Below are 71,133 nucleotides of genomic sequence, written 5' to 3'. Positions count from 1 at the left end.
AGGTTTTGCACAAGAACAGGGCCTGCAAGTGGTTTGCACAAGAACAGGGCCTGCAAATCTTTTGCACAAGAAGAGGGTCTAAAAGTGTATTGCACAGGAACTGGGTATCCAAGTGTTTTGTGCAAGAACAGGGCCTCCAAATGTTTTGCAGAAGAAGAGGGTCTAAAAGTGTATTGCACAAGAACTGGGTATCCAAGTGTTTTGTGCAAGAACAGGGCCTCCAAATGTTTTGCAGAAGAAGAGGGTCTAAAAGTGTATTGCACAAGAACTGGGTATCCAAGTGTTTTGTGCAAGAACAGGGCCTCCAAATGTTTTGCAGAAGAAGAGGGTCTAAAAGTGTATTGCACAACAACAGGGCCTCCAAATGTTTTGCACAAGAACAGGGTCTAAATGTGTATTGCACAAGAACAGGGCGTGGAAGTGTTTTCCACAAGAACAGGTCGTGCAATTTTTTTGCACAATAACAGGTCCTGCAAGTGTTTTGCAAAAGACCAGAGCCTGTACATGTATTGCACATCAACAGGGCCTGCAAGTGTTTTGCACAAGACCAGGGCCTGCAAGTGTTTTGCACAAGAACAGAGGCTGCAAGTGGTTTGCACAAGAACAGGGCCTGCAAATGTTTTGCAGAAGAAGAGGGTCTAAAAGTGTATTGCACAAGAACAGGGCCTGCAAATGTTTTGCAGAAGAATAGGGTCTAAAAGTGTATTGCACAAAAACAGGGCCTCCAAATGTTTTGCACAAGAACAGGGTCTAAATGTGTATTGCACAAGAACAGGGCCTGGAAGTGTTTTGCACAAGAACAGGTCCTGCAATTGTTTTGCACAAGAACAGGTCCTGCAAGTGTTTTGCACAAGAACAGGTCCTGCAAGTGGTTTGTACAAGAACAGGGCCTGCAAGTGTTTTCAACAAGAAAAAAGCATGAAAGTGTTTTGCAGAAGAAGAGGGTCTGCAAGTGTTTTGCACGACAAAAGGGCCTGTAAGTGTTTTGCACAAGAACATGACCTGCAAGTGTGTTGAACAAGAAGAGTGCCTGCAAATCTTTACACAAGAAGAGTGCCTGCATGCGTTTTGCACAAAAACAGGGCCTGCAAGTGTTTTGCACAAGAACAGGGCCTGCAAGTGTTTTGCACAAGAACAAAGCCTGAAAGTGTTTTGCAGAAGAAGAGGGCCTGCAAGTGTTTTGCACTAGAACATAGCTTTCAACTATTTTGTACAAGAACAGGGTCTGAAAGTGTATTGCAGAAGAACAGGGCCCGCAAGTGTTGTTCACAACAACAAGCCCTACCAGTCTTTTAAAGAGGAACAGGGACTGCGAGTGTTTTGCACAAGAAAAATGGCTGCAAGTATTTTGCAGAAGAACAGGGTCTGCAAGTGTTTTGTACAAGAACAGGGCCTGCAGGTGGTTTGCACAAGAACAGGGTCTGCAAGTGTTTTCAACAAGAACAAAGCCTGAAAGTCTTTTGCACAAGAACATGACCTGCAAGTGTGTTGAACAAGAAGAGTGCCTGCAAATCTTTACACAAGAAGAGTGCCTGCATGCGTTTTGCACAAAAACAGAGCCTGCAAGTGTTTTGACCAAGAACAGGGCCTGCAAGGGTTTTGCACAAGAACAGGGCCTGCAAATGTTTTGCACAAGAAGAGGGTCTAAAAGTGTATTGCACAGGAACTGGGTATCCAAGTGTTTTGTGCAAGAACAGGGCCTCCAAATGTTTTGCACAAGAAGAGGGTCTAAAAGTGTATTGCACAAGAACCGGTCCTGCAAGTGTTTTGCACAAGAACAGGTCCTGCAAGTGGTTTGTACAAGAACAGGGCCTGCAAGTGTTTTCAACAAGAACAAAGCCTGAAAGTGTTTTGCAGAAGAAGAGGGTCTGCAAGTGTTTTACACGACAAAAGGGCCTGTAAGTGTTTTGCACAAGAACATGACCTGCAAGTGTGTTGAACAAGAAGAGTGCCTGCAAATCTTTACACAAGAAGAGTGCCTGCATGCGTTTTGCACAAAAACAGGGCCTGCAAGTGTTTTGCACAAGAACAGGTCCTGCAAGTGTTTTGCAAAAGACCAGAGCCTGTACATGTATTGCACATCAACAGGGCCTGCAAGTGGTTTGCACAAGAACAGGGCCTGCAAATGTTTTGCAGAAGAAGAGGGTCTAAAAGCGTATTGCACAAGAACAGGGCCTGCAAGTGTTTTGCACAAGAACAGGGCCTGCAAGTGTTTTGCAAAAGAACAGGGCCTGCAAGTGTTTTGCACAAGAACAGAAGTTGCAAATATTTTGCACAAGAACAGGGCCTGCAAGTGTTTTGCACAAGAACAGGTCCTGCAAGTGTTTTGCAAAAGACCAGAGCCTGTACATGTATTGCACATCAACAGGTCCTGCAACTGTTTTGACCAAGAACAGGGCCTGCAAGGGTTTTGCACAAGAACTGGGTATCCAAGTGGTTTGCACAAGAACAGGGCCTCCAAATGTTTTGCACAAGAACAGAGGCTGCAAGTGGTTTGCACAAGAACAGGGCCTCCAAATGTTTTGCACAAGACAAGGGTCTAAAATTTTATTGCACAAGACCAGGGCCTGCAAGTGTTTTGCACAAGAACAGAGGCTGCAAGTGGTTTGCACAAGAACAGGGCCTCCAAATGTTTTGCACAAGACAAGGGTCTAAAAGTGTATTGCACAAGAAGAGGGCCTGCAAGTGTTTTGCACAAGAACAGGGCCTGCAAGTGTTTTGCACAAGAACAGGGCCTGCAATTCTTTTGCACAAGAACAGGGCCTGCAAATGTTTTGCAGAAGAATAGGGTCTAAAAGTGTATTGCACAACAACTGGGTATCCAAGTGTTTTGTGCAAGAACAGGGCCTCCAAATATTTTGCACAAGAACAGGGCCTGCAAGTGTTTTGCACAAGAACAGGGCCTGCAAGGGTTTTGCACAAGAACAGGGCCTGCAAGTGTTTTGCACAAGAACATGACCTGCAAGTGTGTTGAACAAGAAGAGTGCCTGCAAATCTTTACACAAGAAGAGTGCCTGCATGCGTTTTGCACAAAAACAGAGCCTGCAAGTGGTTTGCATAAGAACAGGGCCTTCAAATGTTTTGCACAAGAAGAGGGTCTAAAAGTGTATTGCACAAGAACTGGGTATCCAAGTGTTTTGTGCAAGAACAGGGCCTCCAAATGTTTTGCACAAGAAGAGGGTCTAAAAATGTATTGCACAAGAACAGGGTCTGCAAGTGTTTTGCACAAGAACAGGGCCTGCAAGTGTTTTGCACAAGAACAGGTCCTGCAAATGTTTTGCACAAGAAGAGGGTCTAAAAGTGTATTGCACAAGAACAGGTCCTGCAAGTGTTTTGCACAAAAACAGAACTTGCAAGTCTTTTGCACAAAAACAGATCATGCAACTGTTTAGAACAAGAAAAGGGTTCGAAAGTGTATTGCACAAGAACAGGTCCTACAAGTGTTTTCCACAACAACAGGGCCTGCAAGTGCATTGCACAATAACAGTGCCTCCAAGTGTTTTGCACAAGAACAGGGCCTGCAAGTGTTTTCAACAAGAACAAAGCCTGAAAGTGTTTTGCAGAAGAAGAGGGTCTGCAAGTGTTTTGCACGACAAAAGGGCCTGTAAGTGTTTTGCACAAGAACATGACCTGCAAGTGTGTTGAACAAGAAGAGTGCCTGCAAATCTTTACACAAGAAGAGTGCCTGCATGCGTTTTGCACAAAAACAGAGCCTGCAAGTGGTTTGCATAAGAACAGGGCCTTCAAATGTTTTGCACAAGAAGAGGGTCTAAAAGTGTATTGCACAAGAACTGGGTATCCAAGTGTTTTGTGCCTCCAAATGTTTTGCACAAGAAGAGGGTCTAAAAGTGTATTGCACAAGAACAGGGTCTGCAAGTGTTTTGCACAAGAACAGGGCCTGCAAGTGTTTTGCACAAGAACAGGGCCTGCAAGTGTTTTCAACAAGAACAAAGCCTGAAAGTGTGTTGCAGAAGAAGAGGGTCTGCAAGTGTTTTGCACGACAAAAGGGCCTGTAAGTGTTTTGCACAAGAACATGACCTGCAAGTGTGTTGAACAAGAAGAGTGCCTGCAAATCTTTACACAAGAAGAGTGCCTGCATGCGTTTTGCACAAAAACAGAGCCTGCAAGTGTTTTGACCAAGAACAGGGCCTGCAAAGGTTTTGCACAAGAACAGGGCCTGCAAGTGGTTTGCACAAGAACAGGGCCTGCAAATCTTTTGCACAAGAAGAGGGTCTAAAAGTGTATTGCACAGGAACTGGGTATCCAAGTGTTTTGTGCAAGAACAGGGCCTCCAAATGTTTTGCAGAAGAAGAGGGTCTAAAAGTGTATTGCACAAGAACTGGGTATCCAAGTGTTTTGTGCAAGAACAGGGCCTCCAAATGTTTTGCAGAAGAAGAGGGTCTAAAAGTGTATTGCACAAGAACTGGGTATCCAAGTGTTTTGTGCCTCCAAATGTTTTGCACAAGAAGAGGGTCTAAAAGTGTATTGCACAAGAACAGGGTCTGCAAGTGTTTTGCACAAGAACAGGGCCTGCAAGTGTTTTGCACAAGAACAGGGCCTGCAAGTGTTTTCAACAAGAACAAAGCCTGAAAGTGTGTTGCAGAAGAAGAGGGTCTGCAAGTGTTTTGCACGACAAAAGGGCCTGTAAGTGTTTTGCACAAGAACATGACCTGCAAGTGTTTTGACCAAGAACAGGGCCTGCAAAGGTTTTGCACAAGAACAGGGCCTGCAAGTGGTTTGCACAAGAACAGGGCCTGCAAATCTTTTGCACAAGAAGAGGGTCTAAAAGTGTATTGCACAGGAACTGGGTATCCAAGTGTTTTGTGCAAGAACAGGGCCTCCAAATGTTTTGCAGAAGAAGAGGGTCTAAAAGTGTATTGCACAAGAACTGGGTATCCAAGTGTTTTGTGCAAGAACAGGGCCTCCAAATGTTTTGCAGAAGAAGAGGGTCTAAAAGTGTATTGCACAAGAACTGGGTATCCAAGTGTTTTGTGCAAGAACAGGGCCTCCAAATGTTTTGCACAAGAGCAGGTCCTGCAAGTGTTTTGCACAAGAACAGAGCCTGCAAGTGGTTTGCACAAGAACAGGGCCTTCAAATGTTTTGCACAAGAAGAGGGTCTAAAAGGGACTTCCTGTTTGCTGCTGGCCGCCGCCAGACGTTCCTTTGGGATCGTCAGCTTCCATAGCCTGTCAGAGCCGCCTTCACAACGGAACGGCGGCTCGAAAAAACTCCGTTCCCATGAGGAAACGGAGATAGAGCCGGCAGGGGTGGGTAGAACTCTCTGCAGAGTCCCAGAAGTTTTTCTTTTACTTTTGGGATGGAGCGGATGAGATGCCCCATATCCCCAGCCGCTGCTCCGGGCTTTGGGAGACCTCTGCTAATGCAGAGCTAGGCGTCAAAAGCAAGCCTGCGAACTTGACAGATTACTCAAAGAAAATGTGAGCTGGACCTGTAATACTGAAGCGCAAGTATTTTACTTATCTTTTAAAAATTACTTAAGAGAATAGAGGAAGAGAAAGAGGAAAAAAGGTTTTTTTTAAAAATGGCGTCTGCCGCGGCTGGAGAAGAGTTTGAGAGGGAAAGTTCTTCCGTTTTTTATTATTACAATGTAGCGGAATAAATACCACTGGCTACATTTGTAGACAAAACTCCGCTCCTGTTTTTGCTTTTCTCTTTTTCCCCTGGAGGCCTGATTGTTGCTGGCTGGAAGTCTTTTGTCTTGTTTTTTTTTTCTTCTAACAAAGCCTGCTTAGGCGGAAATATGGCACTGAGGCTTGTGAAGTCAGACAAAAAAATAGGTGGGGGGGATTCCCCCACTAAGAATTTAAAGGAACAAGTTTTAACTTTTCAGTCCCAGAAACCTGATTTTAATATAATAGAATTTCTCTTAGAGGAGATTGAAAGAAGGGATGAGATTGTGAATCAGCAACTTGAAAAATTTAAGCAGGAAACTAAGGAATTGGTGAAATCCAAGTTTGACTTTTTGCAGCAAAAAATTTTAAAAATGTCAGAATTCATGATTCGGTTGGAAATAAATGCTAATTTACTAGAGTCAAAAATGGATGAAATTCAAGACAAATTGGACAATAGAATTCAAAAAACTGAAAATGATTTGTTAAATATTCAGGATTATAGTTCAGAAGAAAAATTCAAAATGGATGCTGATCAAAAGTCTGGTAATGTAGAAACTCTGCAACAGAGGATTGAAAAAGAGGTTCTAAAGATACAATATAATTTTACAGAATATGCAATAAGACTTAGAGGTTTGCAGGAAAATAACAGAGATGACTTAAGGAAAATATCTTCTGAATTTCTAGCTGGGATTTTAAAGATTCAACCTGAGGAAGTGTTTTGTAGGATTGACAGAGCTTATCGAATAAACTCCTGGACTGCCAAGCAAAGGCAATTGCCTAGAGATGTGGTAATCTATTTTTCAGATAAAGAAATTAGGAATAAAATTGTGCAAAATTCCTTCAATTCTAATTTGCAATTGTATGGAAGAAAGATTTGGATTTACAAGGAACTCCCACCTAAGATATTAATGGAAAGGAAGAAATTTGGTTTTCTGGTGTCTGAGTTAAAAAGGAGAAATATTCAATTCCGGTGGGATGTCCCAGTTGGTATTATATTGAGATATCAAGGAGAAAGATACCAGTTAAATACTGTTGAAAGAGCGGAAGAATTTTATCAAAATAGGTTGAAAATGAATTTAACGTCTTCAGATATAATACAGGATAAGCAGAAGGAGCTGGAACTAAAGACAGAGACTGTACCAGATAAATTGCCTTTGGATTTATCGGATACCCCAGCTGGATTATCTACAAATTCGAGAGAAGTGCCATCTGATTTTAATGTGATGACTTATCAAGGCAAGGACAAGCATGGAAACCAATTAGAGGATATACAAGGGATAAAAAAGAAACGCGAGACACAAAAAATTAGGATGGAAGTCAAACCCACAAAAAGAAAACAAAAAAGAAATAGGTTGTACAAAAATAGAAATTTCTAACCCAAGCAACAGTGAAGCCAGTGATATTAAAATATGAATGATTATGTGAAAACATAGAGGAGGCGACACATTGGTCAATATCATCCTGAGGATAGTGGCAGATCTCTGCATTGCCGTAATTTTGGGACATGGAAAGAGCCTCAAATTGATGGTTTTGAATTATCTACTTTGAAACTTCTTTTTGTGTTGATAAATATATTATAATTATCTTGAATTATAAGGCAAGAGAATCACATTGGGACATGCAGAAGATCGGGTTGTTACCCAATACGATGATGGAAATTAATAATCCTGATGAAACCCACAATTATTATTATATGGAATATAATTATAATGTCACTCGGGTGGTTGTTTTTACTTTTATATATATAAGAAGATGTTTACTACTGATGGGGGCAGATATGATTGGAGACCTTGAATAAACTGTTGCATCAGCAAGCTATGTTACCCTATTATGGATGTTGGTTCTAACAATCCAGTGGAAAGACTTCAAGAAGATATTATATGGACTATAAATTTAAAGTTATTGTCTTTTCTTTTTTTATTTAGATATAATGGAATATATATATATATATATTTTTAAGTAGTGTGGGCAGTGAATTAAAGATATCAAGAATTGTTGTGTATGGTAAATTTGTAAGACAGTGGGTGAATAAGCTAGCTACAGATTGATTAGTTTAAGAAAAGGGATTTTTAAGTGATACATTTAGGGGAGTGGAGGAAATGGATAGAATGGAATAAATGTTAAATTAGATTTTATGGGGAGCCCGCTTTGAAATGTTATTAAAGTAGGACTTATCGCATAGTTTTAAAGTGGAAGGTGGTTTTGAATTGTTGCAATAATGTATAGATATAAAATACTATTATGCTAAATTAGAAGTTATTTTATAATAGTTATAGTATAATGTGTTTGTTTTTTGTTTTGTTTTTTTCTCTTCTTCTTTTCTGAAATGTATGGATAAAGGGGGATTTATAATACTTTTAGTAAGTAAAGGTCAGTATTTTGAGGAGGGAGTAAGTAATCTGTTATGAATTAGGGTTTTTTTTTTTTTACGAAGAAGTCACAGGGGGGGAAGGGTGGGGAGGGGGGTTAGGGAGGGGGGGGAGGGGGGGGGAAAAAGGGGGAAAAATTTGTATTTGAAAACTTTTTCAATAAAAAAAAAAAAAAAAAGAAGAGGGTCTAAAAGTGTATTGCATAAGAACTGGGTATCCAAGTGTTTTCTGCAAGAACAGGGCCTCCAAATGTTTTGCACAAGAAGAGGGTCTAAAAGTGTATTGCACAAGAACAGGGCCTGCAATTTTTTTGCACAAGACAAGGTCCTGCAAGTGTTTTGCACAAGAACTGAAGTTGCAAATATTTTGCACTACAACAGGGCCTGCAACTGTTTTGCACAAGAACAGGTCCTGCAATTGTTTTGCACAAAAATGGGGCCTGCAAATGTTTTGCAGAAGAAGAGGGTGTAAAAGTGTATTGCACAAGAACTGGGTATCCAAGTGTTTTGTGCAAGAACAGGGCCTCCAAATGTTTTGCACAAGAACATGTCCTCCAAGTGTTTTGCACAAGACCAGAGCCTGTACATGTATTGCACATCAACATATCCTACAAGTGTTTTGCAAAAGAACAGAGCCTGTACATAGATTACACATCAACAGGGCCTACAAGTGTTTTGCACAAAAACAGGGACTGCAAGTTTTTTGCACAAGAACAGAGCCTGCAAGTATTTTTCACAACAATAGGGCCTGCCAGTGGTTTGCACAAGAACAGGGCCTGCAAGTGGTTTGCACAAGAATAGGGCCTGCATGTGTTTTGCCGAGGAACAGAAGTTGCAAATATTTTGCACCAGAACAGGGCCTGCAAGTGGTTTGCCCAAAAACAGTGCCTACAAATGTTTTAAACAAGAACAGAGCCTGCCAGTGGTTTGCACAAAAACAGAGCCTGCAAGTGTTTGGACCAAGAACAGGGCCTGCAAGTGTTTTGCACAAGAACAGGGCCTGCAAGTGTTTTGCACAAGAACAGGGCCTGCAAGGGTTTTGCACAAGAACAGATCATGCAACTGTTTAGAACAAGAAAAGGGTTCGAAAGTGTACTGCACAAGAACAGGTCCTACAAGTGTTTTTCACAACAACAGGGCCTGCAAGTGCATTGCACAATAACAGTGCCTCCATGTGTTTTGCACAAGAACAGAAGTTGCAAATATTTTGCACTACAACAGGGCCTGCAAGTGTTTTGCACAAGAACAGGGCCTGTAAGTGTTTTGCACAAGAACATGACCTGCAAGTGTGTTGAACAAGAAGAGTGCCTGCAAATCTTTACACAAGAAGAGTGCCTGCATGCGTTTTGCACAAAAACAGAGCCTGCAAGTGTTTTGACCAAGAACAGGGCCTGCAAAGGTTTTGCACAAGAACAGGGCCTGCAAGTGGTTTGCACAAGAACAGGGCCTGCAAATCTTTTGCACAAGAAGAGGGTCTAAAAGTGTATTGCACAGGAACTGGGTATCCAAGTGTTTTGTGCAAGAACAGGGCCTCCAAATGTTTTGCAGAAGAAGAGGGTCTAAAAGTGTATTGCACAAGAACTGGGTATCCAAGTGTTTTGTGCAAGAACAGGGCCTCCAAATGTTTTGCAGAAGAAGAGGGTCTAAAAGTGTATTGCACAAGAACTGGGTATCCAAGTGTTTTGTGCAAGAACAGGGCCTCCAAATGTTTTGCACAAGAGCAGGTCCTGCAAGTGTTTTGCACAAGAACAGAGCCTGCAAGTGGTTTGCACAAGAACAGGGCCTTCAAATGTTTTGCACAAGAAGAGGGTCTAAAAGTGTATTGCATAAGAACTGGGTATCCAAGTGTTTTCTGCAAGAACAGGGCCTCCAAATGTTTTGCACAAGAAGAGGGTCTAAAAGTGTATTGCACAAGAACAGGGCCTGCAATTTTTTTGCACAAGACAAGGTCCTGCAAGTGTTTTGCACAAGAACTGAAGTTGCAAATATTTTGCACTACAACAGGGCCTGCAACTGTTTTGCACAAGAACAGGTCCTGCAATTGTTTTGCACAAAAATGGGGCCTGCAAATGTTTTGCAGAAGAAGAGGGTGTAAAAGTGTATTGCACAAGAACTGGGTATCCAAGTGTTTTGTGCAAGAACAGGGCCTCCAAATGTTTTGCACAAGAACATGTCCTCCAAGTGTTTTGCACAAGACCAGAGCCTGTACATGTATTGCACATCAACATATCCTACAAGTGTTTTGCAAAAGAACAGAGTCTGTACATAGATTACACATCAACAGGGCCTACAAGTGTTTTGCACAAAAACAGGGACTGCAAGTTTTTTGCACAAGAACAGAGCCTGCAAGTATTTTTCACAACAATAGGGCCTGCCAGTGGTTTGCACAAGAACAGGGCCTGCAAGTGGTTTGCACAAGAATAGGGCCTGCATGTGTTTTGCCGAGGAACAGAAGTTGCAAATATTTTGCACCAGAACAGGGCCTGCAAGTGGTTTGCCCAAAAACAGTGCCTACAAATGTTTTAAACAAGAACAGAGCCTGCCAGTGGTTTGCACAAAAACAGAGCCTGCAAGTGTTTGGACCAAGAACAGGGCCTGCAAGTGTTTTGCACAAGAACAGGGCCTGCAAGTGTTTTGCACAAGAACAGGGCCTGCAAGGGTTTTGCACAAGAACAGATCATGCAACTGTTTAGAACAAGAAAAGGGTTCGAAAGTGTACTGCACAAGAACAGGTCCTACAAGTGTTTTTCACAACAACAGGGCCTGCAAGTGCATTGCACAATAACAGTGCCTCCATGTGTTTTGCACAAGAACAGAAGTTGCAAATATTTTGCACTACAACAGGGCCTGCAAGTGTTTTGCACAAGAACAGGGCCTGTAAGTGTTTTGCACAAGAACATGACCTGCAAGTGTGTTGAACAAGAAGAGTGCCTGCAAATCTTTACACAAGAAGAGTGCCTGCGTGCGTTTTGCACAAAAACAGAGCCTGCAAGTGGTTTGCATAAGAACAGGGCCTTCAAATGTTTTGCACAAGAAGAGGGTCTAAAAGTGTATTGCACAAGAACTGGGTATCCAAGTGTTTTGTGCAAGAACAGGGCCTCCAAATGTTTTGCACAAGAAGAGGGTCTAAAAGTGTATTGCACAAGAACAGGGTCTGCAAGTGTTTTGCACAAGAACAGGGCCTGCAAGTGTTTTGCACAAGAACAGGGCCTGCAAGTGTTTTCAACAAGAACAAAGCCTGAAAGTGTGTTGCAGAAGAAGAGGGTCTGCAAGTGTTTTGCACGACAAAAGGGCCTGTAAGTGTTTTGCACAAGAACATGACCTGCAAGTGTGTTGAACAAGAAGAGTGCCTGCAAATCTTTACACAAGAAGAGTGCCTGCATGCGTTTTGCACAAAAACAGAGCCTGCAAGTGTTTTGACCAAGAACAGGGCCTGCAAAGGTTTTGCACAAGAACAGGGCCTGCAAGTGGTTTGCACAAGAACAGGGCCTGCAAATCTTTTGCACAAGAAGAGGGTCTAAAAGTGTATTGCACAGGAACTGGGTATCCAAGTGTTTTGTGCAAGAACAGGGCCTCCAAATGTTTTGCAGAAGAAGAGGGTCTAAAAGTGTATTGCACAAGAACTGGGTATCCAAGTGTTTTGTGCAAGAACAGGGCCTCCAAATGTTTTGCAGAAGAAGAGGGTCTAAAAGTGTATTGCACAAGAACTGGGTATCCAAGTGTTTTGTGCAAGAACAGGGCCTCCAAATGTTTTGCAGAAGAAGAGGGTCTAAAAGTGTATTGCACAACAACAGGGCCTCCAAATGTTTTGCACAAGAACAGGGTCTAAATGTGTATTGCACAAGAACAGGGCGTGGAAGTGTTTTCCACAAGAACAGGTCGTGCAATTTTTTTGCACAATAACAGGTCCTGCAAGTGTTTTGCAAAAGACCAGAGCCTGTACATGTATTGCACATCAACAGGGCCTGCAAGTGTTTTGCACAAGACCAGGGCCTGCAAGTGTTTTGCACAAGAACAGAGGCTGCAAGTGGTTTGCACAAGAACAGGGCCTGCAAATGTTTTGCAGAAGAAGAGGGTCTAAAAGTGTATTGCACAAGAACAGGGCCTGCAAATGTTTTGCAGAAGAATAGGGTCTAAAAGTGTATTGCACAAAAACAGGGCCTCCAAATGTTTTGCACAAGAACAGGGTCTAAATGTGTATTGCACAAGAACAGGGCCTGGAAGTGTTTTGCACAAGAACAGGTCCTGCAATTGTTTTGCACAAGAACAGGTCCTGCAAGTGTTTTGCACAAGAACAGGTCCTGCAAGTGGTTTGTACAAGAACAGGGCCTGCAAGTGTTTTCAACAAGAAAAAAGCATGAAAGTGTTTTGCAGAAGAAGAGGGTCTGCAAGTGTTTTGCACGACAAAAGGGCCTGTAAGTGTTTTGCACAAGAACATGACCTGCAAGTGTGTTGAACAAGAAGAGTGCCTGCAAATCTTTACACAAGAAGAGTGCCTGCATGCGTTTTGCACAAAAACAGGGCCTGCAAGTGTTTTGCACAAGAACAGGGCCTGCAAGTGTTTTGCACAAGAACAAAGCCTGAAAGTGTTTTGCAGAAGAAGAGGGCCTGCAAGTGTTTTGCACTAGAACATAGCTTTCAACTATTTTGTACAAGAACAGGGTCTGAAAGTGTATTGCAGAAGAACAGGGCCCGCAAGTGTTGTTCACAACAACAAGCCCTACCAGTCTTTTAAAGAGGAACAGGGACTGCGAGTGTTTTGCACAAGAAAAATGGCTGCAAGTATTTTGCAGAAGAACAGGGTCTGCAAGTGTTTTGTACAAGAACAGGGCCTGCAGGTGGTTTGCACAAGAACAGGGTCTGCAAGTGTTTTCAACAAGAACAAAGCCTGAAAGTCTTTTGCACAAGAACATGACCTGCAAGTGTGTTGAACAAGAAGAGTGCCTGCAAATCTTTACACAAGAAGAGTGCCTGCATGCGTTTTGCACAAAAACAGAGCCTGCAAGTGTTTTGACCAAGAACAGGGCCTGCAAGGGTTTTGCACAAGAACAGGGCCTGCAAATGTTTTGCACAAGAAGAGGGTCTAAAAGTGTATTGCACAGGAACTGGGTATCCAAGTGTTTTGTGCAAGAACAGGGCCTCCAAATGTTTTGCACAAGAAGAGGGTCTAAAAGTGTATTGCACAAGAACCGGTCCTGCAAGTGTTTTGCACAAGAACAGGTCCTGCAAGTGGTTTGTACAAGAACAGGGCCTGCAAGTGTTTTCAACAAGAACAAAGCCTGAAAGTGTTTTGCAGAAGAAGAGGGTCTGCAAGTGTTTTACACGACAAAAGGGCCTGTAAGTGTTTTGCACAAGAACATGACCTGCAAGTGTGTTGAACAAGAAGAGTGCCTGCAAATCTTTACACAAGAAGAGTGCCTGCATGCGTTTTGCACAAAAACAGGGCCTGCAAGTGTTTTGCACAAGAACAGGTCCTGCAAGTGTTTTGCAAAAGACCAGAGCCTGTACATGTATTGCACATCAACAGGGCCTGCAAGTGGTTTGCACAAGAACAGGGCCTGCAAATGTTTTGCAGAAGAAGAGGGTCTAAAAGCGTATTGCACAAGAACAGGGCCTGCAAGTGTTTTGCACAAGAACAGGGCCTGCAAGTGTTTTGCAAAAGAACAGGGCCTGCAAGTGTTTTGCACAAGAACAGAAGTTGCAAATATTTTGCACAAGAACAGGGCCTGCAAGTGTTTTGCACAAGAACAGGTCCTGCAAGTGTTTTGCAAAAGACCAGAGCCTGTACATGTATTGCACATCAACAGGTCCTGCAACTGTTTTGACCAAGAACAGGGCCTGCAAGGGTTTTGCACAAGAACTGGGTATCCAAGTGGTTTGCACAAGAACAGGGCCTCCAAATGTTTTGCACAAGAACAGAGGCTGCAAGTGGTTTGCACAAGAACAGGGCCTCCAAATGTTTTGCACAAGACAAGGGTCTAAAAGTTTATTGCACAAGACCAGGGCCTGCAAGTGTTTTGCACAAGAACAGAGGCTGCAAGTGGTTTGCACAAGAACAGGGCCTCCAAATGTTTTGCACAAGACAAGGGTCTAAAAGTGTATTGCACAAGAAGAGGGCCTGCAAGTGTTTTGCACAAGAACAGGGCCTGCAAGTGTTTTGCACAAGAACAGGGCCTGCAATTCTTTTGCACAAGAACAGGGCCTGCAAATGTTTTGCAGAAGAATAGGGTCTAAAAGTGTATTGCACAAAAACAGGGCCTCCAAATGTTTTGCACAAGAACAGGGTCTAAATGTGTATTGCACAAGAACAGGGCCTGGAAGTGTTTTGCACAAGAACAGGTCGTGCAATTGTTTTGCACAATAACAGGTCCTGCAAGTGTTTTGCAAAAGACCAGAGCCTGTACATGTATTGCACATCAACAGGGCCTGCAAGTGTTTTGCACAAGACCAGGGCCTGCAAGTGTTTTGCACAAGAATAGAGGCTGCAAGTGGTTTGCACAAGAACAGGGCCTGCAAATGTTTTGCAGAAGAAGAGGGTCTAAAAGTGTATTGCACAACAACAGGGCCTCCAAATGTTTTGCACAAGAACAGGGTCTAAATGTGTATTGCACAAGAACAGGGCGTGGAAGTGTTTTCCACAAGAACAGGTCGTGCAATTGTTTTGCACAATAACAGGTCCTGCAAGTGTTTTGCAAAAGACCAGAGCCTGTACATGTATTGCACATCAACAGGGCCTGCAAGTGTTTTGCACAAGACCAGGGCCTGCAAGTGTTTTGCACAAGAACAGAGGCTGCAAGTGGTTTGCACAAGAACAGGGCCTGCAAATGTTTTGCAGAAGAAGAGGGTCTAAAAGTGTATTGCACAAGAACAGGGCCTGCAAATGTTTTGCAGAAGAATAGGGTCTAAAAGTGTATTGCACAAAAACAGGGCCTCCAAATGTTTTGCACAAGAACAGGGTCTAAATGTGTATTGCACAAGAACAGGGCCTGGAAGTGTTTTGCACAAGAACAGGTCCTGCAATTGTTTTGCACAAGAACAGGTCCTGCAAGTGTTTTGCACAAGAACAGGTCCTGCAAGTGGTTTGTACAAGAACAGGGCCTGCAAGTGTTTTCAACAAGAAAAAAGCATGAAAGTGTTTTGCAGAAGAAGAGGGTCTGCAAGTGTTTTGCACGACAAAAGGGCCTGTAAGTGTTTTGCACAAGAACATGACCTGCAAGTGTGTTGAACAAGAAGAGTGCCTGCAAATCTTTACACAAGAAGAGTGCCTGCATGCGTTTTGCACAAAAACAGGGCCTGCAAGTGTTTTGCACAAGAACAGGGCCTGCAAGTGTTTTGCACAAGAACAAAGCCTGAAAGTGTTTTGCAGAAGAAGAGGGCCTGCAAGTGTTTTGCACTAGAACATAGCTTTCAACTATTTTGTACAAGAACAGGGTCTGAAAGTGTATTGCAGAAGAACAGGGCCTGCAAGTGTTGTTCACAACAACAAGCCCTACCAGTCTTTTAAAGAGGAACAGGGACTGCGAGTGTTTTGCACAAGAAAAATGGCTGCAAGTATTTTGCAGAAGAACAGGGTCTGCAAGTGTTTTGTACAAGAACAGGGCCTGCAGGTGGTTTGCACAAGAACAGGGTCTGCAAGTGTTTTCAACAAGAACAAAGCCTGAAAGTCTTTTGCACAAGAACATGACCTGCAAGTGTGTTGAACAAGAAGAGTGCCTGCAAATCTTTACACAAGAAGAGTGCCTGCATGCGTTTTGCACAAAAACAGAGCCTGCAAGTGTTTTGACCAAGAACAGGGCCTGCAAGGGTTTTGCACAAGAACAGGGCCTGCAAATGTTTTGCACAAGAAGAGGGTCTAAAAGTGTATTGCACAGGAACTGGGTATCCAAGTGTTTTGTGCAAGAACAGGGCCTCCAAATGTTTTGCACAAGAAGAGGGTCTAAAAGTGTATTGCACAAGAACCGGTCCTGCAAGTGTTTTGCACAAGAACAGGTCCTGCAAGTGGTTTGTACAAGAACAGGGCCTGCAAGTGTTTTCAACAAGAACAAAGCCTGAAAGTGTTTTGCAGAAGAAGAGGGTCTGCAAGTGTTTTACACGACAAAAGGGCCTGTAAGTGTTTTGCACAAGAACATGACCTGCAAGTGTGTTGAACAAGAAGAGTGCCTGCAAATCTTTACACAAGAAGAGTGCCTGCATGCGTTTTGCACAAAAACAGGGCCTGCAAGTGTTTTGCACAAGAACAGGTCCTGCAAGTGTTTTGCAAAAGACCAGAGCCTGTACATGTATTGCACATCAACAGGGCCTGCAAGTGGTTTGCACAAGAACAGGGCCTGCAAATGTTTTGCAGAAGAAGAGGGTCTAAAAGCGTATTGCACAAGAACAGGGCCTGCAAGTGTTTTGCACAAGAACAGGGCCTGCAAGTGTTTTGCAAAAGAACAGGGCCTGCAAGTGTTTTGCACAAGAACAGAAGTTGCAAATATTTTGCACAAGAACAGGGCCTGCAAGTGTTTTGCACAAGAACAGGTCCTGCAAGTGTTTTGCAAAAGACCAGAGCCTGTACATGTATTGCACATCAACAGGTCCTGCAATTGTTTTGACCAAGAACAGGGCCTGCAAGGGTTTTGCACAAGAACTGGGTATCCAAGTGGTTTGCACAAGAACAGGGCCTCCAAATGTTTTGCACAAGAACAGAGGCTGCAAGTGGTTTGCACAAGAACAGGGCCTCCAAATGTTTTGCACAAGACAAGGGTCTAAAAGTTTATTGCACAAGACCAGGGCCTGCAAGTGTTTTGCACAAGAACAGAGGCTGCAAGTGGTTTGCACAAGAACAGGGCCTCCAAATGTTTTGCACAAGACAAGGGTCTAAAAGTGTATTGCACAAGAACAGGGCCTGCAAGTGTTTTGCACAAGAACAGGGCCTGCAAGTGTTTTGCACAAGAACAGGGCCTGCAATTCTTTTGCACAAGAACAGGGCCTGCAAATGTTTTGCAGAAGAATAGGGTCTAAAAGTGTATTGCACAAAAACAGGGCCTCCAAATGTTTTGCACAAGAACAGGGTCTAAATGTGTATTGCACAAGAACAGGGCCTGGAAGTGTTTTGCACAAGAACAGGTCGTGCAATTGTTTTGCACAATAACAGGTCCTGCAAGTGTTTTGCAAAAGACCAGAGCCTGTACATGTATTGCACATCAACAGGGCCTGCAAGTGTTTTGCACAAGACCAGGGCGTGCAAGTGTTTTGCACAAGAATAGAGGCTGCAAGTGGTTTGCACAAGAACAGGGCCTGCAAATGTTTTGCAGAAGAAGAGGGTCTAAAAGTGTATTGCACAACAACAGGGCCTCCAAATGTTTTGCACAAGAACAGAAGTTGCAAATATTTTGCACTACAACAGGGCCTGGAAGTGTTTTGCACAAGAACAGGGCCTGGAAGTGTTTTGCACAAAAACAGGGCCTGCATGTGTTTTGCACAAAAACAGGGCCTTCATGTGTTTTGCACAAGAACAGAAGTTGCAAATATTTTGGACTACAACAGGGCCTGCAAGTGTTTTGCACAAGAACAGGGCCTGCAAGGGTTTTGCACAAGAACTGGGTATCCAAGTGGTTTGCACAAGAACAGGGCCTCCAAATGTTTTGCACAAGAACAGAGGCTGCAAGTGGTTTGCACAAGAACAGGGCCTCCAAATGTTTTGCACAAGACAAGGGTCTAAAATTTTATTGCACAAGACCAGGGCCTGCAAGTGTTTTGCACAAGAACAGAGGCTGCAAGTGGTTTGCACAAGAACAGGGCCTCCAAATGTTTTGCACAAGACAAGGGTCTAAAAGTGTATTGCACAAGAACAGGGCCTGCAAGTGTTTTGCACAAGAACAGGGCCTGCAAGTGTTTTGCACAAGAACAGGGCCTGCAATTCTTTTGCACAAGAACAGGGCCTGCAAATGTTTTGCAGAAGAATAGGGTCTAAAAGTGTATTGCACAAAAACAGGGCCTCCAAATGTTTTGCACAAGAACAGGGTCTAAATGTGTATTGCACAAGAACAGGGCCTGGAAGTGTTTTGCACAAGAACAGGTCGTGCAATTGTTTTGCACAATAACAGGTCCTGCAAGTGTTTTGCAAAAGACCAGAGCCTGTACATGTATTGCACATCAACAGGGCCTGCAAGTGTTTTGCACAAGACCAGGGCCTGCAAGTGTTTTGCACAAGAATAGAGGCTGCAAGTGGTTTGCACAAGAACAGGGCCTGCAAATGTTTTGCAGAAGAAGAGGGTCTAAAAGTGTATTGCACAACAACAGGGCCTCCAAATGTTTTGCACAAGAACAGGGTCTAAATGTGTATTGCACAAGAACAGGGCGTGGAAGTGTTTTCCACAAGAACAGGTCGTGCAATTGTTTTGCACAATAACAGGTCCTGCAAGTGTTTTGCAAAAGACCAGAGCCTGTACATGTATTGCACATCAACAGGGCCTGCAAGTGTTTTGCACAAGACCAGGGCCTGCAAGTGTTTTGCACAAGAACAGAGGCTGCAAGTGGTTTGCACAAGAACAGGGCCTGCAAATGTTTTGCAGAAGAAGAGGGTCTAAAAGTGTATTGCACAAGAACAGGGCCTGCAAATGTTTTGCAGAAGAATAGGGTCTAAAAGTGTATTGCACAAAAACAGGGCCTCCAAATGTTTTGCACAAGAACAGGGTCTAAATGTGTATTGCACAAGAACAGGGCCTGGAAGTGTTTTGCACAAGAACAGGTCCTGCAATTGTTTTGCACAAGAACAGGTCCTGCAAGTGTTTTGCACAAGAACAGGTCCTGCAAGTGGTTTGTACAAGAACAGGGCCTGCAAGTGTTTTCAACAAGAAAAAAGCATGAAAGTGTTTTGCAGAAGAAGAGGGTCTGCAAGTGTTTTGCACGACAAAAGGGCCTGTAAGTGTTTTGCACAAGAACATGACCTGCAAGTGTGTTGAACAAGAAGAGTGCCTGCAAATCTTTACACAAGAAGAGTGCCTGCATGCGTTTTGCACAAAAACAGAGCCTGCAAGTGTTTTGACCAAGAACAGGGCCTGCAAGGGTTTTGCACAAGAACAGGGCCTGCAAATGTTTTGCACAAGAAGAGGGTCTAAAAGTGTATTGCACAGGAACTGGGTATCCAAGTGTTTTGTGCAAGAACAGGGCCTCCAAATATTTTGCACAAGAAGAGGGTCTAAAAGTGTATTGCACAAGAACCGGTCCTGCAAGTGTTTTGCACAAGAACAGGTCCTGCAAGTGGTTTGTACAAGAACAGGGCCTGCAAGTGTTTTCAACAAGAACAAAGCCTGAAAGTGTTTTGCAGAAGAAGAGGGTCTGCAAGTGTTTTACACGACAAAAGGGCCTGTAAGTGTTTTGCACAAGAACATGACCTGCAAGTGTGTTGAACAAGAAGAGTGCCTGCAAATCTTTACACAAGAAGAGTGCCTGCATGCGTTTTGCACAAAAACAGGGCCTGCAAGTGTTTTGCACAAGAACAGGTCCTGCAAGTGTTTTGCAAAAGACCAGAGCCTGTACATGTATTGCACATCAACAGGGCCTGCAAGTGGTTTGCACAAGAACAGGGCCTGCAAATGTTTTGCAGAAGAAGAGGGTCTAAAAGCGTATTGCACAAGAACAGGGCCTGCAAGTGTTTTGCACAAGAACAGGGCCTGCAAGTGTTTTGCAAAAGAACAGGGCCTGCAAGTGTTTTGCACAAGAACAGAAGTTGCAAATATTTTGCACAAGAACAGGGCCTGCAAGTGTTTTGCACAAGAACAGGTCCTGCAAGTGTTTTGCAAAAGACCAGAGCCTGTACATGTATTGCACATCAACAGGTCCTGCAATTGTTTTGACCAAGAACAGGGCCTGCAAGGGTTTTGCACAAGAACTGGGTATCCAAGTGGTTTGCACAAGAACAGGGCCTCCAAATGTTTTGCACAAGAACAGAGGCTGCAAGTGGTTTGCACAAGAACAGGGCCTCCAAATGTTTTGCACAAGACAAGGGTCTAAAATTTTATTGCACAAGACCAGGGCCTGCAAGTGTTTTGCACAAGAACAGAGGCTGCAAGTGGTTTGCACAAGAACAGGGCCTCCAAATGTTTTGCACAAGACAAGGGTCTAAAAGTGTATTGCACAAGAAGAGGGCCTGCAAGTGTTTTGCACAAGAACAGGGCCTGCAAGTGTTTTGCACAAGAACAGGGCCTGCAATTCTTTTGCACAAGAACAGGGCCTGCAAATGTTTTGCAGAAGAATAGGGTCTAAAAGTGTATTGCACAAAAACAGGGCCTCCAAATGTTTTGCACAAGAACAGGGTCTAAATGTGTATTGCACAAGAACAGGGCCTGGAAGTGTTTTGCACAAGAACAGGTCGTGCAATTGTTTTGCACAATAACAGGTCCTGCAAGTGTTTTGCAAAAGACCAGAGCCTGTACATGTATTGCACATCAACAGGGCCTGCAAGTGTTTTGCACAAGAACAGAAGTTGCAAATATTTTGCACTACAACAGGGCCTGGAAGTGTTTTGCACAAGAACAGGGCCTGGAAGTGTTTTGCACAAAAACAGGGCCTGCATGTGTTTTGCACAAAAACAGGGCCTGCATGTGTTTTGCACAAGAACAGAAGTTGCAAATATTTTGCACTACAACAGGGCCTGGAAGTGTTTTGCACAAGAACAGGGCCTGCATGTGTTTTGCACAAAAACAGGGCCTTCATGTGTTTTGCACAAGAACAGAAGTTGCAAATATTTTGGACTACAACAGGGCCTGCAAGGGTTTTGCACAAGAACTGGGTATCCAAGTGGTTTGCACAAGAACAGGGCCTCCAAATGTTTTGCACAAGAAGAGGGTGTAAAAGTTTATTGCACAAGACCAGGGCCTGCAAGTGTTTTGCACAAGAACAGGGCCTCCAAACGTTTTGCACAAGACAAGGGTCTAAAAGTGTATTGCACAAGAACAGGGCCTGCAAGGGTTTTGCACAAGAAGAGAGCCTGCAAGTGGTTTCAACAAGAACAGGGCCTGCAAATGTTTTGCTCAAGAAGAGGGTCTAAAAGTGTATTGCACAGGAACTGGGTATCCAAGTGTTTTGTGCAAGAACAGGGCCTCCAAATGTTTTGCACAAGAAGAGGGTCTAAAAGTGTATTGCACAAGAACAGGGCCTGCAAGGGTTTTGCACAAGAACAGGTCCTCCAACTGTTTTGCACAAGAACAGAATTTGCAAATATTTTGCACAAGAACAGGGCCTGCAAGTGTTTTGCACAAGAACAGATCATGCAACTGTTTAGAACAAGAAAAGGTTTCGAAAGTGTATTGCACAAGAACAGGTCCTACAAGTGTTTTTCACAACAACAGGGCCTGCAAGTGCATTGCACAATAACAGGGCCTGCAAGTGTTTTGCAAAAGACCAGAGCCTGTACATGTATTGCACATCAACAGGGCCTGCAACTGTTTTGCACAAGACCAGGGCCTGCAAGTGTTTTGCACAAGAACAGAGGCTGCAAGTGGTTTGCACAAGAACAGGGCCTGCAAATGTTTTGCAGAAGAAGAGGGTCTAAAAGTGTATTGCACAACAACTGGGTATCCAAGTGTTTTGTGCAAGAACAGGGCCTCCAAATATTTTGCACAAGAACAGGGCCTGCAAGTGTTTTGCACAAGAACAGGGCCTGCAAGGGTTTTGCACAAGAACAGGGCCTGCAAGTGTTTTGCACAAGAACATGACCTGCAAGTGTGTTGAACAAGAAGAGTGCCTGCAAATCTTTACACAAGAAGAGTGCCTGCATGCGTTTTGCACAAAAACAGAGCCTGCAAGTGGTTTGCATAAGAACAGGGCCTTCAAATGTTTTGCACAAGAAGAGGGTCTAAAAGTGTATTGCACAAGAACTGGGTATCCAAGTGTTTTGTGCAAGAACAGGGCCTCCAAATGTTTTGCACAAGAAGAGGGTCTAAAAATGTATTGCACAAGAACAGGGTCTGCAAGTGTTTTGCACAAGAACAGGGCCTGCAAGTGTTTTGCACAAGAACAGGTCCTGCAAATGTTTTGCACAAGAAGAGGGTCTAAAAGTGTATTGCACAAGAACAGGTCCTGCAATTGTTTTGCACAAAAACAGAACTTGCAAGTCTTTTGCACAAAAACAGATCATGCAACTGTTTAGAACAAGAAAAGGGTTCGAAAGTGTATTGCACAAGAACAGGTCCTACAAGTGTTTTCCACAACAACAGGGCCTGCAAGTGCATTGCACAATAACAGTGCCTCCAAGTGTTTTGCACAAGAACAGGGCCTGCAAGTGTTTTCAACAAGAACAAAGCCTGAAAGTGTTTTGCAGAAGAAGAGGGTCTGCAAGTGTTTTGCACGACAAAAGGGCCTGTAAGTGTTTTGCACAAGAACATGACCTGCAAGTGTGTTGAACAAGAAGAGTGCCTGCAAATCTTTACACAAGAAGAGTGCCTGCATGCGTTTTGCACAAAAACAGAGCCTGCAAGTGGTTTGCATAAGAACAGGGCCTTCAAATGTTTTGCACAAGAAGAGGGTCTAAAAGTGTATTGCACAAGAACTGGGTATCCAAGTGTTTTGTGCCTCCAAATGTTTTGCACAAGAAGAGGGTCTAAAAGTGTATTGCACAAGAACAGGGTCTGCAAGTGTTTTGCACAAGAACAGGGCCTGCAAGTGTTTTGCACAAGAACAGGGCCTGCAAGTGTTTTCAACAAGAACAAAGCCTGAAAGTGTGTTGCAGAAGAAGAGGGTCTGCAAGTGTTTTGCACGACAAAAGGGCCTGTAAGTGTTTTGCACAAGAACATGACCTGCAAGTGTGTTGAACAAGAAGAGTGCCTGCAAATCTTTACACAAGAAGAGTGCCTGCATGCGTTTTGCACAAAAACAGAGCCTGCAAGTGTTTTGACCAAGAACAGGGCCTGCAAAGGTTTTGCACAAGAACAGGGCCTGCAAGTGGTTTGCACAAGAACAGGGCCTGCAAATCTTTTGCACAAGAAGAGGGTCTAAAAGTGTATTGCACAGGAACTGGGTATCCAAGTGTTTTGTGCAAGAACAGGGCCTCCAAATGTTTTGCAGAAGAAGAGGGTCTAAAAGTGTATTGCACAAGAACTGGGTATCCAAGTGTTTTGTGCAAGAACAGGGCCTCCAAATGTTTTGCAGAAGAAGAGGGTCTAAAAGTGTATTGCACAAGAACTGGGTATCCAAGTGTTTTGTGCAAGAACAGGGCCTCCAAATGTTTTGCACAAGAGCAGGTCCTGCAAGTGTTTTGCACAAGAACAGAGCCTGCAAGTGGTTTGCACAAGAACAGGGCCTTCAAATGTTTTGCACAAGAAGAGGGTCTAAAAGTGTATTGCATAAGAACTGGGTATCCAAGTGTTTTCTGCAAGAACAGGGCCTCCAAATGTTTTGCACAAGAAGAGGGTCTAAAAGTGTATTGCACAAGAACAGGGCCTGCAATTTTTTTGCACAAGACAAGGTCCTGCAAGTGTTTTGCACAAGAACTGAAGTTGCAAATATTTTGCACTACAACAGGGCCTGCAACTGTTTTGCACAAGAACAGGTCCTGCAATTGTTTTGCACAAAAATGGGGCCTGCAAATGTTTTGCAGAAGAAGAGGGTGTAAAAGTGTATTGCACAAGAACTGGGTATCCAAGTGTTTTGTGCAAGAACAGGGCCTCCAAATGTTTTGCACAAGAACATGTCCTCCAAGTGTTTTGCACAAGACCAGAGCCTGTACATGTATTGCACATCAACATATCCTACAAGTGTTTTGCAAAAGAACAGAGCCTGTACATAGATTACACATCAACAGGGCCTACAAGTGTTTTGCACAAAAACAGGGACTGCAAGTTTTTTGCACAAGAACAGAGCCTGCAAGTATTTTTCACAACAATAGGGCCTGCCAGTGGTTTGCACAAGAACAGGGCCTGCAAGTGGTTTGCACAAGAATAGGGCCTGCATGTGTTTTGCCGAGGAACAGAAGTTGCAAATATTTTGCACCAGAACAGGGCCTGCAAGTGGTTTGCCCAAAAACAGTGCCTACAAATGTTTTAAACAAGAACAGAGCCTGCCAGTGGTTTGCACAAAAACAGAGCCTGCAAGTGTTTGGACCAAGAACAGGGCCTGCAAGTGTTTTGCACAAGAACAGGGCCTGCAAGTGTTTTGCACAAGAACAGGGCCTGCAAGGGTTTTGCACAAGAACAGATCATGCAACTGTTTAGAACAAGAAAAGGGTTCGAAAGTGTACTGCACAAGAACAGGTCCTACAAGTGTTTTTCACAACAACAGGGCCTGCAAGTGCATTGCACAATAACAGTGCCTCCATGTGTTTTGCACAAGAACAGAAGTTGCAAATATTTTGCACTACAACAGGGCCTGCAAGTGTTTTGCACAAGAACAGGGCCTGTAAGTGTTTTGCACAAGAACATGACCTGCAAGTGTGTTGAACAAGAAGAGTGCCTGCAAATCTTTACACAAGAAGAGTGCCTGCGTGCGTTTTGCACAAAAACAGAGCCTGCAAGTGGTTTGCATAAGAACAGGGCCTTCAAATGTTTTGCACAAGAAGAGGGTCTAAAAGTGTATTGCACAAGAACTGGGTATCCAAGTGTTTTGTGCAAGAACAGGGCCTCCAAATGTTTTGCACAAGAAGAGGGTCTAAAAGTGTATTGCACAAGAACAGGGTCTGCAAGTGTTTTGCACAAGAACAGGGCCTGCAAGTGTTTTGCACAAGAACAGGGCCTGCAAGTGTTTTCAACAAGAACAAAGCCTGAAAGTGTGTTGCAGAAGAAGAGGGTCTGCAAGTGTTTTGCACGACAAAAGGGCCTGTAAGTGTTTTGCACAAGAACATGACCTGCAAGTGTGTTGAACAAGAAGAGTGCCTGCAAATCTTTACACAAGAAGAGTGCCTGCATGCGTTTTGCACAAAAACAGAGCCTGCAAGTGTTTTGACCAAGAACAGGGCCTGCAAAGGTTTTGCACAAGAACAGGGCCTGCAAGTGGTTTGCACAAGAACAGGGCCTGCAAATCTTTTGCACAAGAAGAGGGTCTAAAAGTGTATTGCACAGGAACTGGGTATCCAAGTGTTTTGTGCAAGAACAGGGCCTCCAAATGTTTTGCAGAAGAAGAGGGTCTAAAAGTGTATTGCACAAGAACTGGGTATCCAAGTGTTTTGTGCAAGAACAGGGCCTCCAAATGTTTTGCAGAAGAAGAGGGTCTAAAAGTGTATTGCACAAGAACTGGGTATCCAAGTGTTTTGTGCAAGAACAGGGCCTCCAAATGTTTTGCACAAGAGCAGGTCCTGCAAGTGTTTTGCACAAGAACAGAGCCTGCAAGTGGTTTGCACAAGAACAGGGCCTTCAAATGTTTTGCACAAGAAGAGGGTCTAAAAGTGTATTGCATAAGAACTGGGTATCCAAGTGTTTTCTGCAAGAACAGGGCCTCCAAATGTTTTGCACAAGAAGAGGGTCTAAAAGTGTATTGCACAAGAACAGGGCCTGCAATTTTTTTGCACAAGACAAGGTCCTGCAAGTGTTTTGCACAAGAACTGAAGTTGCAAATATTTTGCACTACAACAGGGCCTGCAACTGTTTTGCACAAGAACAGGTCCTGCAATTGTTTTGCACAAAAATGGGGCCTGCAAATGTTTTGCAGAAGAAGAGGGTGTAAAAGTGTATTGCACAAGAACTGGGTATCCAAGTGTTTTGTGCAAGAACAGGGCCTCCAAATGTTTTGCACAAGAACAGGTCCTGCAAGTGTTTTGCACAAGACCAGAGCCTGTACATGTATTGCACATCAACAGATCCTGCAAGTGTTTTGCAAAAGAACAGAGCCTGTACATAGATTACACATCAACAGGGCCTACAAGTGTTTTGCACAAAAACAGGGACTGCAAGTTTTTTGCACAAGAACAGAGCCTGCAAGTATTTTTCACAACATTAGGGCCTGCCAGTGGTTTGCACAAGAACAGGGCCTGCAAGTGGTTTGCACAAGAATAGGGCCTGCATGTGTTTTGCCGAGGAACAGAAGTTGCAAATATTTTGCACCAGAACAGGGCCTGCAAGTGGTTTGCCCAAAAACAGTGCCTACAAATGTTTTAAACAAGAACAGAGCCTGCCAGTGGTTTGCACAAAAACAGAGCCTGCAAGTGTTTGGACCAAGAACAGGGCCTGCAAGTGTTTTGCACAAGAACAGGGCCTGCAAGTGTTTTGACCAAGAACGGGGCCTCCAAATGTTTTGCACAAGAAGAGGGTCTAAAAGTGTATTGCACAGGAACTGGGTATCCAAGTGTTTTGCACAAGAACAGGGCCTGCAAGGGTTTTGCACAAGAACAGATCATGCAACTGTTTAGAACAAGAAAAGGGTTCGAAAGTGTACTGCACAAGAACAGGTCCTACAAGTGTTTTTCACAACAACAGGGCCTGCAAGTGCATTGCACAATAACAGGGCCTGCAAGTGTTTTGCAAAAGACCAGAGCCTGTACATGTATTGCACATCAACAGGGCCTGCAACTGTTTTGCACAAGACCAGGGCCTGCAAGTGTTTTGCACAAGAACAGAGGCTGCAAGTGGTTTGCACAAGAACAGGGCCTGCAAATGTTTTGCAGAAGAAGAGGGTCTAAAAGTGTATTGCACAACAACTGGGTATCCAAGTGTTTTGTGCAAGAACAGGGCCTCCAAATATTTTGCACAAGAACAGGGCCTGCAAGTGTTTTGCACAAGAACAGGGCCTGCAAGGGTTTTGCACAAGAACAGGGCCTGCAAGTGTTTTGCACAAGAACATGACCTGCAAGTGTGTTGAACAAGAAGAGTGCCTGCAAATCTTTACACAAGAAGAGTGCCTGCATGCGTTTTGCACAAAAACAGAGCCTGCAAGTGGTTTGCATAAGAACAGGGCCTTCAAATGTTTTGCACAAGAAGAGGGTCTAAAAGTGTATTGCACAAGAACTGGGTATCCAAGTGTTTTGTGCAAGAACAGGGCCTCCAAATGTTTTGCACAAGAAGAGGGTCTAAAAATGTATTGCACAAGAACAGGGTCTGCAAGTGTTTTGCACAAGAACAGGGCCTGCAAGTGTTTTGCACAAGAACAGGTCCTGCAAATGTTTTGCACAAGAAGAGGGTCTAAAAGTGTATTGCACAAGAACAGGTCCTGCAATTGTTTTGCACAAAAACAGAACTTGCAAGTCTTTTGCACAAAAACAGATCATGCAACTGTTTAGAACAAGAAAAGGGTTCGAAAGTGTATTGCACAAGAACAGGTCCTACAAGTGTTTTCCACAACAACAGGGCCTGCAAGTGCATTGCACAATAACAGTGCCTCCAAGTGTTTTGCACAAGAACAGGGCCTGCAAGTGTTTTCAACAAGAACAAAGCCTGAAAGTGTTTTGCAGAAGAAGAGGGTCTGCAAGTGTTTTGCACGACAAAAGGGCCTGTAAGTGTTTTGCACAAGAACATGACCTGCAAGTGTGTTGAACAAGAAGAGTGCCTGCAAATCTTTACACAAGAAGAGTGCCTGCATGCGTTTTGCACAAAAACAGAGCCTGCAAGTGGTTTGCATAAGAACAGGGCCTTCAAATGTTTTGCACAAGAAGAGGGTCTAAAAGTGTATTGCACAAGAACTGGGTATCCAAGTGTTTTGTGCCTCCAAATGTTTTGCACAAGAAGAGGGTCTAAAAGTGTATTGCACAAGAACAGGGTCTGCAAGTGTTTTGCACAAGAACAGGGCCTGCAAGTGTTTTGCACAAGAACAGGGCCTGCAAGTGTTTTCAACAAGAACAAAGCCTGAAAGTGTGTTGCAGAAGAAGAGGGTCTGCAAGTGTTTTGCACGACAAAAGGGCCTGTAAGTGTTTTGCACAAGAACATGACCTGCAAGTGTGTTGAACAAGAAGAGTGCCTGCAAATCTTTACACAAGAAGAGTGCCTGCATGCGTTTTGCACAAAAACAGAGCCTGCAAGTGTTTTGACCAAGAACAGGGCCTGCAAAGGTTTTGCACAAGAACAGGGCCTGCAAGTGGTTTGCACAAGAACAGGGCCTGCAAATCTTTTGCACAAGAAGAGGGTCTAAAAGTGTATTGCACAGGAACTGGGTATCCAAGTGTTTTGTGCAAGAACAGGGCCTCCAAATGTTTTGCAGAAGAAGAGGGTCTAAAAGTGTATTGCACAAGAACTGGGTATCCAAGTGTTTTGTGCAAGAACAGGGCCTCCAAATGTTTTGCAGAAGAAGAGGGTCTAAAAGTGTATTGCACAAGAACTGGGTATCCAAGTGTTTTGTGCAAGAACAGGGCCTCCAAATGTTTTGCACAAGAGCAGGTCCTGCAAGTGTTTTGCACAAGAACAGAGCCTGCAAGTGGTTTGCACAAGAACAGGGCCTTCAAATGTTTTGCACAAGAAGAGGGTCTAAAAGTGTATTGCATAAGAACTGGGTATCCAAGTGTTTTCTGCAAGAACAGGGCCTCCAAATGTTTTGCACAAGAAGAGGGTCTAAAAGTGTATTGCACAAGAACAGGGCCTGCAATTTTTTTGCACAAGACAAGGTCCTGCAAGTGTTTTGCACAAGAACTGAAGTTGCAAATATTTTGCACTACAACAGGGCCTGCAACTGTTTTGCACAAGAACAGGTCCTGCAATTGTTTTGCACAAAAATGGGGCCTGCAAATGTTTTGCAGAAGAAGAGGGTGTAAAAGTGTATTGCACAAGAACTGGGTATCCAAGTGTTTTGTGCAAGAACAGGGCCTCCAAATGTTTTGCACAAGAACAGGTCCTGCAAGTGTTTTGCACAAGACCAGAGCCTGTACATGTATTGCACATCAACAGATCCTGCAAGTGTTTTGCAAAAGAACAGAGCCTGTACATAGATTACACATCAACAGGGCCTACAAGTGTTTTGCACAAAAACAGGGACTGCAAGTTTTTTGCACAAGAACAGAGCCTGCAAGTATTTTTCACAACATTAGGGCCTGCCAGTGGTTTGCACAAGAACAGGGCCTGCAAGTGGTTTGCACAAGAATAGGGCCTGCATGTGTTTTGCCGAGGAACAGAAGTTGCAAATATTTTGCACCAGAACAGGGCCTGCAAGTGTTTTGCACAAGAACAGGGCCTGCAAGTGTTTTGCACAAGAACAGGGCCTGCAATTCTTTTGCACAAGAACAGGGCCTGCAAATGTTTTGTAGAAGAATAGGGTCTAAAAGTGTATTGCACAAAAACAGGGCCTCCAAATGTTTTGCACAAGAACAGGGTCTAAATGTGTATTGCACAAGAACAGGGCCTGGAAGTGTTTTGCACAAGAACAGGTCGTGCAATTGTTTTGCACAATAACAGGTCCTGCAAGTGTTTTGCAAAAGACCAGAGCCTGTACATGTATTGCACATCAACAGGGCCTGCAAGTGTTTTGCACAAGACCAGGGCGTGCAAGTGTTTTGCACAAGAATAGAGGCTGCAAGTGGTTTGCACAAGAACAGGGCCTGCAAATGTTTTGCAGAAGAAGAGGGTCTAAAAGTGTATTGCACAACAACAGGGCCTCCAAATGTTTTGCACAAGAACAGAAGTTGCAAATATTTTGCACTACAACAGGGCCTGGAAGTGTTTTGCACAAGAACAGGGCCTGGAAGTGTTTTGCACAAAAACAGGGCCTGCATGTGTTTTGCACAAAAACAGGGCCTTCATGTGTTTTGCACAAGAACAGAAGTTGCAAATATTTTGGACTACAACAGGGCCTGCAAGGGTTTTGCACAAGAACAGGGCCTGCAAGGGTTTTGCACAAGAACTGGGTATCCAAGTGGTTTGCACAAGAACAGGGCCTCCAAATGTTTTGCACAAGAACAGAGGCTGCAAGTGGTTTGCACAAGAACAGGGCCTCCAAATGTTTTGCACAAGACAAGGGTCTAAAATTTTATTGCACAAGACCAGGGCCTGCAAGTGTTTTGCACAAGAACAGAGGCTGCAAGTGGTTTGCACAAGAACAGGGCCTCCAAATGTTTTGCACAAGACAAGGGTCTAAAAGTGTATTGCACAAGAACAGGGCCTGCAAGTGTTTTGCACAAGAACAGGGCCTGCAAGTGTTTTGCACAAGAACAGGGCCTGCAATTCTTTTGCACAAGAACAGGGCCTGCAAATGTTTTGCAGAAGAATAGGGTCTAAAAGTGTATTGCACAAGAACAGGGCCTGCAAATGTTTTGCAGAAGAATAGGGTCTAAATGTGTATTGCACAAGAACAGGGCCTGGAAGTGTTTTGCACAAGAACAGGTCGTGCAATTGTTTTGCACAATAACAGGTCCTGCAAGTGTTTTGCAAAAGACCAGAGCCTGTACATGTATTGCACATCAACAGGGCCTGCAAGTGTTTTGCACAAGAACAGAAGTTGCAAATATTTTGCACTACAACAGGGCCTGGAAGTGTTTTGCACAAGAACAGGGCCTGGAAGTGTTTTGCACAAAAACAGGGCCTGCATGTGTTTTGCACAAAAACAGGGCCTGCATGTGTTTTGCACAAGAACAGAAGTTGCAAATATTTTGCACTACAACAGGGCCTGGAAGTGTTTTGCACAAGAACAGGGCCTGGAAGTGTTTTGCACAAAAACAGGGCCTGCATGTGTTTTGCACAAAAACAGGGCCTTCATGTGTTTTGCACAAGAACAGAAGTTGCAAATATTTTGGACTACAACAGGGCCTGCAAGGGTTTTGCACAAGAACTGGGTATCCAAGTGGTTTGCACAAGAACAGGGCCTCCAAATGTTTTGCACAAGAAGAGGGTGTAAAAGTTTATTGCACAAGACCAGGGCCTGCAAGTGTTTTGCACAAGAACAGGGCCTCCAAACGTTTTGCACAAGACAAGGGTCTAAAAGTGTATTGCACAAGAACAGGGCCTGCAAGGGTTTTGCACAAGAAGAGAGCCTGCAAGTGGTTTCAACAAGAACAGGGCCTGCAAATGTTTTGCTCAAGAAGAGGGTCTAAAAGTGTATTGCACAGGAACTGGGTATCCAAGTGTTTTGTGCAAGAACAGGGCCTCCAAATGTTTTGCACAAGAAGAGGGTCTAAAAGTGTATTGCACAAGAACAGGGCCTGCAAGGGTTTTGCACAAGAACAGGTCCTCCAACTGTTTTGCACAAGAACAGAATTTGCAAATATTTTGCACAAGAACAGGGCCTGCAAGTGTTTTGCACAAGAACAGATCATGCAACTGTTTAGAACAAGAAAAGGGTTCGAAAGTGTATTGCACAAGAACAGGTCCTACAAGTGTTTTTCACAACAACAGGGCCTGCAAGTGCATTGCACAATAACAGGGCCTGCAAGTGTTTTGCAAAAGACCAGAGCCTGTACATGTATTGCACATCAACAGGGCCTGCAACTGTTTTGCACAAGACCAGGGCCTGCAAGTGTTTTGCACAAGAACAGAGGCTGCAAGTGGTTTGCACAAGAACAGGGCCTGCAAATGTTTTGCAGAAGAAGAGGGTCTAAAAGTGTATTGCACAACAACTGGGTATCCAAGTGTTTTGTGCAAGAACAGGGCCTCCAAATATTTTGCACAAGAACAGGGCCTGCAAGTGTTTTGCACAAGAACAGGGCCTGCAAGGGTTTTGCACAAGAACAGGGCCTGCAAGTGTTTTGCACAAGAACATGACCTGCAAGTGTGTTGAACAAGAAGAGTGCCTGCAAATCTTTACACAAGAAGAGTGCCTGCATGCGTTTTGCACAAAAACAGAGCCTGCAAGTGGTTTGCATAAGAACAGGGCCTTCAAATGTTTTGCACAAGAAGAGGGTCTAAAAGTGTATTGCACAAGAACTGGGTATCCAAGTGTTTTGTGCAAGAACAGGGCCTCCAAATGTTTTGCACAAGAAGAGGGTCTAAAAATGTATTGCACAAGAACAGGGTCTGCAAGTGTTTTGCACAAGAACAGGGCCTGCAAGTGTTTTGCACAAGAACAGGTCCTGCAAATGTTTTGCACAAGAAGAGGGTCTAAAAGTGTATTGCACAAGAACAGGTCCTGCAATTGTTTTGCACAAAAACAGAACTTGCAAGTCTTTTGCACAAAAACAGATCATGCAACTGTTTAGAACAAGAAAAGGGTTCGAAAGTGTATTGCACAAGAACAGGTCCTACAAGTGTTTTCCACAACAACAGGGCCTGCAAGTGCATTGCACAATAACAGTGCCTCCAAGTGTTTTGCACAAGAACAGGGCCTGCAAGTGTTTTCAACAAGAACAAAGCCTGAAAGTGTTTTGCAGAAGAAGAGGGTCTGCAAGTGTTTTGCACGACAAAAGGGCCTGTAAGTGTTTTGCACAAGAACATGACCTGCAAGTGTGTTGAACAAGAAGAGTGCCTGCAAATCTTTACACAAGAAGAGTGCCTGCATGCGTTTTGCACAAAAACAGAGCCTGCAAGTGGTTTGCATAAGAACAGGGCCTTCAAATGTTTTGCACAAGAAGAGGGTCTAAAAGTGTATTGCACAAGAACTGGGTATCCAAGTGTTTTGTGCCTCCAAATGTTTTGCACAAGAAGAGGGTCTAAAAGTGTATTGCACAAGAACAGGGTCTGCAAGTGTTTTGCACAAGAACAGGGCCTGCAAGTGTTTTGCACAAGAACAGGGCCTGCAAGTGTTTTCAACAAGAACAAAGCCTGAAAGTGTGTTGCAGAAGAAGAGGGTCTGCAAGTGTTTTGCACGACAAAAGGGCCTGTAAGTGTTTTGCACAAGAACATGACCTGCAAGTGTGTTGAACAAGAAGAGTGCCTGCAAATCTTTACACAAGAAGAGTGCCTGCATGCGTTTTGCACAAAAACAGAGCCTGCAAGTGTTTTGACCAAGAACAGGGCCTGCAAAGGTTTTGCACAAGAACAGGGCCTGCAAGTGGTTTGCACAAGAACAGGGCCTGCAAATCTTTTGCACAAGAAGAGGGTCTAAAAGTGTATTGCACAGGAACTGGGTATCCAAGTGTTTTGTGCAAGAACAGGGCCTCCAAATGTTTTGCAGAAGAAGAGGGTCTAAAAGTGTATTGCACAAGAACTGGGTATCCAAGTGTTTTGTGCAAGAACAGGGCCTCCAAATGTTTTGCAGAAGAAGAGGGTCTAAAAGTGTATTGCACAAGAACTGGGTATCCAAGTGTTTTGTGCAAGAACAGGGCCTCCAAATGTTTTGCACAAGAGCAGGTCCTGCAAGTGTTTTGCACAAGAACAGAGCCTGCAAGTGGTTTGCACAAGAACAGGGCCTTCAAATGTTTTGCACAAGAAGAGGGTCTAAAAGTGTATTGCATAAGAACTGGGTATCCAAGTGTTTTCTGCAAGAACAGGGCCTCCAAATGTTTTGCACAAGAAGAGGGTCTAAAAGTGTATTGCACAAGAACAGGGCCTGCAATTTTTTTGCACAAGACAAGGTCCTGCAAGTGTTTTGCACAAGAACTGAAGTTGCAAATATTTTGCACTACAACAGGGCCTGCAACTGTTTTGCACAAGAACAGGTCCTGCAATTGTTTTGCACAAAAATGGGGCCTGCAAATGTTTTGCAGAAGAAGAGGGTGTAAAAGTGTATTGCACAAGAACTGGGTATCCAAGTGTTTTGTGCAAGAACAGGGCCTCCAAATGTTTTGCACAAGAACATGTCCTCCAAGTGTTTTGCACAAGACCAGAGCCTGTACATGTATTGCACATCAACATATCCTACAAGTGTTTTGCAAAAGAACAGAGCCTGTACATAGATTACACATCAACAGGGCCTACAAGTGTTTTGCACAAAAACAGGGACTGCAAGTTTTTTGCACAAGAACAGAGCCTGCAAGTATTTTTCACAACAATAGGGCCTGCCAGTGGTTTGCACAAGAACAGGGCCTGCAAGTGGTTTGCACAAGAATAGGGCCTGCATGTGTTTTGCCGAGGAACAGAAGTTGCAAATATTTTGCACCAGAACAGGGCCTGCAAGTGGTTTGCCCAAAAACAGTGCCTACAAATGTTTTAAACAAGAACAGAGCCTGCCAGTGGTTTGCACAAAAACAGAGCCTGCAAGTGTTTGGACCAAGAACAGGGCCTGCAAGTGTTTTGCACAAGAACAGGGCCTGCAAGTGTTTTGCACAAGAACAGGGCCTGCAAGGGTTTTGCACAAGAACAGATCATGCAACTGTTTAGAACAAGAAAAGGGTTCGAAAGTGTACTGCACAAGAACAGGTCCTACAAGTGTTTTTCACAACAACAGGGCCTGCAAGTGCATTGCACAATAACAGTGCCTCCATGTGTTTTGCACAAGAACAGAAGTTGCAAATATTTTGCACTACAACAGGGCCTGCAAGTGTTTTGCACAAGAACAGGGCCTGTAAGTGTTTTGCACAAGAACATGACCTGCAAGTGTGTTGAACAAGAAGAGTGCCTGCAAATCTTTACACAAGAAGAGTGCCTGCATGCGTTTTGCACAAAAACAGAGCCTGCAAGTGTTTTGACCAAGAACAGGGCCTGCAAAGGTTTTGCACAAGAACAGGGCCTGCAAGTGGTTTGCACAAGAACAGGGCCTGCAAATCTTTTGCACAAGAAGAGGGTCTAAAAGTGTATTGCACAGGAACTGGGTATCCAAGTGTTTTGTGCAAGAACAGGGCCTCCAAATGTTTTGCAGAAGAAGAGGGTCTAAAAGTGTATTGCACAAGAACTGGGTATCCAAGTGTTTTGTGCAAGAACAGGGCCTCCAAATGTTTTGCAGAAGAAGAGGGTCTAAAAGTGTATTGCACAAGAACTGGGTATCCAAGTGTTTTGTGCAAGAACAGGGCCTCCAAATGTTTTGCACAAGAGCAGGTCCTGCAAGTGTTTTGCACAAGAACAGAGCCTGCAAGTGGTTTGCACAAGAACAGGGCCTTCAAATGTTTTGCACAAGAAGAGGGTCTAAAAGTGTATTGCATAAGAACTGGGTATCCAAGTGTTTTCTGCAAGAACAGGGCCTCCAAATGTTTTGCACAAGAAGAGGGTCTAAAAGTGTATTGCACAAGAACAGGGCCTGCAATTTTTTTGCACAAGACAAGGTCCTGCAAGTGTTTTGCACAAGAACTGAAGTTGCAAATATTTTGCACTACAACAGGGCCTGCAACTGTTTTGCACAAGAACAGGTCCTGCAATTGTTTTGCACAAAAATGGGGCCTGCAAATGTTTTGCAGAAGAAGAGGGTGTAAAAGTGTATTGCACAAGAACTGGGTATCCAAGTGTTTTGTGCAAGAACAGGGCCTCCAAATGTTTTGCACAAGAACATGTCCTCCAAGTGTTTTGCACAAGACCAGAGCCTGTACATGTATTGCACATCAACATATCCTACAAGTGTTTTGCAAAAGAACAGAGTCTGTACATAGATTACACATCAACAGGGCCTACAAGTGTTTTGCACAAAAACAGGGACTGCAAGTTTTTTGCACAAGAACAGAGCCTGCAAGTATTTTTCACAACAATAGGGCCTGCCAGTGGTTTGCACAAGAACAGGGCCTGCAAGTGTTTTGCACAAGAACATGACCTGCAAGTGTGTTGAACAAGAAGAGTGCCTGCAAATCTTTACACAAGAAGAGTGCCTGCGTGCGTTTTGCACAAAAACAGAGCCTGCAAGTGGTTTGCATAAGAACAGGGCCTTCAAATGTTTTGCACAAGAAGAGGGTCTAAAAGTGTATTGCACAAGAACTGGGTATCCAAGTGTTTTGTGCAAGAACAGGGCCTCCAAATGTTTTGCACAAGAAGAGGGTCTAAAAGTGTATTGCACAAGAACAGGGTCTGCAAGTGTTTTGCACAAGAACAGGGCCTGCAAGTGTTTTGCACAAGAACAGGGCCTGCAAGTGTTTTCAACAAGAACAAAGCCTGAAAGTGTGTTGCAGAAGAAGAGGGTCTGCAAGTGTTTTGCACGACAAAAGGGCCTGTAAGTGTTTTGCACAAGAACATGACCTGCAAGTGTGTTGAACAAGAAGAGTGCCTGCAAATCTTTACACAAGAAGAGTGCCTGCATGCGTTTTGCACAAAAACAGAGCCTGCAAGTGTTTTGACCAAGAACAGGGCCTGCAAAGGTTTTGCACAAGAACAGGGCCTGCAAGTGGTTTGCACAAGAACAGGGCCTGCAAATCTTTTGCACAAGAAGAGGGTCTAAAAGTGTATTGCACAGGAACTGGGTATCCAAGTGTTTTGTGCAAGAACAGGGCCTCCAAATGTTTTGCAGAAGAAGAGGGTCTAAAAGTGTATTGCACAAGAACTGGGTATCCAAGTGTTTTGTGCAAGAACAGGGCCTCCAAATGTTTTGCAGAAGAAGAGGGTCTAAAAGTGTATTGCACAAGAACTGGGTATCCAAGTGTTTTGTGCAAGAACAGGGCCTCCAAATGTTTTGCACAAGAGCAGGTCCTGCAAGTGTTTTGCACAAGAACAGAGCCTGCAAGTGGTTTGCACAAGAACAGGGCCTTCAAATGTTTTGCACAAGAAGAGGGTCTAAAAGTGTATTGCATAAGAACTGGGTATCCAAGTGTTTTCTGCAAGAACAGGGCCTCCAAATGTTTTGCACAAGAAGAGGGTCTAAAAGTGTATTGCACAAGAACAGGGCCTGCAATTTTTTTGCACAAGACAAGGTCCTGCAAGTGTTTTGCACAAGAACTGAAGTTGCAAATATTTTGCACTACAACAGGGCCTGCAACTGTTTTGCACAAGAACAGGTCCTGCAATTGTTTTGCACAAAAATGGGGCCTGCAAATGTTTTGCAGAAGAAGAGGGTGTAAAAGTGTATTGCACAAGAACTGGGTATCCAAGTGTTTTGTGCAAGAACAGGGCCTCCAAATGTTTTGCACAAGAACAGGTCCTGCAAGTGTTTTGCACAAGACCAGAGCCTGTACATGTATTGCACATCAACAGATCCTGCAAGTGTTTTGCAAAAGAACAGAGCCTGTACATAGATTACACATCAACAGGGCCTACAAGTGTTTTGCACAAAAACAGGGACTGCAAGTTTTTTGCACAAGAACAGAGCCTGCAAGTATTTTTCACAACAATAGGGCCTGCCAGTGGTTTGCACAAGAACAGGGCCTGCAAGTGGTTTGCACAAGAATAGGGCCTGCATGTGTTTTGCCGAGGAACAGAAGTTGCAAATATTTTGCACCAGAACAGGGCCTGCAAGTGGTTTGCCCAAAAACAGTGCCTACAAATGTTTTAAACAAGAACAGAGCCTGCCAGTGGTTTGCACAAAAACAGAGCCTGCAAGTGTTTGGACCAAGAACAGGGCCTGCAAGTGTTTTGCACAAGAACAGGGCCTGCAAGTGTTTTGACCAAGAACGGGGCCTCCAAATGTTTTGCACAAGAAGAGGGTCTAAAAGTGTATTGCACAGGAACTGGGTATCCAAGTGTTTTGCACAAGAACAGGGCCTGCAAGGGTTTTGCACAAGAACAGATCATGCAACTGTTTAGAACAAGAAAAGGGTTCGAAAGTGTACTGCACAAGAACAGGTCCTACAAGTGTTTTTCACAACAACAGGGCCTGCAAGTGCATTGCACAATAACAGGGCCTGCAAGTGTTTTGCAAAAGACCAGAGCCTGTACATGTATTGCACATCAACAGGGCCTGCAACTGTTTTGCACAAGACCAGGGCCTGCAAGTGTTTTGCACAAGAACAGAGGCTGCAAGTGGTTTGCACAAGAACAGGGCCTGCAAATGTTTTGCAGAAGAAGAGGGTCTAAAAGTGTATTGCACAACAACTGGGTATCCAAGTGTTTTGTGCAAGAACAGGGCCTCCAAATATTTTGCACAAGAACAGGGCCTGCAAGTGTTTTGCACAAGAACAGGGCCTGCAAGGGTTTTGCACAAGAACAGGGCCTGCAAGTGTTTTGCACAAGAACATGACCTGCAAGTGTGTTGAACAAGAAGAGTGCCTGCAAATCTTTACACAAGAAGAGTGCCTGCATGCGTTTTGCACAAAAACAGAGCCTGCAAGTGGTTTGCATAAGAACAGGGCCTTCAAATGTTTTGCACAAGAAGAGGGTCTAAAAGTGTATTGCACAAGAACTGGGTATCCAAGTGTTTTGTGCAAGAACAGGGCCTCCAAATGTTTTGCACAAGAAGAGGGTCTAAAAATGTATTGCACAAGAACAGGGTCTGCAAGTGTTTTGCACAAGAACAGGGCCTCCAAATGTTTTGCACAAGAAGAGGGTCTAAAAGTGTATTGCACAAGAACAGGGCCTGCAAGGGTTTTGCACAAGAACAGGTCCTCCAACTGTTTTGCACAAGAACAGAATTTGCAAATATTTTGCACAAGAACAGGGCCTGCAAGTGTTTTGCACAAGAACAGATCATGCAACTGTTTAGAACAAGAAAAGGTTTCGAAAGTGTATTGCACAAGAACAGGTCCTACAAGTGTTTTTCACAACAACAGGGCCTGCAAGTGCATTGCACAATAACAGGGCCTGCAAGTGTTTTGCAAAAGACCAGAGCCTGTACATGTATTGCACATCAACAGGGCCTGCAACTGTTTTGCACAAGACCAGGGCCTGCAAGTGTTTTGCACAAGAACAGAGGCTGCAAGTGGTTTGCACAAGAACAGGGCCTTCAAATGTTTTGCAGAAGAAGAGGGTCTAAAAGTGTATTGCACAACAACTGGGTATCCAAGTGTTTTGTGCAAGAACAGGGCCTCCAAATATTTTGCACAAGAACAGGGCCTGCAAGTGTTTTGCACAAGAACAGGGCCTGCAAGGGTTTTGCACAAGAACAGGGCCTGCAAGTGTTTTGCACAAGAACATGACCTGCAAGTGTGTTGAACAAGAAGAGTGCCTGCAAATCTTTACACAAGAAGAGTGCCTGCATGCGTTTTGCACAAAAACAGAGCCTGCAAGTGGTTTGCATAAGAACAGGGCCTTCAAATGTTTTGCACAAGAAGAGGGTCTAAAAGTGTATTGCACAAGAACTGGGTATCCAAGTGTTTTGTGCAAGAACAGGGCCTCCAAATGTTTTGCACAAGAAGAGGGTCTAAAAATGTATTGCACAAGAACAGGGTCTGCAAGTGTTTTGCACAAGAACAGGGCCTGCAAGTGTTTTGCACAAGAACAGGTCCTGCAAATGTTTTGCACAAGAAGAGGGTCTAAAAGTGTATTGCACAAGAACAGGTCCTGCAATTGTTTTGCACAAAAACAGAACTTGCAAGTCTTTTGCACAAAAACAGATCATGCAACTGTTTAGAACAAGAAAAGGGTTCGAAAGTGTATTGCACAAGAACAGGTCCTACAAGTGTTTTCCACAACAACAGGGCCTGCAAGTGCATTGCACAATAACAGTGCCTCCAAGTGTTTTGCACAAGAACAGGGCCTGCAAGTGTTTTCAACAAGAACAAAGCCTGAAAGTGTTTTGCAGAAGAAGAGGGTCTGCAAGTGTTTTGCACGACAAAAGGGCCTGTAAGTGTTTTGCACAAGAACATGACCTGCAAGTGTGTTGAACAAGAAGAGTGCCTGCAAATCTTTACACAAGAAGAGTGCCTGCATGCGTTTTGCACAAAAACAGAGCCTGCAAGTGGTTTGCATAAGAACAGGGCCTTCAAATGTTTTGCACAAGAAGAGGGTCTAAAAGTGTATTGCACAAGAACTGGGTATCCAAGTGTTTTGTGCCTCCAAATGTTTTGCACAAGAAGAGGGTCTAAAAGTGTATTGCACAAGAACAGGGTCTGCAAGTGTTTTGCACAAGAACAGGGCCTGCAAGTGTTTTGCACAAGAACAGGGCCTGCAAGTGTTTTCAACAAGAACAAAGCCTGAAAGTGTGTTGCAGAAGAAGAGGGTCTGCAAGTGTTTTGCACGACAAAAGGGCCTGTAAGTGTTTTGCACAAGAACATGACCTGCAAGTGTGTTGAACAAGAAGAGTGCCTGCAAATCTTTACACAAGAAGAGTGCCTGCATGCGTTTTGCACAAAAACAGAGCCTGCAAGTGTTTTGACCAAGAACAGGGCCTGCAAAGGTTTTGCACAAGAACAGGGCCTGCAAGTGGTTTGCACAAGAACAGGGCCTGCAAATCTTTTGCACAAGAAGAGGGTCTAAAAGTGTATTGCACAGGAACTGGGTATCCAAGTGTTTTGTGCAAGAACAGGGCCTCCAAATGTTTTGCAGAAGAAGAGGGTCTAAAAGTGTATTGCACAAGAACTGGGTATCCAAGTGTTTTGTGCAAGAACAGGGCCTCCAAATGTTTTGCAGAAGAAGAGGGTCTAAAAGTGTATTGCACAAGAACTGGGTATCCAAGTGTTTTGTGCAAGAACAGGGCCTCCAAATGTTTTGCACAAGAGCAGGTCCTGCAAGTGTTTTGCACAAGAACAGAGCCTGCAAGTGGTTTGCACAAGAACAGGGCCTTCAAATGTTTTGCACAAGAAGAGGGTCTAAAAGTGTATTGCATAAGAACTGGGTATCCAAGTGTTTTCTGCAAGAACAGGGCCTCCAAATGTTTTGCACAAGAAGAGGGTCTAAAAGTGTATTGCACAAGAACAGGGCCTGCAATTTTTTTGCACAAGACAAGGTCCTGCAAGTGTTTTGCACAAGAACTGAAGTTGCAAATATTTTGCACTACAACAGGGCCTGCAACTGTTTTGCACAAGAACAGGTCCTGCAATTGTTTTGCACAAAAATGGGGCCTGCAAATGTTTTGCAGAAGAAGAGGGTGTAAAAGTGTATTGCACAAGAACTGGGTATCCAAGTGTTTTGTGCAAGAACAGGGCCTCCAAATGTTTTGCACAAGAACATGTCCTCCAAGTGTTTTGCACAAGACCAGAGCCTGTACATGTATTGCACATCAACATATCCTACAAGTGTTTTGCAAAAGAACAGAGCCTGTACATAGATTACACATCAACAGGGCCTACAAGTGTTTTGCACAAAAACAGGGACTGCAAGTTTTTTGCACAAGAACAGAGCCTGCAAGTATTTTTCACAACAATAGGGCCTGCCAGTGGTTTGCACAAGAACAGGGCCTGCAAGTGGTTTGCACAAGAATAGGGCCTGCATGTGTTTTGCCGAGGAACAGAAGTTGCAAATATTTTGCACCAGAACAGGGCCTGCAAGTGGTTTGCCCAAAAACAGTGCCTACAAATGTTTTAAACAAGAACAGAGCCTGCCAGTGGTTTGCACAAAAACAGAGCCTGCAAGTGTTTGGACCAAGAACAGGGCCTGCAAGTGTTTTGCACAAGAACAGGGCCTGCAAGTGTTTTGCACAAGAACAGGGCCTGCAAGTGTTTTGCACAAGAACAGGGCCTGCAACTGTTTAGAACAAGAAAAGGGTTCGAAAGTGTACTGCACAAGAACAGGTCCTACAAGTGTTTTTCACAACAACAGGGCCTGCAAGTGCATTGCACAATAACAGTGCCTCCATGTGTTTTGCACAAGAACAGAAGTTGCAAATATTTTGCACTACAACAGGGCCTGCAAGTGTTTTGCACAAGAACAGGGCCTGTAAGTGTTTTGCACAAGAACATGACCTGCAAGTGTGTTGAACAAGAAGAGTGCCTGCAAATCTTTACACAAGAAGAGTGCCTGCGTGCGTTTTGCACAAAAACAGAGCCTGCAAGTGGTTTGCATAAGAACAGGGCCTTCAAATGTTTTGCACAAGAAGAGGGTCTAAAAGTGTATTGCACAAGAACTGGGTATCCAAGTGTTTTGTGCAAGAACAGGGCCTCCAAATGTTTTGCACAAGAAGAGGGTCTAAAAGTGTATTGCACAAGAACAGGGTCTGCAAGTGTTTTGCACAAGAACAGGGCCTGCAAGTGTTTTGCACAAGAACAGGGCCTGCAAGTGTTTTCAACAAGAACAAAGCCTGAAAGTGTTTTGCAGAAGAAGAGGGTCTGCAAGTGTTTTGCACGACAAAAGGGCCTGCAAGGGTTTTGCACAAGAACAGGGCCTGCAAGTGTTTTGCACAAGAACAGGGCCTGCAAGTGTTTTGCACAAGAACAGGTCCTGCAAGTGTTTTGCACAAGAACAGGTCCTGCAAGTGGTTTGTACAAGAACAGGGCCTGCAAGTGTTTTCAAGAAGAACAAAGCCTGAAAGTGTTTTGCAGAAGAAGAGGGTCTGCAAGTGTTTTGCACGACAAAAGGGCCTGCAAGGGTTTTGCACAAGAACAGGGCCTGCAAATGTTTTGCACAAGAAGAGGGTCTAAAAGTGTATTGCACAGGAACTGGGTATCCAAGTGTTTTGTGCAAGAACAGGGCCTCCAAATGTTTTGCACAAGAAGAGGGTCTAAAAGTGTATTGCACAAGAACCGGTCCTGCAAGTGTTTTGCACAAGAACAGGTCCTGCAAGTGGTTTGTACAAGAACAGGGCCTGCAAGTGTTTTCAACAAGAACAAAGCCTGAAAGTGTTTTGCAGAAGAAGAGGGTCTGCAAGTGTTTTACACGACAAAAGGGCCTGTAAGTGTTTTGCACAAGAACATGACCTGCAAGTGTGTTGAACAAGAAGAGTGCCTGCAAATCTTTACACAAGAAGAGTGCCTGCATGCGTTTTGCACAAAAACAGGGCCTGCAAGTGTTTTGCACAAGAACAGGTCCTGCAAGTGTTTTGCAAAAGACCAGAGCCTGTACATGTATTGCACATCAACAGGGCCTGCAAGTGGTTTGCACAAGAACAGGGCCTGCAAATGTTTTGCAGAAGAAGAGGGTCTAAAAGCGTATTGCACAAGAACAGGGCCTGCAAGTGTTTTGCACAAGAACAGGGCCTGCAAGTGTTTTGCAAAAGAACAGGGCCTGCAAGTGTTTTGCACAAGAACAGAAGTTGCAAATATTTTGCACAAGAACAGGGCCTGCAAGTGTTTTGCACAAGAACAGGTCCTGCAAGTGTTTTGCAAAAGACCAGAGCCTGTACATGTATTGCACATCAACAGGTCCTACAACTGTTTTGACCAAGAACAGGGCCTGCAAGGGTTTTGCACAAGAACTGGGTATCCAAGTGGTTTGCACAAGAACAGGGCCTCCAAATGTTTTGCACAAGAACAGAGGCTGCAAGTGGTTTGCACAAGAACAGGGCCTCCAAATGTTTTGCACAAGACAAGGGTCTAAAATTTTATTGCACAAGACCAGGGCCTGCAAGTGTTTTGCACAAGAACAGAGGCTGCAAGTGGTTTGCACAAGAACAGGGCCTCCAAATGTTTTGCACAAGACAAGGGTCTAAAAGTGTATTGCACAAGAACAGGGCCTGCAAGTGTTTTGCACAAGAACAGGGCCTGCAAGTGTTTTGCACAAGAACAGGGCCTGCAATTCTTTTGCACAAGAACAGGGCCTGCAAATGTTTTGCAGAAGAATAGGGTCTAAAAGTGTATTGCACAAAAACAGGGCCTCCAAATGTTTTGCACAAGAACAGGGTCTAAATGTGTATTGCACAAGAACAGGGCCTGGAAGTGTTTTGCACAAGAACAGGTCGTGCAATTGTTTTGCACAATAACAGGTCCTGCAAGTGTTTTGCAAAAGACCAGAGCCTGTACATGTATTGCACATCAACAGGGCCTGCAAGTGTTTTGCACAAGACCAGGGCCTGCAAGTGTTTTGCACAAGAATAGAGGCTGCAAGTGGTTTGCACAAGAACAGGGCCTGCAAATGTTTTGCAGAAGAAGAGGGTCTAAAAGTGTATTGCACAACAACAGGGCCTCCAAATGTTTTGCACAAGAACAGGGTCTAAATGTGTATTGCACAAGAACAGGGCGTGGAAGTGTTTTCCACAAGAACAGGTCGTGCAATTGTTTTGCACAATAACAGGTCCTGCAAGTGTTTTGCAAAAGACCAGAGCCTGTACATGTATTGCACATCAACAGGGCCTGCAAGTGTTTTGCACAAGACCAGGGCCTGCAAGTGTTTTGCACAAGAACAGAGGCTGCAAGTGGTTTGCACAAGAACAGGGCCTGCAAATGTTTTGCAGAAGAAGAGGGTCTAAAAGTGTATTGCACAAGAACAGGGCCTGCAAATGTTTTGCAGAAGAATAGGGTCTAAAAGTGTATTGCACAAAAACAGGGCCTCCAAATGTTTTGCACAAGAACAGGGCCTGCAAATGTTTTGCAGAAGAAGAGGGTCTAAAAGTGTATTGCACAAGAACAGGGCCTGCAAATGTTTTGCAAAAGAACAGGGCCTGCAAGTGTTTTGCACAACAACAGGGCCTCCAAATGTTTTGCACAAGAACAGGTCCTGCAAATGTTTTGCACAAGAAGAGGGTCTAAAAGTGTATTGCACAAGAACTGGGTATCCAAGTGTTTTGTGCAAGAACAGGGCCTGCAAGTGTATTGCACAATAACAGGGCCTGCAAGGGTTTTGCACAAGAACAGGGCCTACAAGTGTTTTGCACAAAAACAGGTCCTGCAAGTGTTTTGCAAAAGACCAGAGCCTGTACATGTATTGCACATCAACAGGGCCTGCAAGTGTTTTGCACAAGACCAGGGCCTGCAAGTGTTTTGCACAAGAACAGAGGCTGCAAGTGGTTTGCACAAGAACAGGGCCTGCAAATGTTTTGCAGAAGAAGAGGGTCTAAAAGTGTATTTCACAACAACTGGGTATCCAAGTGTTTTGTGCAAGAACAGGGCCTGCAAGTGTTTTGCACAAGAACAGGGCCTGCAAATGTTTTGCAGAAGAAGAGGGTCTAATAGTGTATTGCACAACACATGGGTATCCAAGTGTTTTGTGCAAGAACAGGGGCTCCAAATATTTTGCACAAGAACAGGGCCTGCAAGTGTTTTGCACAAGAACAGGGCCTGCAAGTGTTTTGCAGAAGAATAGGGTCTAAATGTGTATTGCACAAGAACAGGGCCTCCAAATGTTTTGCACAAGAAGAGGGTCTAAAAGTGTATTGCACAAGAACAGGGCCTGCAAGGGTTTTGCACAAGAACAGGGCCTGCAAGTGTTTTGCAAAAGACCAGAGCCTGTACATGTATTGCACATCAACAGGTCCTGCAATTGTTTTGACCAAGAACAGGGCCTGCAAGGGTTTTGCACAAGAACTGGGTATCCAAGTGGTTTGCACAAGAACAGGGCCTCCAAATGTTTTGCACAACAACAGAGGCTGCAAGTGGTTTGCACAAGAACAGGGCCTCCAAATGTTTTGCACAAGACAAGGGTCTAAAAGTTTATTGCACAAGACCAGGGCCTGCAAGTGTATTGCACAAGAACAGGGCCTGCAAGTGTTTTGCACAAGAACAGGGCCTGCAAGTGTTTTGCACAAGAACAGGGCCTGCAATTCTTTTGCACAAGAACAGGGCCTGCAAATGTTTTGCAGAAGAATAGGGTCTAGAAGTGTATTGCACAAAAACAGGGCCTCCAAATGTTTTGCACAACAACAGGGCCTGCAAGTGTTTTGCACAAGAACAGGGCCTGCAACGGTTTTGCACAAGAACAGGGCATGCATGTGTTTTGCACAAGAACAGGGTCTGCAAGTGTTTTGCACAAGAACAGGGCCTGCAGGTGGTTTGCAAAAGACCAGAGCCTGTAAGTGTTTTGCACAAGAACAGGGCCTGCAAGTGTTTTGCACAAGAACAGTGCCTGCAAATGTTTTGCACAAGAAGAGGGTCTAAAAGCGTATTGCACAAGAACAGGGCCTGCAAGTGTTTTGCACAAGAACAGGGCCTGCAAGTGTTTTGCAAAAGAACAGGGCCTGCATGTGTTTTGCACAAAAACAGGGCCTTCATGTGTTTTGCACAAGAACAGAAGTTGCAAATATTTTGGACTACAACAGGGCCTGCAAGGGTTTTGCACAAGAACTGGGTATCCAAGTGGTTTGCACAAGAACAGGGCCTCCAAATGTTTTGCACAAGAAGAGGGTGTAAAAGTTTATTGCACAAGACCAGGGCCTGCAAGTGTTTTGCACAAGAACAGGGCCTCCAAATGTTTTGCACAAGAAGAGGGTGTAAAAGTTTATTGCACAAGACCAGGGCCTGCAAGTGTTTTGCACAAGAACAGGGCCTCCAAACGTTTTGCACAAGACAAGGGTCTAAAAGTGTATTGCACAAGAACAGGGCCTGCAAGGGTTTTGCACAAGAAGAGAGCCTGCAAGTGGTTTCAACAAGAACAGGGCCTGCAAATGTTTTGCTCAAGAAGAGGGTCTAAAAGTGTATTGCACAGGAACTGGGTATCCAAGTGTTTTGCGCAAGAACAGGGCCTGCAAGGGTTTTGCACAAGAACAGGTCCTCCAACTGTTTTGCACAAGAACAGAATTTGCAAATATTTTGCACAAGAACAGGGCCTGCAAGTGTTTTGCACAAGAACAGATCATGCAACTGTTTAGAACAAGAAAAGGGTTCGAAAGTGTATTGCACAAGAACAGGTCCTACAAGTGTTTTTCACAACAACAGGGCCTGCAAGTGCATTGCACAATAACAGGGCCTGCAAGTGTTTTGCAAAAGACCAGAGCCTGTACATGTATTGCACATCAACAGGGCCTGCAACTGTTTTGCACAAGACCAGGGCCTGCAAGTGTTTTGCACAAGAACAGAGGCTGCAAGTGGTTTGCACAAGAACAGGGCCTGCAAATGTTTTGCAGAAGAAGAGGGTCTAAAAGTGTATTGCACAACAACTGGGTATCCAAGTGTTTTGTGCAAGAACAGGGCCTCCAAATATTTTGCACAAGAACAGGGCCTGCAAGTGTTTTGCACAAGAACATGACCTGCAAGTGTGTTGAACAAGAAGAGTGCCTGCAAATCTTTACACAAGAAGAGTGCCTGCATGCGTTTTGCACAAAAACAGAGCCTGCAAGTGGTTTGCATAAGAACAGGGCCTTCAAATGTTTTGCACAAGAAGAGGGTCTAAAAGTGTATTGCACAAGAACTGGGTATCCAAGTGTTTTGTGCAAGAACAGGGCCTCCAAATGTTTTGCACAAGAAGAGGGTCTAAAAATGTATTGCACAAGAACAGGGTCTGCAAGTGTTTTGCACAAGAACAGGGCCTGCAAGTGTTTTGCACAAGAACAGGTCCTGCAAATGTTTTGCACAAGAAGAGGGTCTAAAAGTGTATTGCACAAGAACAGGTCCTGCAATTGTTTTGCACAAAAACAGAACTTGCAAGTCTTTTGCACAAAAACAGATCATGCAACTGTTTAGAACAAGAAAAGGGTTCGAAAGTGTATTGCACAAGAACAGGTCCTACAAGTGTTTTCCACAACAACAGGGCCTGCAAGTGCATTGCACAATAACAGTGCCTCCAAGTGTTTTGCACAAGAACAGGGCCTGCAAGTGTTTTCAACAAGAACAAAGCCTGAAAGTGTTTTGCAGAAGAAGAGGGTCTGCAAGTGTTTTGCACGACAAAAGGGCCTGTAAGTGTTTTGCACAAGAACATGACCTGCAAGTGTGTTGAACAAGAAGAGTGCCTGCAAATCTTTACACAAGAAGAGTGCCTGCATGCGTTTTGCACAAAAACAGAGCCTGCAAGTGGTTTGCATAAGAACAGGGCCTTCAAATGTTTTGCACAAGAAGAGGGTCTAAAAGTGTATTGCACAAGAACTGGGTATCCAAGTGTTTTGTGCCTCCAAATGTTTTGCACAAGAAGAGGGTCTAAAAGTGTATTGCACAAGAACAGGGTCTGCAAGTGTTTTGCACAAGAACAGGGCCTGCAAGTGTTTTGCACAAGAACAGGGCCTGCAAGTGTTTTCAACAAGAACAAAGCCTGAAAGTGTGTTGCAGAAGAAGAGGGTCTGCAAGTGTTTTGCACGACAAAAGGGCCTGTAAGTGTTTTGCACAAGAACATGACCTGCAAGTGTGTTGAACAAGAAGAGTGCCTGCAAATCTTTACACAAGAAGAGTGCCTGCATGCGTTTTGCACAAAAACAGAGCCTGCAAGTGGTTTGCATAAGAACAGGGCCTTCAAATGTTTTGCACAAGAAGAGGGTCTAAAAGTGTATTGCACAAGAACTGGGTATCCAAGTGTTTTGCACAAGAACAGGGCCTGCAAGTGTTTTGCAAAAGAACAGGGCCTGCAAGTGTTTTGCACAAGAACAGAAGTTGCAAATATTTTGCACAAGAACAGGGCCTGCAAGTGTTTTGCACAAGAACAGGTCCTGCAAGTGTTTTGCAAAAGACCAGAGCCTGTACATGTATTGCACATCAACAGGTCCTGCAACTGTTTTGACCAAGAACAGGGCCTGCAAGGGTTTTGCACAAGAACTGGGTATCCAAGTGGTTTGCACAAGAACAGGGCCTCCAAATGTTTTGCACAAGAACAGAGGCTGCAAGTGGTTTGCACAAGAACAGGGCCTCCAAATGTTTTGCACAAGACAAGGGTCTAAAATTTTATTGCACAAGACCAGGGCCTGCAAGTGTTTTGCACAAGAACAGAGGCTGCAAGTGGTTTGCACAAGAACAGGGCCTCCAAATGTTTTGCACAAGACAAGGGTCTAAAAGTGTATTGCACAAGAACAGGGCCTGCAAGTGTTTTGCACAAGAACAGGGCCTGCAAGTGTTTTGCACAAGAACAGGGCCTGCAATTCTTTTGCACAAGAACAGGGCCTGCAAATGTTTTGCAGAAGAATAGGGTCTAAAAGTGTATTGCACAAAAACAGGGCCTCCAAATGTTTTGCACAAGAACAGGGTCTAAATGTGTATTGCACAAGAACAGGGCCTGGAAGTGTTTTGCACAAGAACAGGTCGTGCAATTGTTTTGCACAATAACAGGTCCTGCAAGTGTTTTGCAAAAGACCAGAGCCTGTACATGTATTGCACATCAACAGGGCCTGCAAGTGTTTTGCACAAGACCAGGGCCTGCAAGTGTTTTGCACAAGAATAGAGGCTGCAAGTGGTTTGCACAAGAACAGGGCCTGCAAATGTTTTGCAGAAGAAGAGGGCCTGCAAGTGGTTTGCATAAGAACAGGGCCTTCAAATGTTTTGCACAAGAAGAGGGTCTAAAAGTGTATTGCACAAGAACTGGGTATCCAAGTGTTTTGTGCAAGAACAGGGCCTCCAAATGTTTTGCACAAGAAGAGGGTCTAAAAGTGTATTGCACAAGAACAGGGTCTGCAAGTGTTTTGCACAAGAACAGGGCCTGCAAGTGTTTTGCACAAGAACAGGGCCTGCAAGTGTTTTCAACAAGAACAAAGCCTGAAAGTGTGTTGCAGAAGAAGAGGGTCTGCAAGTGTTTTGCACGACAAAAGGGCCTGTAAGTGTTTTGCACAAGAACATGACCTGCAAGTGTGTTGAACAAGAAGAGTGCCTGCAAATCTTTACACAAGAAGAGTGCCTGCATGCGTTTTGCACAAAAACAGAGCCTGCAAGTGTTTTGACCAAGAACAGGGCCTGCAAAGGTTTTGCACAAGAACAGGACCTGCAAGTGGTTTGCACAAGAACAGGGCCTGCAAATCTTTTGCACAAGAAGAGGGTCTAAAAGTGTATTGCACAGGAACTGGGTATCCAAGTGTTTTGTGCAAGAACAGGGCCTCCAAATGTTTTGCAGAAGAAGAGGGTCTAAAAGTGTATTGCACAAGAACTGGGTATCCAAGTGTTTTGTGCAAGAACAGGGCCTCCAAATGTTTTGCAGAAGAAGAGGGTCTAAAAGTGTATTGCACAAGAACTGGGTATCCAAGTGTTTTGTGCAAGAACAGGGCCTCCAAATGTTTTGCACAAGAGCAGGTCCTGCAAGTGTTTTGCACAAGAACAGAGCCTGCAAGTGGTTTGCACAAGAACAGGGCCTTCAAATGTTTTGCACAAGAAGAGGGTCTAAAAGTGTATTGCATAAGAACTGGGTATCCAAGTGTTTTCTGCAAGAACAGGGCCTCCAAATGTTTTGCACAAGAAGAGGGTCTAAAAGTGTATTGCACAAGAACAGGGCCTGCAATTTTTTTGCACAAGACAAGGTCCTGCAAGTGTTTTGCACAAGAACTGAAGTTGCAAATATTTTGCACTACAACAGGGCCTGCAACTGTTTTGCACAAGAACAGGTCCTGCAATTGTTTTGCACAAAAATGGGGCCTGCAAATGTTTTGCAGAAGAAGAGGGTGTAAAAGTGTATTGCACAAGAACTGGGTATCCAAGTGTTTTGTGCAAGAACAGGGCCTCCAAATGTTTTGCACAAGAACATGTCCTCCAAGTGTTTTGCACAAGACCAGAGCCTGTACATGTATTGCACATCAACATATCCTACAAGTGTTTTGCAAAAGAACAGAGCCTGTACATAGATTACACATCAACAGGGCCTACAAGTGTTTTGCACAAAAACAGGGACTGCAAGTTTTTTGCACAAGAACAGAGCCTGCAAGTATTTTTCACAACAATAGGGCCTGCCAGTGGTTTGCACAAGAACAGGGCCTGCAAGTGGTTTGCACAAGAATAGGGCCTGCATGTGTTTTGCCGAGGAACAGAAGTTGCAAATATTTTGCACCAGAACAGGGCCTGCAAGTGGTTTGCCCAAAAACAGTGCCTACAAATGTTTTAAACAAGAACAGAGCCTGCCAGTGGTTTGCACAAAAACAGAGCCTGCAAGTGTTTGGACCAAGAACAGGGCCTGCAAGTGTTTTGCACAAGAACAGGGCCTGCAAGTGTTTTGACCAAGAACGGGGCCTCCAAATGTTTTGCACAAGAAGAGGGTCTAAAAGTGTATTGCACAGGAACTGGGTATCCAAGTGTTTTGCACAAGAACAGGTCCTGCAAGTGTTTTGCACAAGAACAGGGCCTGCAAGTGTTTTGCACAAGAACAGGGCCTGCAAGGGTTTTGCACAAGAACAGATCATGCAACTGTTTAGAACAAGAAAAGGGTTCGAAAGTGTACTGCACAAGAACAGGTCCTACAAGTGTTTTTCACAACAACAGGGCCTGCAAGTGCATTGCACAATAACAGTGCCTCCATGTGTTTGGCACAAGAACAGAAGTTGCAAATATTTTGCACTACAACAGGGCCTGCAAGTGTTTTGCACAAGAACAGGGCCTGTAAGTGTTTTGCACAAGAACATGACCTGCAAGTGTGTTGAACAAGAAGAGTGCCTGCAAATCTTTACACAAGAAGAGTGCCTGCATGCGTTTTGCACAAAAACAGAGCCTGCAAGTGGTTTGCATAAGAACAGGGCCTTCAAATGTTTTGCACAAGAAGAGGGTCTAAAAGTGTATTGCACAAGAACTGGGTATCCAAGTGTTTTGTACAAGAACAGAAGTTGCAAATATTTTGCACTACAACAGGGCCTCCAAGTGTTTTGCACAAGAACAGGTCCTGCAATTGTTTTGACCAAGAACAGGGCCTGCAAGGGTTTTGCACAAGAACTGGGTATCCAAGTGGTTTGCACAAGAACAGGGCCTCCAAATGTTTTGCACAAGAAGAGGGTCTAAAAGTGTATTACACAAGAACAGGGCCTGCAAGTGTTTTGCACAAGAACAGGTCCTGCAATTGTTTTGACCAAGAACAGGGCCTGCAAGGGTTTTGCACAAGAAGAGGGTGTAAAAGTTTATTGCACAAGACCAGGGCCTGCAAGTGTTTTGCACAAGAACAGGGCCTGCAAGGGTTTTGCACAAGAACAGAGCCTGCAAGTGGTTTGCACAAGAACAGGGCCTGCAAATGTTTTGCACAAGAAGAGGGTCTAAAAGTGTATTGCACAGGAACTGGGTATCCAAGTGTTTTGTGCAAGAACAGGGCCTCCAAATATTTTGCACAAGAACAGGGCCTGCAAGTGTTGTTCACAACAACAAGCCCTACCAGTCTTTTAAAGAGGAACAGGGACTGCGAGTGTTTTGCACAAGAAAAATGGCTGCAAGTATTTTGCACAAGAACAGGGTCTTCAAGTGTTTTGCACAACAACAGGGCCTGCAAGTGTTTTGCACAAGAACAGTGACTGCAAGTGTTTTTCACAACAATAGAACTTGCAAGTATATTGCACAAGAACAGGGTCTGAAAGTGTATTGCACAAGAACAGGTCCTGCAAGTGTTTTGCACAAAAACAGAACTTGCAAGTCTTTTGAACAAAAAAAGATCATGCAACTGTTTAGAACAAGAAAAGGGTTCGAAAGTGTATTGCACAAGAACAGGGCCTGCAAGTGTTTTGACCAAGAACAGGTCCTCCAATTGTTTTGACCAAGAACAGGGCCTGCAAGGGTTTTGCACAAGAACTGGATATCCAAGTGGTTTGCACAAGAACAGGGCCTCCAAATGTTTTGCACAAGAAGAGGGTCTAAAAGTGTATTACACAAGAACAGGGCCTGCAAGTGTTTTGCACAAGAACAGGGCCTGCAATTGTTTTGACCAAGAACAGGGCCTGCAAGGGTTTTGCACAAGAACTGGGTATCCAAGTGGTTTGCACAAGAACAGGGCCTCCAAATGTTTTGCACAAGAAGAGGGTGTAAAAGTTTCTTGCACAAGACCAGGGCCTGCAAGTGTTTTGCACAAGAACAGAGGCTGCAAGTGGTTTGCACAAGAACAGGGCCTCCAAATGTTTTGCACAAGACAAGGGTCTAAAACTGTATTGCACAAGAACAGGGCCTGCAAGGGTTTTGCACAAGAAGAGAGCCTGCAAGTGGTTTGCACAAGAACAGGGCCTGCAAATGTTTTGCACAAGAAGAGGGTCTAAAAGTGTATTTCACAAGAACAGGGCCTGCAAGTGTTTTGCACAAGAACAGGTCCTCCAACTGTTTTGCACAAGAACAGGGCCTCCAAGTGTTTTGCACAAGAACAGGGCCTGCAAGTGTTTTGCACAAGAACAGGGCCTGCAACGGTTTTGCACAAGAACAGGGCATGCATGTGTTTTGCACAAGAACAGGGTCTGCAAGTGTTTTGCACAAGAACAGGGCCTGCAGGTGGTTTGCAAAAGACCAGAGCCTGTAAGTGTTTTGCACAAGAACAGGGCCTGCAAGTGTTTTGCACAAGAACAGTGCCTGCAAATGTTTTGCACAAGAAGAGGGTCTAAAAGCGTATTGCACAAGAACAGGGCCTGCAAGTGTTTTGCACAAGAACAGGGCCTGCAAGTGTTTTGCAAAAGAACAGGGCCTGCAAGTGTTTTGCACAAGAACAGAAGTTGCAAATATTTTGCACAAGAACAGGGCCTGCAAGTGTTTTGCACAAGAACAGAAGTCGCAAATATTTTGCACAAGAACAGGTCCTACAAGTGTTTTTCACAACAACAGGGCCTGCAAGTGCATTGCACAATAACAGTGCCTCCAAGTGTTTTGCAAAAGAACAGGGCCTGCAAGTGTTTTGCACAACAACAGGGCCTCCAAATGTTTTGCACAAGAACAGGTCCTGCAAATGTTTTGCACAAGAAGAGGGTCTAAAAGTGTATTGCACAAGAACTGGGTATCCAAGTGTTTTGTGCAAGAACAGGGCCTGCAAGTGTATTGCACAATAACAGGGCCTGCAAGGGTTTTGCACAAGAACAGGGCCTACAAGTGTTTTGCACAAAAACAGGTCCTGCAAGTGTTTTGCAAAAGACAAGAGCCTGTACATGTATTGCACATCAACAGGGCCTGCAAGTGTTTTGCACAAGACCAGGGCCTGCAAGTGTTTTGCACAAGAACAGAGGCTGCAAGTGGTTTGCACAAGAACAGGGCCTGCAAATGTTTTGCAGAAGAAGAGGGTCTAAAAGTGTATTTCACAACAACTGGGTATCCAAGTGTTTTGTGCAAGAACAGGGCCTGTAAGTGTTTTGCACAAGAACAGGGCCTGCAAATGTTTTGCAGAAGAAGAGGGTCTAATAGTGTATTGCACAACACATGGGTATCCAAGTGTTTTGTGCAAGAACAGGGGCTCCAAATATTTTGCACAAGAACAGGGCCTGCAAGTGTTTTGCACAAGAACAGGGCCTCCAAATGTTTTGCACAAGAAGAGGGTCTAAAAGTGTATTGCACAAGAACAGGGCCTGCAAGGGTTTTGCACAAGAACAGGGCCTGCAAGTGTTTTGCAAAAGACCAGAGCCTGTACATGTATTGCACATCAACAGGTCCTGCAATTGTTTTGACCAAGAACAGGGCCTGCAAGGGTTTTGCACAAGAACAGGGCCTGCAAATGTTTTGCAGAAGAAGAGGGTCTAATAGTGTATTGCACAACACATGGGTATCCAAGTGGTTTGAACAAGAACAGGGCCTCCAAATGTTTTGCACAACAACAGAGGCTGCAAGTGGTTTGCACAAGAACAGGGCCTCCAAATGTTTTGCACAAGACAAGGGTCTAAAAGTTTATTGCACAAGACCAGGGCCTGCAAGTGTATTGCACAAGAACAGGGCCTGCAAGTGTTTTGCACAAGAACAGGGCCTGCAAGTGTTTTGCACAAGAACAGGGCCTGCAATTCTTTTGCACAAGAACAGGGCCTGCAAATGTTTTGCAGAAGAATAGGGTCTAAAAGTGTATTGCACAAAAACAGGGCCTCCAAATGTTTTGCACAACAACAGGGCCTGCAAGTGTTTTGCACAAGAACAGGGCCTGCAACGGTTTTGCACAAGAACAGGGCATGCATGTGTTTTGCACAAGAACAGGGTCTGCAAGTGTTTTGCACAAGAACAGGGCCTGCAGGTGGTTTGCAAAAGACCAGAGCCTGTAAGTGTTTTGCACAAGAACAGGGCCTGCAAGTGTTTTGCACAAGAACAGTGCCTGCAAATGTTTTGCACAAGAAGAGGGTCTAAAAGCGTATTGCACAAGAACAGGGCCTGCACGTGTTTTGCACAAGAACAGGGCCTGCAAGTGTTTTGCAAAAGAACAGGGCCTGCAAGTTTTTTGCACAAGAACAGAAGTTGCAAATATTTTGCACAAGAACAGGGCCTGCAAGTGTTTTGCACAAGAACAGAAGTCGCAAATATTTTGCACAAGAACAGGTCCTACAAGTGTTTTTCACAACAACAGGGCCTGCAAATGTTTTGCACAAGAACAGGTCCTGCAAATGTTTTGCACAAGAAGAGGGTCTAAAAGTGTATTGCACAAGAACTGGGTATCCAAGTGTTTTGTGCAAGAACAGGGCCTGCAAGTGTATTGCACAATAACAGGGCCTGCAAGGGTTTTGCACAAGAACAGGGCCTACAAGTGTTTTGCACAAAAACAGGTCCTGCAAGTGTTTTGCAAAAGACCAGAGCCTGTACATGTATTGCACATCAACAGGGCCTGCAAGTATTTTGCACAAGACCAGGGCCTGCAAGTGTTTTGCACAAGAACAGAGGCTGCAAGTGGTTTGCACAAGAACAGGGCCTCCAAATGTTTTGCACAAGAACAGAGGCTGCAAGTGGTTTGCACAAGAACAGGGCCTCCAAATGTTTTGCACAAGACAAGGGTCTAAAATTTTATTGCACAAGACCAGGGCCTGCAAGTGTTTTGCACAAGAACAGAGGCTGCAAGTGGTTTGCACAAGAACAGGGCCTCCAAATGTTTTGCACAAGACAAGGGTCTAAAAGTGTATTGCACAAGAACAGGGCCTCCAAATGTTTTGCACAAGACAAGGGTCTAAAAGTTTTTTGCACAAGAACAGAGGCTGCAAGTGGTTTGCACAAGAACAGGGCCTCCAAATGTTTTGCACAAGACAAGGGTCTAAAAGTGTATTGCACAAGAACAGGGCCTGCAAGTGTTTTGCACAAGAACAGGGCCTGCAAGTGTTTTGCACAAGAACAGGGCCTGCAATTCTTTTGCACAAGAACAGGGCCTGCAAATGTTTTGCAGAAGAATAGGGTCTAAAAGTGTATTGCACAAAAACAGGGCCTCCAAATGTTTTGCACAAGAACAGGGCCTGGAAGTGTTTTGCACAAGAACAGGTCGTGCAATTGTTTTGCACAATAACAGGTCCTGCAAGTGTTTTGCAAAAGACCAGAGCCTGTACATGTATTGCACATCAACAGGGCCTGCAAGTGTTTTGCACAAGACCAGGGCCTGCAAGTGTTTTGCACAAGAATAGAGGCTGCAAGTGGTTTGCACAAGAACAGGGCCTGCAAATGTTTTGCAGAAGAAGAGGGTCTAAAAGTGTATTGCACAACAACAGGGCCTCCAAATGTTTTGCACAAGAACAGGGTCTAAATGTGTATTGCACAAGAACAGGGCGTGGAAGTGTTTTCCACAAGAACAGGTCGTGCAATTGTTTTGCACAATAACAGGTCCTGCAAGTGTTTTGCAAAAGACCAGAGCCTGTACATGTATTGCACATCAACAGGGCCTGCAAGTGTTTTGCACAAGACCAGGGCCTGCAAGTGTTTTGCACAAGAACAGAGGCTGCAAGTGGTTTGCACAAGAACAGGGCCTGCAAATGTTTTGCAGAAGAAGAGGGTCTAAAAGTGTATTGCACAAGAACAGGGCCTGCAAATGTTTTGCAGAAGAATAGGGTCTAAAAGTGTATTGCACAAAAACAGGGCCTCCAAATGTTTTGCACAAGAACAGGGTCTAAATGTGTATTGCACAAGAACAGGGCCTGGAAGTGTTTTGCACAAGAACAGGTCCTGCAATTGTTTTGCACAAGAACAGGTCCTGCAAGTGTTTTGCACAACAACAGGGCCTGCAAGTGGTTTGTACAAGAACAGGGCCTGCAAGTGTTTTCAACAAGAAAAAAGCATGAAAGTGTTTTGCAGAAGAAGAGGGTCTGCAAGTGTTTTGCACGACAAAAGGGCCTGTAAGTGTTTTGCACAAGAACATGACCTGCAAGTGTGTTGAACAAGAAGAGTGCCTGCAAATCTTTACACAAGAAGAGTGCCTGCATGCGTTTTGCACAAAAACAGGGCCTGCAAGTGTTTTGCACAAGAACAGGGCCTGCAAGTGTTTTGCACAAGAACAAAGCCTGAAAGTGTTTTGCAGAAGAAGAGGGCCTGCAAGTGTTTTGCACTAGAACATAGCTTTCAACTATTTTGTACAAGAACAGGGTCTGAAAGTGTATTGCAGAAGAACAGGGCCTGCAAGTGTTGTTCACAACAACAAGCCCTACCAGTCTTTTAAAGAGGAACAGGGACTGCGAGTGTTTTGCACAAGAAAAATGGCTGCAAGTATTTTGCAGAAGAACAGGGTCTGCAAGTGTTTTGTACAAGAACAGGGCCTGCAGGTGGTTTGCACAAGAACAGGGACTGCAAGTGTTTTCAACAAGAACAAAGCCTGAAAGTCTTTTGCACAAGAACATGACCTGCAAGTGTGTTGAACAAGAAGAGTGCCTGCAAATCTTTACACAAGAAGAGTGCCTGCATGCGTTTTGCACAAAAACAGAGCCTGCAAGTGTTTTGACCAAGAACAGGGCCTGCAAGGGTTTTGCACAAGAACAGGGCCTGCAAATGTTTTGCACAAGAAGAGGGTCTAAAAGTGTATTGCACAGGAACTGGGTATCCAAGTGTTTTGTGCAAGAACAGGGCCTCCAAATGTTTTGCACAAGAAGAGGGTCTAAAAGTGTATTGCACAAGAACCGGTCCTGCAAGTGTTTTGCACAAGAACAGGTCCTGCAAGTGGTTTGTACAAGAACAGGGCCTGCAAGTGTTTTCAACAAGAACAAAGCCTGAAAGTGTTTTGCAGAAGAAGAGGGTCTGCAAGTGTTTTACACGACAAAAGGGCCTGTAAGTGTTTTGCACAAGAACATGACCTGCAAGTGTGTTGAACAAGAAGAGTGCCTGCAAATCTTTACACAAGAAGAGTGCCTGCATGCGTTTTGCACAAAAACAGGGCCTGCAAGTGTTTTGCACAAGAACAGGTCCTGCAAGTGTTTTGCAAAAGACCAGAGCCTGTACATGTATTGCACATCAACAGGGCCTGCAAGTGGTTTGCACAAGAACAGGGCCTGCAAATGTTTTGCAGAAGAAGAGGGTCTAAAAGCGTATTGCACAAGAACAGGGCCTGCAAGTGTTTTGCACAAGAACAGGGCCTGCAAGTGTTTTGCAAAAGAACAGGGCCTGCAAGTGTTTTGCACAAGAACAGAAGTTGCAAATATTTTGCACAAGAACAGGGCCTGCAAGTGTTTTGCACAAGAACAGGTCCTGCAAGTGTTTTGCAAAAGACCAGAGCCTGTACATGTATTGCACATCAACAGGTCCTGCAATTGTTTTGACCAAGAACAGGGCCTGCAAGGGTTTTGCACAAGAACTGGGTATCCAAGTGGTTTGCACAAGAACAGGGCCTCCAAATGTTTTGCACAAGAACAGAGGCTGCAAGTGGTTTGCACAAGAACAGGGCCTCCAAATGTTTTGCACAAGACAAGGGTCTAAAAGTTTATTGCACAAGACCAGGGCCTGCAAGTGTTTTGCACAAGAACAGAGGCTGCAAGTGGTTTGCACAAGAACAGGGCCTCCAAATGTTTTGCACAAGACAAGGGTCTAAAAGTGTATTGCACAAGAACAGGGCCTGCAAGTGTTTTGCACAAGAACAGGGCCTGCAAGTGTTTTGCACAAGAACAGGGCCTGCAATTCTTTTGCACAAGAACAGGGCCTGCAAATGTTTTGCAGAAGAATAGGGTCTAAAAGTGTATTGCACAAAAACAGGGCCTCCAAATGTTTTGCACAAGAACAGGGTCTAAATGTGTATTGCACAAGAACAGGGCCTGGAAGTGTTTTGCACAAGAACAGGTCGTGCAATTGTTTTGCACAATAACAGGTCCTGCAAGTGTTTTGCAAAAGACCAGAGCCTGTACATGTATTGCACATCAACAGGGCCTGCAAGTGTTTTGCACAAGAACAGAAGTTGCAAATATTTTGCACTACAACAGGGCCTGGAAGTGTTTTGCACAAGAACAGGGCCTGGAAGTGTTTTGCACAAAAACAGGGCCTGCATGTGTTTTGCACAAAAACAGGGCCTGCATGTGTTTTGCACAAGAACAGAAGTTGCAAATATTTTGCACTACAACAGGGCCTGGAAGTGTTTTGCACAAGAACAGGGCCTGGAAGTGTTTTGCACAAAAACAGGGCCTGCATGTGTTTTGCACAAAAACAGGGCCTTCATGTGTTTTGCACAAGAACAGAAGTTGCAAATATTTTGGACTACAACAGGGCCTGCAAGGGTTTTGCACAAGAACTGGGTATCCAAGTGGTTTGCACAAGAACAGGGCCTCCAAATGTTTTGCACAAGAAGAGGGTGTAAAAGTTTATTGCACAAGACCAGGGCCTGCAAGTGTTTTGCACAAGAACAGGGCCTCCAAACGTTTTGCACAAGACAAGGGTCTAAAAGTGTATTGCACAAGAACAGGGCCTGCAAGGGTTTTGCACAAGAAGAGAGCCTGCAAGTGGTTTCAACAAGAACAGGGCCTGCAAATGTTTTGCTCAAGAAGAGGGTCTAAAAGTGTATTGCACAGGAACTGGGTATCCAAGTGTTTTGTGCAAGAACAGGGCCTCCAAATGTTTTGCACAAGAAGAGGGTCTAAAAGTGTATTGCACAAGAACAGGGCCTGCAAGGGTTTTGCACAAGAACAGGTCCTCCAACTGTTTTGCACAAGAACAGAATTTGCAAATATTTTGCACAAGAACAGGGCCTGCAAGTGTTTTGCACAAGAACAGATCATGCAACTGTTTAGAACAAGAAAAGGGTTCGAAAGTGTATTGCACAAGAACAGGTCCTACAAGTGTTTTTCACAACAACAGGGCCTGCAAGTGCATTGCACAATAACAGGGCCTGCAAGTGTTTTGCAAAAGACCAGAGCCTGTACATGTATTGCACATCAACAGGGCCTGCAACTGTTTTGCACAAGACCAGGGCCTGCAAGTGTTTTGCACAAGAACAGAGGCTGCAAGTGGTTTGCACAAGAACAGGGCCTGCAAATGTTTTGCAGAAGAAGAGGGTCTAAAAGTGTATTGCACAACAACTGGGTATCCAAGTGTTTTGTGCAAGAACAGGGCCTCCAAATATTTTGCACAAGAACAGGGCCTGCAAGTGTTTTGCACAAGAACATGACCTGCAAGTGTGTTGAACAAGAAGAGTGCCTGCAAATCTTTACACAAGAAGAGTGCCTGCATGCGTTTTGCACAAAAACAGAGCCTGCAAGTGGTTTGCATAAGAACAGGGCCTTCAAATGTTTTGCACAAGAAGAGGGTCTAAAAGTGTATTGCACAAGAACTGGGTATCCAAGTGTTTTGTGCAAGAACAGGGCCTCCAAATGTTTTGCACAAGAAGAGGGTCTAAAAATGTATTGCACAAGAACAGGGTCTGCAAGTGTTTTGCACAAGAACAGGGCCTGCAAGTGTTTTGCACAAGAACAGGTCCTGCAAATGTTTTGCACAAGAAGAGGGTCTAAAAGTGTATTGCACAAGAACAGGTCCTGCAATTGTTTTGCACAAAAACAGAACTTGCAAGTCTTTTGCACAAAAACAGATCATGCAACTGTTTAGAACAAGAAAAGGGTTCGAAAGTGTATTGCACAAGAACAGGTCCTACAAGTGTTTTCCACAACAACAGGGCCTGCAAGTGCATTGCACAATAACAGTGCCTCCAAGTGTTTTGCACAAGAACAGGGCCTGCAAGTGTTTTCAACAAGAACAAAGCCTGAAAGTGTTTTGCAGAAGAAGAGGGTCTGCAAGTGTTTTGCACGACAAAAGGGCCTGTAAGTGTTTTGCACAAGAACATGACCTGCAAGTGTGTTGAACAAGAAGAGTGCCTGCAAATCTTTACACAAGAAGAGTGCCTGCATGCGTTTTGCACAAAAACAGAGCCTGCAAGTGGTTTGCATAAGAACAGGGCCTTCAAATGTTTTGCACAAGAAGAGGGTCTAAAAGTGTATTGCACAAGAACTGGGTATCCAAGTGTTTTGTGCCTCCAAATGTTTTGCACAAGAAGAGGGTCTAAAAGTGTATTGCACAAGAACAGGGTCTGCAAGTGTTTTGCACAAGAACAGGGCCTGCAAGTGTTTTGCACAAGAACAGGGCCTGCAAGTGTTTTCAACAAGAACAAAGCCTGAAAGTGTGTTGCAGAAGAAGAGGGTCTGCAAGTGTTTTGCACGACAAAAGGGCCTGTAAGTGTTTTGCACAAGAACATGACCTGCAAGTGTGTTGAACAAGAAGAGTGCCTGCAAATCTTTACACAAGAAGAGTGCCTGCATGCGTTTTGCACAAAAACAGAGCCTGCAAGTGTTTTGACCAAGAACAGGGCCTGCAAAGGTTTTGCACAAGAACAGGGCCTGCAAGTGGTTTGCACAAGAACAGGGCCTGCAAATCTTTTGCACAAGAAGAGGGTCTAAAAGTGTATTGCACAGGAACTGGGTATCCAAGTGTTTTGTGCAAGAACAGGGCCTCCAAATGTTTTGCAGAAGAAGAGGGTCTAAAAGTGTATTGCACAAGAACTGGGTATCCAAGTGTTTTGTGCAAGAACAGGGCCTCCAAATGTTTTGCAGAAGAAGAGGGTCTAAAAGTGTATTGCACAAGAACTGGGTATCCAAGTGTTTTGTGCAAGAACAGGGCCTCCAAATGTTTTGCACAAGAGCAGGTCCTGCAAGTGTTTTGCACAAGAACAGAGCCTGCAAGTGGTTTGCACAAGAACAGGGCCTTCAAATGTTTTGCACAAGAAGAGGGTCTAAAAGTGTATTGCATAAGAACTGGGTATCCAAGTGTTTTCTGCAAGAACAGGGCCTCCAAATGTTTTGCACAAGAAGAGGGTCTAAAAGTGTATTGCACAAGAACAGGGCCTGCAATTTTTTTGCACAAGACAAGGTCCTGCAAGTGTTTTGCACAAGAACTGAAGTTGCAAATATTTTGCACTACAACAGGGCCTGCAACTGTTTTGCACAAGAACAGGTCCTGCAATTGTTTTGCACAAAAATGGGGCCTGCAAATGTTTTGCAGAAGAAGAGGGTGTAAAAGTGTATTGCACAAGAACTGGGTATCCAAGTGTTTTGTGCAAGAACAGGGCCTCCAAATGTTTTGCACAAGAACATGTCCTCCAAGTGTTTTGCACAAGACCAGAGCCTGTACATGTATTGCACATCAACATATCCTACAAGTGTTTTGCAAAAGAACAGAGCCTGTACATAGATTACACATCAACAGGGCCTACAAGTGTTTTGCACAAAAACAGGGACTGCAAGTTTTTTGCACAAGAACAGAGCCTGCAAGTATTTTTCACAACAATAGGGCCTGCCAGTGGTTTGCACAAGAACAGGGCCTGCAAGTGGTTTGCACAAGAATAGGGCCTGCATGTGTTTTGCCGAGGAACAGAAGTTGCAAATATTTTGCACCAGAACAGGGCCTGCAAGTGGTTTGCCCAAAAACAGTGCCTACAAATGTTTTAAACAAGAACAGAGCCTGCCAGTGGTTTGCACAAAAACAGAGCCTGCAAGTGTTTGGACCAAGAACAGGGCCTGCAAGTGTTTTGCACAAGAACAGGGCCTGCAAGTGTTTTGCACAAGAACAGGGCCTGCAAGTGTTTTGCACAAGAACAGGGCCTGCAACTGTTTAGAACAAGAAAAGGGTTCGAAAGTGTACTGCACAAGAACAGGTCCTACAAGTGTTTTTCACAACAACAGGGCCTGCAAGTGCATTGCACAAGAACAGTGCCTCCATGTGTTTTGCACAAGAACAGAAGTTGCAAATATTTTGCACTACAACAGGGCCTGCAAGTGTTTTGCACAAGAACAGAGCCTGTACATAGATTACACATCAACAGGGCCTACAAGTGTTTTGCACAAAAACAGGGACTGCAAGTTTTTTGCACAAGAACAGAGCCTGCAAGTATTTTTCACAACAATAGGGCCTGCCAGTGGTTTGCACAAGAACAGGGCCTGCAAGTGGTTTGCCCAAAAACAGTGCCTACAAATGTTTTAAACAAGAACAGAGCCTGCCAGTGGTTTGCACAAAAACAGAGCCTGCAAGTGTTTGGACCAAGAACAGGGCCTGCAAGTGTTTTGCACAAGAACAGGGCCTGCAAGTGTTTTGCACAAGAACAGGGCCTGCAAGTGTTTTGCACAAGAACAGGGCCTGCAACTGTTTAGAACAAGAAAAGGGTTCGAAAGTGTACTGCACAAGAACAGGTCCTACAAGTGTTTTTCACAACAACAGGGCCTGCAAGTGCATTGCACAATAACAGTGCCTCCATGTGTTTTGCACAAGAACAGAAGTTGCAAATATTTTGCACTACAACAGGGCCTGCAAGTGTTTTGCACAAGAACAGGGCCTGTAAGTGTTTTGCACAAGAACATGACCTGCAAGTGTGTTGAACAAGAAGAGTGCCTGCAAATCTTTACACAAGAAGAGTGCCTGCGTGCGTTTTGCACAAAAACAGAGCCTGCAAGTGGTTTGCATAAGAACAGGGCCTTCAAATGTTTTGCACAAGAAGAGGGTCTAAAAGTGTATTGCACAAGAACTGGGTATCCAAGTGTTTTGTGCAAGAACAGGGCCTCCAAATGTTTTGCACAAGAAGAGGGTCTAAAAGTGTATTGCACAAGAACAGGGTCTGCAAGTGTTTTGCACAAGAACAGGGCCTGCAAGTGTTTTGCACAAGAACAGGGCCTGCAAGTGTTTTCAACAAGAACAAAGCCTGAAAGTGTTTTGCAGAAGAAGAGGGTCTGCAAGTGTTTTGCACGACAAAAGGGCCTGCAAGGGTTTTGCACAAGAACAGGGCCTGCAAGTGTTTTGCACAAGAACAGGGCCTGCAAGTGTTTTGCACAAGAACAGGTCCTGCAAGTGTTTTGCACAAGAACAGGTCCTGCAAGTGGTTTGTACAAGAACAGGGCCTGCAAGTGTTTTCAAGAAGAACAAAGCCTGAAAGTGTTTTGCAGAAGAAGAGGGTCTGCAAGTGTTTTGCACGACAAAAGGGCCTGCAAGGGTTTTGCACAAGAACAGGGCCTGCAAATGTTTTGCACAAGAAGAGGGTCTAAAAGTGTATTGCACAGGAACTGGGTATCCAAGTGTTTTGTGCAAGAACAGGGCCTCCAAATGTTTTGCACAAGAAGAGGGTCTAAAAGTGTATTGCACAAGAACCGGTCCTGCAAGTGTTTTGCACAAGAACAGGTCCTGCAAGTGGTTTGTACAAGAACAGGGCCTGCAAGTGTTTTCAACAAGAACAAAGCCTGAAAGTGTTTTGCAGAAGAAGAGGGTCTGCAAGTGTTTTACACGACAAAAGGGCCTGTAAGTGTTTTGCACAAGAACATGACCTGCAAGTGTGTTGAACAAGAAGAGTGCCTGCAAATCTTTACACAAGAAGAGTGCCTGCATGCGTTTTGCACAAAAACAGGGCCTGCAAGTGTTTTGCACAAGAACAGGTCCTGCAAGTGTTTTGCAAAAGACCAGAGCCTGTACATGTATTGCACATCAACAGGGCCTGCAAGTGGTTTGCACAAGAACAGGGCCTGCAAATGTTTTGCAGAAGAAGAGGGTCTAAAAGCGTATTGCACAAGAACAGGGCCTGCAAGTGTTTTGCACAAGAACAGGGCCTGCAAGTGTTTTGCAAAAGAACAGGGCCTGCAAGTGTTTTGCACAAGAACAGAAGTTGCAAATATTTTGCACAAGAACAGGGCCTGCAAGTGTTTTGCACAAGAACAGGTCCTGCAAGTGTTTTGCAAAAGACCAGAGCCTGTACATGTATTGCACATCAACAGGTCCTGCAACTGTTTTGACCAAGAACAGGGCCTGCAAGGGTTTTGCACAAGAACTGGGTATCCAAGTGGTTTGCACAAGAACAGGGCCTCCAAATGTTTTGCACAAGAACAGAGGCTGCAAGTGGTTTGCACAAGAACAGGGCCTCCAAATGTTTTGCACAAGACAAGGGTCTAAAATTTTATTGCACAAGACCAGGGCCTGCAAGTGTTTTGCACAAGAACAGAGGCTGCAAGTGGTTTGCACAAGAACAGGGCCTCCAAATGTTTTGCACAAGACAAGGGTCTAAAAGTGTATTGCACAAGAACAGGGCCTCCAAATGTTTTGCACAAGACAAGGGTCTAAAAGTGTTTTGCACAAGAACAGAGGCTGCAAGTGGTTTGCACAAGAACAGGGCCTCCAAATGTTTTGCACAAGACAAGGGTCTAAAAGTGTATTGCACAAGAACAGGGCCTGCAAGTGTTTTGCACAAGAACAGGGCCTGCAAGTGTTTTGCACAAGAACAGGGCCTGCAATTCTTTTGCACAAGAACAGGGCCTGCAAATGTTTTGCAGAAGAATAGGGTCTAAAAGTGTATTGCACAAAAACAGGGCCTCCAAATGTTTTGCACAAGAACAGGGTCTAAATGTGTATTGCACAAGAACAGGGCCTGGAAGTGTTTTGCACAAGAACAGGTCGTGCAATTGTTTTGCACAATAACAGGTCCTGCAAGTGTTTTGCAAAAGACCAGAGCCTGTACATGTATTGCACATCAACAGGGCCTGCAAGTGTTTTGCACAAGACCAGGGCCTGCAAGTGTTTTGCACAAGAATAGAGGCTGCAAGTGGTTTGCACAAGAACAGGGCCTGCAAATGTTTTGCAGAAGAAGAGGGTCTAAAAGTGTATTGCACAACAACAGGGCCTCCAAATGTTTTGCACAAGAACAGGGTCTAAATGTGTATTGCACAAGAACAGGGCGTGGAAGTGTTTTCCACAAGAACAGGTCGTGCAATTGTTTTGCACAATAACAGGTCCTGCAAGTGTTTTGCAAAAGACCAGAGCCTGTACATGTATTGCACATCAACAGGGCCTGCAAGTGTTTTGCACAAGACCAGGGCCTGCAAGTGTTTTGCACAAGAACAGAGGCTGCAAGTGGTTTGCACAAGAACAGGGCCTGCAAATGTTTTGCAGAAGAAGAGGGTCTAAAAGTGTATTGCACAAGAACAGGGCCTGCAAATGTTTTGCAGAAGAATAGGGTCTAAAAGTGTATTGCACAAAAACAGGGCCTCCAAATGTTTTGCACAAGAACAGGGTCTAAATTTGTATTGCACAAGAACAGGGCCTGGAAGTGTTTTGCACAAGGACAGGTCCTGCAATTGTTTTGCACAAGAACAGGTCCTGCAAGTGTTTTGCACAAGAACAGGTCCTGCAAGTGGTTTGTACAAGAACAGGGCCTGCAAGTGTTTTCAACAAGAAAAAAGCATGAAAGTGTTTTGCAGAAGAAGAGGGTCTGCAAGTGTTTTGCACGACAAAAGGGCCTGTAAGTGTTTTGCACAAGAACATGACCTGCAAGTGTGTTGAACAAGAAGAGTGCCTGCAAATCTTTACACAAGAAGAGTGCCTGCATGCGTTTTGCACAAAAACAGGGCCTGCAAGTGTTTTGCACAAGAACAGGGCCTGCAAGTGTTTTGCACTAGAACATAGCTTTCAACTATTTTGTACAAGAACAGGGTCTGAAAGTGTATTGCAGAAGAACAGGGCCTGCAAGTGTTGTTCACAACAACAAGCCCTACCAGTCTTTTAAAGAGGAACAGGGACTGCGAGTGTTTTGCACAAGAAAAATGGCTGCAAGTATTTTGCAGAAGAACAGGGTCTGCAAGTGTTTTGTACAAGAACAGGGCCTGCAGGTGGTTTGCACAAGAACAGGGTCTGCAAGTGTTTTCAACAACAACAAAGCCTGAAAGTCTTTTGCACAAGAACATGACCTGCAAGTGTGTTGAACAAGAAGAGTGCCTGCAAATCTTTACACAAGAAGAGTGCCTGCATGCGTTTTGCACAAAAACAGAGCCTGCAAGTGTTTTGACCAAGAACAGGGCCTGCAAGGGTTTTGCACAAGAACAGGGCCTGCAAATGTTTTGCACAAGAAGAGGGTCTAAAAGTGTATTGCACAGGAACTGGGTATCCAAGTGTTTTGTGCAAGAACAGGGCCTCCAAATGTTTTGCACAAGAAGAGGGTCTAAAAGTGTATTGCACAAGAACCGGTCCTGCAAGTGTTTTGCACAAGAACAGGTCCTGCAAGTGGTTTGTACAAGAACAGGGCCTGCAAGTGTTTTCAACAAGAACAAAGCCTGAAAGTGTTTTGCAGAAGAAGAGGGTCTGCAAGTGTTTTACACGACAAAAGGGCCTGTAAGTGTTTTGCACAAGAACATGACCTGCAAGTGTGTTGAACAAGAAGAGTGCCTGCAAATCTTTACACAAGAAGAGTGCCTGCATGCGTTTTGCACAAAAACAGGGCCTGCAAGTGTTTTGCACAAGAACAGGGCCTGCAAGTGTTTTGCACAAGAACAGAGCCTGCAAGTGGTTTGCACAAGAACAGGGCCTGCAAATGTTTTGCACAAGAAGAGGGTCTAAAAGTGTATTGCACAACAACTGGGTATCCAAGTGTTTTGTGCAAGAACAGGGCCTCCAAATATTTTGCACAAGAACAGGGCCTGCAAGTGTTTTTCACAACAACAGGGCCTGCAAGTGTTTTGAACAAGAACAGGGCCTACAAGTGTTTTGCACAAGAACAGGGGCTGCAAGTGTTTTGCACAAGAACAGAGGCTGCAAGTGTTTTGCACAAGAACAGGGCCTGCAAATGTTTTGCAGAAGAAGAGGGTCTAAAAGTGTATTGCACAACAACTGGGTATCCAAGTGTTTTGTGCAAGAACAGGGCCTCCAAATATTTTGCACAAGAACAGGGCCTGCAAGTGTTTTTCACAACAACAGGGCCTGCAAGTGTTTTGAACAAGAACAGGGCCTACAAGTGTTTTGCACAAGAACAGGGGCTGCAAGAGTTTTGCACAAGAACAGGGCCTGCAAGTGCTTTCAACAAGAACAAAGCTTGAAAGTGTTTTGCAGAAGAAGAGGGTCTGCAAGTGTTTTGCATGACAAAAGGGCCTGTAAGTGTTTTGCACAAGAACATGACATGCAAGTGTGTTGAACAAGAAGAGTGCCTGCAAATCTTTACACAAGAAGAGTGCCTGCATGCGTTTTGCACAAAAACAGGGCCTGCAAGTGTTTTGCACAAGAACAGGGCCTGCAAGTGTTTTGCACAAGAACAGAGCCTGCAAGTGGTTTGCACAAGAACAGGGCCTGCAAATGTTTTGCACAAGAAGAGGGTCTAAAATTGTATTGCACAAGAACAGGGCCTGCAAGTGTTTTGCACAAGAACAGAAGTTGCAAATATTTTGCACTACAACAGGGCCTGCAAGTGTTTTGCACAAGAACAGGTCCTCCAAATGTTTTGCACAAAAATAGGGCCTGCAAATGTTTTGCACAAGAAGAGGGTCTAAAAGTGTATTGCACAAGAACAGGGCCTGCAAGTGTTTTGCACAAGAACAGAAGTTGCAAATATTTTGCAGTACAATAGGGCCTGAATTTTTTTTGCACAAGAACAGGTCCTGCAATTGTTTTGCACAAAAATAGGGCCTGCAAATGTTTTGCAGAAGAAGAGGGTGTAATAATAATAATAATAATAATAATAATTTTATTTCTATACCGCCCTTCTCCCGAAGGACTCAGGGCGGTGTACAGCCTATTTAAAAACACAAAAAACACAACAACAATTTAAAATTTAAAATCATTAAATAATTAGGCTCCAATTAAAATCCCAGAAATTTAAAATACCCCAATTTAAAACGTTATGTTAATAGCCCTGCCTGGCGGAACAACAGGGTCTTCAGAGCGCAGCGAAACACCCGGAGGTCGGAAATCTTTCGTATTTCGGGGGGCAGTTCATTCCACAGGGCTGGGGCTCCCACAGAGAAGGCCCTCCCCCTGGGTGTCGCCAGCCGACATAACTTGGCTGATGGCACCCGGAGGAGACCCTCTCTGTGGGAGCGGACTGGTCGGTGGGAGGCTATTGGTGGCAGAAGTCGGTCTCGAAGGTACCCGGGTCCTATGCCATGGAGCGCTTTAAAGGTGGTAACCAACACCTTGAATCGCACCCGGAAGACCACTGGGAGCCAGTGCAGCTCGCGCAGGAGGGGTGTCACGTGGGCACAACGAGTTGCACCCATAACCACCCGCGCGGCCGCATTCTGGACCAGTTGGAGCCTCCGAGTGCTCTTCAAGGGGAGCCCCATGTAGAGAGCATTACAATAGTCCAACCGGGAGGTGACAAGGGCGTGAGTGACCATGCGCAAGGCGTCCCGATCCAGAAAGGGCTGCAACTGGCGAATCAGGCGAACCTGATAAAAGGCCCCCCTGGCCACGGCCGTCATGTGCTCTTCTAAAGACAGCCGTGCGTCCAGGAGGACACCCAGATTGCGAGCCCTCTCTGTGGGGGGCAAAGATTCACCCCCAATAGTCAGCGATGGCACCTGCTGACTATATCGGGGCGCCGGAAGCCACAGCCACTCGGTCTTGGAGGGGTTGAGTCTGAGCCTGTTCCTCCCCATCCAGGCCCGCACGGCCTCCAGGCAGCGGGACATCACATCAAGGGCATCGTTGGGGTGGTCTGGGGTGGAGATGTACAGCTGAGTATCGTCAGCGTACAGATGACACTTCACCCTGAAACCACGGATGATCTCACCCAGCGGCTTCACATAAATGTTGAACAGGAGAGGCGAGAGGACCGACCCTTGCGGCACTCCCCATGCGAGATGCCTCGAGGTCGACCTCTGTCCCCCTGCCAACACAAACTGCGAGCGGTCGGAGAGGAAGGAGGAGAACCACCGCAAAACGGTGCCCCCTATTCCTAACCCCCTCAACCGCTGCAGCATGATACCATGATCGATGGTATCAAAAGCCGCCGAGAGGTCTAATAGGACTAGGACAGAGGAGCAGCCCCTGTCCCGAGCCCTCCAGAGATCATCCACCAACGCGACCAATGCCGTTTCAGTGCTGTACCCCTGCCTGAAGCCCGACTGGTACGGGTCTAGATAGATAGCTTCATCCAGGTGCCGGGGAAGTTGTCGTGCCACCACACTCTCAACAACCTTCGCCACAAAACGAAGGTTGGAGACTGGACGATAGTTGGCTAATTCAGCCGGGTCCAGGGAAGGCTTCTTGAGGAGGGGCCTCACTACCGCCTCTTTCAAGGCGGCAGGAAAGGCACCCTCACTCAGAGAAGCACTTATAATCCCCTGGAGCCAGCCTCGTGTAACCTCCCGGGAGGCCAGCACCAACCAGGAGGGACACGGGTCCAATAAACAGTGTATGGCACAAAAACAGAGCCTGCAAGTGGTTTGCACAAGAACAGGGCCTGCAAATGTTTTGCACAAGAAGAGGGTCTAAAAGTGTATTGCACAAGAACAGGGCCTGCAAGTGTTTTGCACAAGAACAGAAGTTGCAAATATTTTGCACTACAACAGGGCCTGCAAGTGTTTTGCACAAGAACAGGTCCTCCAAATGTTTTGCACAAAAATAGGGCCTCCAAATGTTTTGCACAAGAAGAGGGTCTAAAAGTGTATTGCACAAGAACAGGTCCTGCAAGTGTTTTGCACAAGAACAGGTCCTGCAATTGTTTTGACCAAGAACAGGGCCTGCAAGGGTTTTGCACAAGAACTGGATATCCAAGTGGTTTGCACAAGAACAGGGCCTCCAAATGTTTTGCACAAGAAGAGGGTCTAAAAGTGTATTACACAAGAACAGAGCCTGCATGTGTTTTGTACAAGAACAGAAGTTGCAAATATTTTGCACTACAACAGGGCCTCCAAGTGTTTTGCACAAGAACAGGTCCTGCAATTGTTTTGACCAAGAACAGGGCCTGCAAGGGTTTTGCACAAGAACTGGGTATCCAAGTGGTTTGCACAAGAACAGGGCCTCCAAATGTTTTGCACAAGAAGAGGGTCTAAAAGTGTATTACACAAGAACAGGGCCTGCAAGTGTTTTGCACAAGAACAGGTCCTGCAATTGTTTTGACCAAGAACAGGGCCTGCAAGGGTTTTGCACAAGAACTGGGTATCCAAGTGGTTTGCACAAGAACAGGGCCTCCAAATGTTTTGCACAAGAAGAGGGTGTAAAAGTTTATTGCACAAGACCAGGGCCTGCAAGTGTTTTGCACAAGAACAGGGCCTGCAAGGGTTTTGCACAAGAACAGAGCCTGCAAGTGGTTTGCACAAGAACAGGGCCTGCAAATGTTTTGCACAAGAAGAGGGTCTAAAAGTGTATTGCACAGGAACTGGGTATCCAAGTGTTTTGTGCAAGAACAGGGCCTCCAAATATTTTGCACAAGAACAGGGCCTGCAAGTGTTGTTCACAAGAACAAGCCCTACCAGTCTTTTAAAGAGGAACAGGGACTGCGAGTGTTTTGCACAAGAAAAATGGCTGCAAGTATTTTGCACAAGAACAGGGTCTTCAAGTGTTTTGCACAACAACAGGGCCTGCAAGTGTTTTGCACAAGAACAGTGACTGCAAGTGTTTTTCACAACAATAGAACTTGCAAGTATATTGCACAAGAACAGGGTCTGAAAGTGTATTGCACAAGAACAGGTCCTGCAAGTGTTTTGCACAAAAACAGAACTTGCAAGTCTTTTGAACAAAAAAAGATCATGCAACTGTTTAGAACAAGAAAAGGGTTCGAAAGTGTATTGCACAAGAACAGGGCCTGCAAGTGTTTTGACCAAGAACAGGTCCTCCAATTGTTTTGACCAAGAACAGGGCCTGCAAGGGTTTTGCA

The sequence above is a fragment of the Pituophis catenifer genome, unplaced genomic scaffold (assembly GCF_029215685.1).
Source record: "Pituophis catenifer annectens isolate HBS135680 unplaced genomic scaffold, rPitCat1.0.hap2 SCAF_5, whole genome shotgun sequence".
NCBI classification, from domain to species: Eukaryota; Metazoa; Chordata; class Lepidosauria; order Squamata; family Colubridae; genus Pituophis; species Pituophis catenifer.
Note: the sequence above shows the minus strand (reverse complement) of the source record.